The sequence below is a fragment of the Lepus europaeus genome, chromosome 5 (assembly GCF_033115175.1).
Source record: "Lepus europaeus isolate LE1 chromosome 5, mLepTim1.pri, whole genome shotgun sequence".
Classification (NCBI taxonomy): Eukaryota; Metazoa; Chordata; class Mammalia; order Lagomorpha; family Leporidae; genus Lepus; species Lepus europaeus.
This window is the reverse complement of record NC_084831.1, coordinates 139635191-139707279: the sequence shown is the minus strand read 5'-3', so window position 1 is coordinate 139707279 and position 72089 is coordinate 139635191. Positions and strand designations below refer to the sequence as shown.

Sequence of the window (72089 nt, the reverse complement as noted above, 5' to 3'; positions counted from 1 at the left end):
GCCCTGGGCCCCTTCTTGCAGCCCCTGGTTTTAATGTTCCTGCTAACCGGGCATGGAAGCCACTGCTGCCCCCAGCGGACCCTCTCTCAGAGCCTGAATCGGGGCTGGACATCAGTGCTGGCTGCCCCTTCTCTGTCATGTGACAGAGCCAGCCATGGGGAACATTGTGGAGTTTATGGTCGGCTTACGTGGGTGGGTGTTAGAAGTGGGTGACAGCGCCTCAGTTTCCCATCCGGTTGTACACTTAAGGCTGCAGCACTGAACTTAAACAATTAGGAGCTCAGGAACAGAATGGCAGAGGTGGGTCACATACCAATGTCTCCACGTTCTTTTCTGCATTTGAAGTGAAGCTCAGAGCCCCCATCATGACGATTGGTGAAGATTTGATGGGAAACGGAATTTAAAGCAATCACATGACAACCTGGAAAGCCTCTCCTGGAAGGTAGACGAGAGAGGAAACAATTGTATTATTGAATAAGCATTCAAACAGAATGGCAGGTGCATTATAGGCAATTCAAGGAAAGTCTGCAAAAACGGAGAGAACTCTGACCTTGTCACATAGCTCAGCAGATACAACCAACCCATGCGTAAGTGTTCTCAACATACGCCGAAAGTAGTCCTCAAGTGAGAGGACTTGGAGGCACCGTTTGTCATGTGGACTTCCCTCTAAATTCGCAGGGTGAACAAGTATGCAACTAAGTGCCTTTACCCAGAGGAAAAGTGAACTCCCAGCCTTATTATCACAGGAGGGTTTGCAGCTTGGAGAGCTTGCCTAAGGGAGGGCCCAAGTTAGGCTCCTATGAATGAGGCTCCTGAGTTAGGCTCCCATTTCCCTCAGGGACGGCAGGTGGAGGGCTGCTCTCTCTCCGTATTTACATTTCAAGGAGATGGATCCCAGATGCTGAGAAAACAAGCCTGACAGTCCAGCTGGCAAAAGCTTTGCTTGTGAAGGGCAGAAAGAGAAGTCACATGCAAGCCTTCTAAAGGAAATGCTCTAAGAAGGTGACATAATCCTTTTCCATTTTTTTTCTCCTCCAGGGGAATTTTGTTTGCTTCTTATTTTTGGTTGTATTCCCCTTTATACTTTTTAAGTTTTGAAGAGCTTTCAGCCCAGTGGACACTCATAATTTGGGAGAACTGGACACAGAAGTGGGATTCAATATGGGCCTGGTACTTCTCAGCAAGCAGCTGCCATCTCTCATTTCTTTTTCTGACTTAGTGATTTATTTGTTATTTGTTGAGATAATATATATATATATATATATATGTATATATATATATTTTTTTTGACAGGCAGAGTGGATAGTGAGAGAGAGAGAGAGACAGAGAGGAAGGTCTTCCTTTTTGCCGTTGGTTCACCCTCCAATGGCCGCTGCGGCCAGCACATTGCGCTGATCTGAAGCCAGGAGCCAGGTGCTTCTCCTGGTCTCCCATGCCGGTGCAGGGACCAAGGACTTGGGCCATCCTCCACTGCCTTCCTGGGCCATAGCAGAGAGCTGGCCTGGAAGAGGGGCAACCGGGACAGAATCCGGTGCCCCAACCGGCACTAGAACCCGGTGTGCTGGCGCCGCAAGGCGGAAGATCAGCCTGTTAAGCCACGGCGCCGGCCAGAGATAATATATTTTTAATTTACATCATAAAGACTTAATGCTTCACTAAATAAAAAGTTCAAGAAATAAAAATCAAAACCGATCATAGTGCATCATGAGAATGGGCAAGGGTTATAAACAATAATCAAATGAAAAGATGTTCAACTTTACACATATAAAGCAAAATTGTAGAAAGTCACAGAATCATTAAAAGTATAGCAGTGTATAATTCCTATCAATTTGTTTCAGAAATTTGATGGGAAAAGATCAAAATCTTATTATAAACAGGTGATGATGGTCATTACCAACTCTCCTGAGCAATGTAGCAAACCTAAACTCACTTTATTCTAGTGACGTCCTAAAATTTCTTCACCCCCTCTTCGTGGCTTAATTGGATTCAGAAACATTTTATTTTGTCCTCCTGGCAGCTCAGCTAAGGAATTTCTGTGCTGTTGCTCCCATTCTCTAAGAATCTTCTCTGCCCCTTGCTAGCACTTCCTGGCTTCTCTCATGGCTCAAAGACCCCCCAGAGGTGCAAGGATGGGATGTGTTAACTGGCTGTATTAGCTTCCCAGTGAAACCAAGAGCATCTTTGGGGTCAATGGCCATTTTTATATCAGGGTATTGCTAGAACCTATCATTAGAAAGTGCTAGAACTTAGCCTTAGAAAGTGCTACAATAATTACTGACCAAATGAAGAAAACACACTACTTAAATGTTCTAACCATTCATTCATCCCTCATTTTGTAGTTACACTTGATGCTAGAAGAATAATTTCAGTGGTTGACTCGTTTTGGAAAGTAGCAGTGTAGACAGTTGGACAGATCCAGGCTTGAAAATGCTTCCAAGGGTGGAGTCGTGGCGCTCCTTTCCACACCCTTCACACATCCCTCTATTAAACGTGAGGTTCCCTGGAGACCTGGGACACGGAGGAGTTGGTCATTTCCCCTACTGCGTGGTCTGACACTAAGGTCAATCTCGTGTCAGCCTGGGCAGAGAGAGTGATTAATTATTCCCTTCCCAGCTACCTGCCTCTTCATTTCCTACTTCCTTCTCTACCACCTCTTTGAATAATACAAACTGTGATCCGTCACAGTGGAAAGTAAGTCTTTACTCATTCCAGGGCACCTGTGTTCTCCGTGTTGTCACTGGGATTCTCTATGGGAAGCAGAACTGAGCGTGCTCAGCTGTTGTGGGGCTCCGGTTGTGTGATGCCGCGGTGGTTGTCTGCAGCTGTTCTGACAATCAGCTTCGCTCAGCCTGGGGGATGCCACAGGCACATCTCTGGGGCGTTTTGGGCAGCCACCTTCCCTACTCACTTATTCTGGTCCCAGAGACTCTAGGCTCTGCCTGGAGTTTTCTGTTTGAGACAGGAGACGGATAGTTACTTGTTCTAACAGTTGAGAAAGAGGAGCTGAGGAGAGAGCAGGCGTGGTACTTACCATTTTTCCCTGTGCCACCATGCTGGGCTCCTAGTGTCACCACCCAGACTAGCCTGCCTAAAAGTTGTCTGGATTCAGCACTAGAAGTCACACCTCCTGGGAAATCCCTCATTCCATTTCAAATAGAAGCTGTTGGTCACTGTAAGTTTTCCCAACTTTAGCTCATGCCTGTTCACCCCACCATTTGACCTCTGCCTCTTCATCCCACTCCTCCCACTGCCCCGTTTACAGGAAGGTATTCCATGAGCAAGGCCAGTGGGAAATGCAAAAATGAAACCTTAAGTCAGAGTGGCAGGAACTGAAGCCAAATGATGCAACGGTTTCTCTTCCTCATCTACACTCTAAAAATTTCCTTGTGGAAATTCAGGAATAGTGTGCTCAGAACCTACACCCATCCATAGAACACTGTGGTGCACACGAGGAGACAAACAGTGAGGTGCTTCAACCTCAGCCATCATGGAGCCAGAAAAGTGCCCCCCAGAAACCCGGGGCTAGTGGCCTTGGGATAATTGCTTCTGGCTGAGGGTGAGGTTACCCATTGCACACTGAGCTGTGAGAAATGCTGTCATGTGGGCCTTGGCATGATAAGGTTTGGCAGCTCTAGTTTCGATGAAAACACCTAATATACCACATTGTGTTGTCTGGGTCTTGTTTTCCTTATGTCTGGTACTGCTATTAGCATTTGTCACTGTGAGGCCCATGTGTAAATCTATAAGACTGCAGCCAGCCTTCTTGGTGTGCATGTACTATTTGAACATATCCGTTCCTGGTTCCTTCTCTCTTGAACTCATCAGGCCTGACACATAGTCAGAAGATTGTCAGACCCAGCAGTACCCCTTGCTGCTCCATGGTCTCTTCTAATTGACACAATCAGCACTCTGGGAACTATGTCCATGAGTTTCCTGACCTGGGGATCCTCCTGTGTCCTGGAAACCTGAGGCAGGATCTCAGTGACTGTTTATTTGCTTTTTCAGAGAATGGAAGCACAGCACGGGGTAAGGGTAAAAAGTGAATGCAAAGCCGGCTTCTCTGCCTAGAAGGTGAAGGGATGGGGTTAATTTGCACAAGATGTGGTAGAAACAGTTCAGTGCTAATATAAGCAGCCATGCATTAGGCCATAATACCCTGTGGTTTTTCTATGAAACCCACAGCCTTTAGCTACCATCACTCTCAGAAACTTGCATGCACGCATCGGTTGATTAAAACTTTGCCCTCTCAAATATTTAAGCTCTGCAGAAGGGAAAGGCAAAAAAAAAGGTGCAAATATACAAAGACAAACCTAGAAGGATCTCTCTTGCCCCACTCCACTTTACAGGCATGGAGACTGAGGTGCAAAGTAGAGTTTTTAAGAGCACTTTTGTTATTTTCAGTACATGATTGAGATATGAGTCAAGATTCTAGTTTGTTGTTGAGGCTTTCAATTCATTTTTCATTTGACCTTCTGAGTTTCTCATCTCTAAGTTTTCTGTTTGGTTCTTTCTCAAGATCTTTATCTCTTTGCTAAATTTCTCATTCATCACATGCATTGATTTCCTAATTTCATTTGATAGTCTGTCTTCTCTTGTATCTCTTTTGACTATCCTTTTAGTCATTCTTTTTGAATTCCTTATCAGGTATTTCAACAATCTTCCTTTCTGTAGAGTCTGACCTGGAGGTGTTACTGGATTCCTTTCTGGGCATAATGTTTCTATGCTTTTTTATACTTATTGTATCTAAACGTTGATTTTCACACGTCTGGTAGATCGAGTATCTTTGCGCTTTTTTAAGGATTTCTTTTTTGGATTGAAGCCTTTTTCCTGAAGGAGCCTCTTTAGGGGCCAGTTGGGTGGGCTACTTTGGTTTTGGTTTTATCTGGACACTGAGGTGCAGTCTCCTCTCTCTTCTTCCATTGTTAATGATGACAGTGATAGCTGGTGTGGGGGCTCCTCTTAGTCCCAGCAGTGGGTCCAGGTCTCAGCAGTCACAGCTGAGGTTATGATATCACCAGGTAGAAGTGGAGAGTGTGTGTGCTCTGCCACATGTGCCCACCAGTTCAGTCATGGGCTGTGGTGAGGTTACAGCCTGGAATAGTCACCAAGGTCAAGATGAGCTGGATGGGGGAGGGGTCTGCAGCCTGAGCTACTGTGGGAAATGTCCACATCCACCAAAGCTGAGGTGGGATTGTCTGGTGTAGCTGGGCCACTCATCCAAGGTGAAGAAGCTACGGAAGGGAACTGAGCCACCTGGGCAGTTGGCCAGTTATGGGTGAATCACTACACCTGTCAGAGCCAAGGCAGGCTCAGATCACAGTGGTGCTGGAGTCTGAGACACTTGCAAAAGTGAAGGCCTGTTGGAGAAATGGAGCTTGCACAGCCTGAGTGGGTGTGCACCACGAAGTGTGCTTATCAAAGCTAAGGCAGGCTCAGGCTGTGCTGGCATTGGAATCGGGACACTCACCAAACCTAGGGCCTCCTGGAGCATGTGGTTGCATAGCCTGAGCGCTTATGTCCAATCATGCTGGGCAAAGCTGGGGCAGGTTTGGGACAGGAAGGGACTGGGGTTAGAGTACTCACCAAAACCAAATGGAGTGGGAAGCCCAGAGGTGTGCCTGACCAAATACACCCACCAAAGCCAAGAGGTCTCAAGTTGTACCAGGGCTGGTGTTAGGGAAGGTCGCCAAAGCTGGGACTTTGAAACCAAAGCTGAAGCAGGCTAGGGCTGTAGTGGGATTGGAGTCTGGGTACTCGTCAAAGCTGATGCCCACTGGGAGCAGTCTAGGTGTGTATGCGTACAAAAACATGCTCCTCAGAGCTAGCGGGAGCTTGGAAGAGGCTGTGAGGGGACTGGGTTGAGCCCTCATCTGTGGCTTGCATGCACTGCCCTGGGAGTGCACAGGGATGGTCTCAAGTCTGCACTGGCAACTGACGTGACTTCTAAAGTTCTGGAAGCCTCTGTACTGAATCAACTGCTCCATGTAGTGCAGAATATCCGTTGGGCTTAGGTGATGGAGGCATTGTTGCAACCTGGGCCAGTTGCACATGTGAGCTTGCAATCCTTTTTCCCCAGTGTGATGAAATGTCTGTATGGTCACGCAAGATATGCCTGGGGTTCTGTCCTCTAAGGTGGTGTGGATTCCGACAGTGACTCTTTCTCAAGAGGGCAACACAGAGCCATGGTCTGAGCTCTGGAGGCTGTCGGGGAGACACCATGAGAGCCTTCTCTGAAGCGAAGCTACCGAGTGGACTCCCGGCAGCTCCCTTTGCTGGAATCCAAGCCTGTGATGACTGTGGATCCTTCCTGTAGTTAAGGCTGCTGATACTCATTGTCCTTGGAGATGGGGTGCGTTGGGGACTCTCCTGCTTACACTTTCCCCTGCAGTGGGGGTTCCTCCTGCCTGTGGGGCAGAGTCTCCTCTCCCGGCATCTGTTGCTGTCTTTGTGCTGCTATACCACATCTGAGTCTTGTGTGCTTCCTGAATATTCCTGCTGGGTTCCCGTTTTCTCCCCTAAGCACACCTTGAAATACTGTTACTTACTCGTGGTGCTGATTCTTCCCTGTGGGCATCTCTATGTGGCTGCCTTGAACCTCCTAACATTTCTTGTAGTGAAATTAAGCTGGTAATTATTTCAGCTTCTGTTAGTCAGACATTTTTTATTTAATCATCATATTTGGAAGGTATCTTTGATGGTTACAGAACTCTAGGCTAACAGTTGTGTATTTCAGTATCGTAAAGATGTCATTCGATTGTCTCCTGGATTGCAGTTTCTCACAAGAAATGAGCCATAATTTGAATAATCATTCTTTTTTACTTTATTCATATAAAGGGAATTACTTTCACATATTTCATATGTCAGTTGTAAGGGCATGATATTTCCCACGCTACTCCCCCTCCCTCCCTCACTCTCGCTCTCCCTCCTCCTTTTCTTAATTTTTCCAATGACATACTTTCAAATCACTTTATAATCTTTAATGTAGTGTCTTTTCCCTTTGTTATCTTTAAGATTTTCTCTCTGTCATTGGTTTTCAGCAATTCAAATATGAAGTGTCCAGATTTTTTCTTTGCTTTGTATTGAGTCTGCTTGGGGATTTTTGTGATTCTTGGATCTGTAGTTTGGTGTCTCTATGTTGAGAATTCTGTTTGCCATGTCTTTTTTGGCGTCTCTTGACTTGTACGTTAAACTGCTTGAAACTGTTTTAAGCTCTGAGATATTGTGTTCTGTTTTATCCCCATTCACTTTTCTCCCCTTGTTCTGCTGGGATAATTTCTGTTAACATATCTTTAAATCCACTTATTTGTTCTTCAACTGCACCAGGTATGCATGTGAACCTAAAGAAGTCTTCATTTCTGACACAGTATTTTGCTCCCTAGCATTTATATTTCATACTCAGAGTTTACAATCTCTTGGAATTCCGCAACTATTATTGCATATTGTTCACATTTACGTCCAACTATTTAATATATTAATCACAATTGTTTTAAAATTCATTAGTTTCAGAGTTGGTGCTGTGGCACAGCAGGTTAAAGCCCCAGCCTGCAGCACTGGCATCCCATATGGGCACCGGTTCGAGTGCTGGCTGCTCCTCTTTCAATCCAGCTCCCTGCTATAGCATGGGAAAGCAGTAGAAGATGGCCCAAGTCCTTCGCCCCCTGCACTTGCATGGGAGACCTGGAAGAAGCTCCTGGCTCCTGACTTTGGATCAGCTCAGCTCTGGCCAGCTGGGGAGTGAACCAGCAAAATGGAAGACCTCTCTCTCTCTCTCCCTCTCTCTCTCTCTGGCTTTACTTCTCTCTGTAGCTCCTCTTTCAAATAAATAAAATAATTCTTAAAAAATATATTAGTTTCTGATTCCCCATTTTGTGGGCTTTCTCTTTTGTCCCTATAAGACCACCAAATCCCAAATTGCAGCCCCCTTTTAAGCTGTTTATACTTCATCTAAAAATACTCTGAGGGCAGAATAGGGAGGGCACTTGCTGATCTAATCCAGGAGAAGATAGTTTAATAAAAGTGGAGATATTGTAGTCTCAGGGAAGAGTTAGGGAAAAAACAGCAGAGGAAACTTTCCATATTAGAGGAACATAGAGGACCTACGTGGAGGGCAGGGCGCCTATGGCTCGGGACTCTACCTGCCGAGAGCCTCTGCACCAGCACTGGAAAGAGAGGTGAGGCGAAACCGCAGTACCCATGAGATTGGAAGGAAAGTGGCAGGAAGAGCCTAGCGGGAATGAGGCTTGAAGCCCTGTGGGGGAAAGTACACCAGCCTAACTAGAGGAGAGGGAAAATAAAAGGGATGGTATGGACACAATTCTCTTTCTCCAATCACCTTACAAAGGCATATGAGCTGATAGAGCAGGAGCCATTTTGGACATTAATAACAGCTGTGCCAGCTCTGGACTGCCCCTCTCCCCCTGCAATGAGCTGAGCAGAAAAACTTGACTCTGGTGAGGAGTAATAACAGGAGACTAAGACCTAGTGAATGTGTGGAGCTTATGAACCGGGACTGTGAAAAACAACAACAACAACACAGAACAGAGGGTGTGTTGGAGAACTCATGGTATGGATGAGACTTTGAATAGTCTTGGTGGGAGACAGTACAAACTCTGGCATTCCTGACTATCCGGTGAGAGACACTGCGGGGGAATCTGAGCTTACACTGAGGACTGCACAGATCCTTTGTGTGGTCCTTGGGACAGAGCAGATGATTATTATACCCTCTGGGACTAGCGCTTAGGCACTGATCGTCATCAAGGAGAAGAGCTCAGCTGAGCGGAATTACTTCCCATCAGATTAAAGAGAGAGAGAGAGAGAGAGAGAGAAAGAGAGAGAGAGTTACCATGCCAAACCTGGGTGTGTCACCATTGGCACACCCTTAACCCTGAAGAACTGAACAGAGCTCTCTGGCCACACCCACCACAAGCCTCTAGAGATTCACTGAAAGCAGACAGTCCACTTATCTACAGAGTCATAATATAATGAGAAAAGCTGCCCTAGCAGAAAAAAAGAATAAACCAACGAGTATTTCCACAAATGCCAAACAACAAATGCAACAACCAAGGAAAAAAGAATAAGGAAGACAACATGACACTCCCAAAAGAACATGGCACTTCAATACAAGATTATGAAGACAATGAGATAGAATAAATGCAAGATATGGAATTCAAAAAATTTATGATAAGAACATTTAGAAGTCATCAAAAACAAACGCACGAACTACTGATCCATGCAGGACATGAAGAAAAATCTCTCATGAAAATTAAATCTTAAGGAGGAATCAAAATGAAATGAGGAATTTAGTAGAATATGAAATTGAGATATTAAAGAGAAATCAAAATGAAATGAAGAATTCAACAGAACAAATAAAAAATTCAATTGAGAACCTTAAAAACAGAATCAGTGAGGCAGAAGAGACAATATCGGACTTCAAAGACAGAGCACAAGAAAGTATACAGTCAAACCAAAGAAAAAAAGAGGAATTAGAAATCTAAAAAATATTGTTGGGAATCTACAGGGTACTATTAAAAAACCCAATATTCGAGTTCTAGGAGTTCCTGAAGGCATGGAGAGAGAAAGGATTACAAGACCTTTTTAGTGAGATACTAGCAGAAAACTTCCCGGTTTTGGAGAAGCAAAGAGACATCCAAGTACAGGAAGCTCATAGAACCCCTAATAAACGTGACCAAAAGAGATCCTCACTGTGACACGTTGTAATCAAACTCACCACAGTGAAGCATAAAGAAAAGATTCTAAAATGTGCAAGAGAGAAACATCAGATTACTCTCAGAGGATCTCCAATTAGACTCACAGCAGACTTCTCATCAGAAATCCTATAGGCTAGGAGGGAATGGTGAGATATAGCCCAAGTACCAAGAGAAAAAAACTGCCACTCAGAATATTATATCCTGAAAAGATCCCATTTGTGAATGGAGGTGAAATAAAGACTTTTCATAGCAGACAGAAATTGAAAGGATTTCAATTTCTGGACCATTCGTCCAACCCAGCAAAAGATGATTAAAGAAGTGTTACACACAGAAACACAGAAACACAATCATCAAAATGAAAGAAGGTGAAGGATGAAAATCTTTCAGTTAAAGATCACAGGAAGTGGATGTACAATCTGGGACATGCTCAATCGGACTTGCCCCAAATGGTGGAGTTAGAAATGTGCCAGGGGATTCCAATATAATCCCATCAAGGTGGCATGTGCCAGTGCCATCTCCCTAGTCCAAGTGATCAATTTCAGTTCACAATTGATCACACTGATAGGTCTAAGAGTCAAAGGGATCACACAAACAAGACTAATGTCTGCTAATACTAACTGATAGAATAAAAAAGGGAGAGAACTATCCATCATGGGAAGTGGGATACACAGCAGACTCGTAGAATGGCAGATGTCCTAAACAGCACTCTGGCCTCAGAACCAGCCCTTAAGACATTTGGATATGGCTGAAGAGCCCATGAGAGTATTTTAGCATAGAAAGGCAAGACACTCTGGAAAAAAAAAGGACCTAAATGAAAGGTCTCTGCGAGTGAGATCCCAGTGGAAAGAACGGGGCCATCAAAGAAGGAGGTACCTTTCTCTGAAGGGAGGAGAGAACTTCCACTTTGACTATGACCCTATCGGAATAAGATCAAAGTCAGCGAACTCTAAAGGCTTCCATAGCCCTGGCAACTCATGACTAGAGCCTAGGGAGATTACTAACGCCATGAACAGGAGTGTCAAATTGTTAAGTCAGCAACAGAAGTCACTGTGTACTTACATCTCATGTGAGATCTGTCCTTAATGTGCTGTCTAATGTGCAGTGATGCTATAACTAGTGTTGAAACAGTATTTTTACACTTTGTGTTTCTGTGTGGGTACAAACTGATGAGGTCTTTACTAATTATATACTGAATCGATCTTCTGTATATAAAGATAATTGGAAATGAAAAAAAAAACCTGGTGTTAAATTGGAAATGGCATAGAAAATTAACTAATTTAAAAAATATATTATGTAGGATCTCTGTCTTTAATGTGCTGTACACTGTTATTTAATGCTATAACTAGTACTCCAACAGTATTTTTTTTCACTATGTGTTGCTATATGGGGGCAAACTGTTGAAATCTTTACCTAATATATACTAAACTGATCTTCTGTATATAAAGAGAATTGAAAATGAATCATGATGTGATTGGAAGGGGAGAGGGAGTGGGAAAGGGGAGGGTTGTGGGTGGGAGGGAAGTTTTGCGAGGGGGAAGCCATTGTAACCCATAAGCTGTACTTTGGAAATTTATATTCATTAAATAAAAGTTTAATAAAAAAATAAAAAAATTAATGCTATAACTAGTACTCAAACAGTATTTTATACTTTATGTTCTGTGTGGGTGCAAACTGATGAAATCTTTACTTAATATATGGTAAATCGATCTTCTGTAAAAAAAAGATCACAGGAAGTTCAAAGTATATATTACTAATATCTTTGGAACAATGGCAAAGCAAAGTTACTACTTATCAATAGTCACATTGAATGTAAATGGCCTCAACTCTCCAGTTAAAAGACGTAGACTGGCTGAATGGATTAAAAAACAAAACCCATCTATTTGCTGCTTACAAGAAACACATCTTTCTGACAAATGTGCATGCAGACTGAAAGTGAAAGGTTGGAATAAGATACTCCATGTCAACAGAAACCAGAAAAGAGCCGGTGTAGGCATCTTAACGTCAGACAAAATAGACTTTAACACAACAACTGTTAAGAGAGACAAAGAGGGGCGCTATATGATGATTAAGGATCAATTCAACAGGAAGATGTAACTATTATAAACGTATATGCACCTAATTACAGGGCACCAGCTTATTTAAAAGATGTGTTAAGGAACTTAAAGGGAGACTTAGACTCTAATACAATAGTATTGGGGACTTCAATACTCCACTTTCAGCAATAGACAAATCAACTGGACAGAAGATCAACAAGGAAGCAGCAGATTCGATAGACTCTATAGCCCAAATGCATCTAACAGATAGCTACACAACTTTTCATCCTACTGTTGAAGAATACACATTCTTCTCAGCAGTACATGGACTCTACTCTAGGATTGACCACATACTAGGCCATAAAGCAAGTCTCAGCAAATTCAAGAGAATCGAAATCATTCCATGCATTTTCTCAGATCACAATGCAATGAAGCTGTAAATTAGCAACTCAGGAATCCCCAGAGCATATGAAAACACATGGAGACTGAACAACATGCTCTTGAATGAACATTGGGTCACAGAAGAAATCAAAAGAGAAATCAAAAACTTTCTGGAAGTAAATGAAGAAAGCAACACAACATATCAAAACTATGGGATACGCAAAAGCAGTGTTAATAGGAAAGTTTATGGCAATAGGTGCCTACATCAAGAAATTGGAAAGACACCAAAATAAATGAGCTATCAACGCATCTTAAGGATCTAGAAAATCTACAGCAAACCAAACCCAAACCTATGATTTTAAAATATAATAGGGTTAAAATATGTGATGAGATTCTATATCACTTGTTTTTCATTTTAGTTTATTTCTCCAAAATGGCTTGTAATTATTTTTTGAAAGGTTAATTTTTTAGACTTGCTTATTTTTCATAATACTGAATTGCAGGGGCTGGTGTTGTGGCATAGCAGGTAAAGCAGCCACCTGCTGTGCTGGCATTCCATATGGGTGTTGGATCAAGTCCTGGCTGCTCCACTTCCGATCCAGCTCTCTGTTATCACTTGGGAAAGCAGTGGAAGATGGTCCAAGTCCTTGGTCCCTGCAATCTTCAGGAGGCTTGGAAGAAGCTCCTGGTTTAGGATTGGTGCAGCTCTGGCCATCTCAGGCAATTGGGGAATGAACCAGAGGGTAGAAGACCTCTCTTTCTCTCTCTGCCTCTCCTCTGTGTAAGTAAATAAATAAATCTTTAAAAAATACTGAATTGCAGTACCATAATCAAAGATAAGAGATACATTATATCTGTATAACATTAATTTTTGGTATAAGCTATTCTTGTGTCTGTGGAAATGTTCATTCAAATCAGTTAAAGCTGACATCAGCGAATCAGAAATTTCAATTACTAGTTCACCTACCTTCCATATTAGAATTTCAAAGATTAAAAACATTAATTCATTTAGATGTATCATTGGCAGGCAGATCTTAGAAATTCTTGCCTATTATAAAAAAATCTATACTAATGCTGTATGTAAATAATTCTATAGCTTACATATAGAATATAATTTGAATATCATTAATGTCATTCCAATATCATTTGAATGTCATTCCTTCTTGTGAAAATTACAGATAATACAACAACCACTTGTGCTCAAAAGTATATGGAGAATAAAAGAAGAGAAACCAACTTATTGTTTACACCAGAACCAGTAGATTCATGCTGTGCTGAACACCTGTGATTCCTCCTGAAAACACATGAAGACTCATGACACCACCAAACTTTATAAAGATCATGAAAATCTGAATCAAGCTTCACAAATATCATAGTTTTCAACTTCTATGTACACTTATATTTGCTATGCAATTTTTTTTATTTTAAAGTTTTCTGTCTTTATTTGAGAAAGCAGAGTTACAAAGAAGGGGTTAGATGGAGAAGGATCTTCTATCTGCTGGTTCACTTCTCAAATGGCCACAACAGCCAGTGCTGGGCCATGCCAAAGCCAGGTGCTAGGAGTTGCTTCTGGGTCTCCCATGTGGGTGTAAGGTCCCAAGCACGTAGGCCATCTCCCACTGCCTTTGCCAGGCCATTAGCAGGGAGCTGGACTGGAAGTGGAGGAGAGCTGGCCAGGTAAAGGCAGGGGGCATCTCTAACAAGAAATTTACAGTTCTGCCTGCAATGTTGCTGACCCTACTTGACCATCCCCTCAGCTGCAGTGGTCCCTTTGGAAGTTGGGCTGAGTGAAGGGCTTTTCAGCTTAGAGCCAATAAGATCTGTGGCTCTGACCTGGGCATCCTTCGACTCCAGGGCAGGTCCATTTCCAGTGATCCAACTCTTGGCAGAGCTGCCAGGGCTCTTCCCAAGCTGACTTCTGCTGAAGCCCAGGCTTACCACATTGAAAGCCACTGCAGTGGACTGGCATGTTGGGTCTCCTTGAGGGCAGATCACTGTACAGATCAGCCATTAATAGGCCTGCCACCCATTGCTTCTGATGCCGAGCTTTCTTTTCCTCCTGGTTTGTGTTAAAGCAGACCAGAGGATGCAAGTCAAGGGAGTGCCCAAGTCCCATGTCTAATCTTCAGTGGCCTGAACTACAAGTCTATAGTCACAGGCATGTTCTGTAGTAGTTTTTCTAAGGTAGACAATGCCCATGAGGAAAATTATATTCTCACTTTAAAACTTTCTTTCCCTTTGGTCTGAAAGGGAGGTTTTTTCTACTTACTGCTTACTTCGCTGATGGCGAAGTGAATCTAGCTATGAGATTATTATTTAAGTTCTTATTATTATTTAAGTTCTTATTTTGGCTATGCTATTACAGAAAAATGTTAGCCATCTCTTTTATAAGGTCTAAAGATTAAATTGTGCGTCCTACAGATTCCTTCATAATAGAATTAGTTTCCTACCTTGAAGAGAATAGAGAAATGAAAGAACAAGTTGGGCTTAGAATAGAGAAATGAGGGAGCAAGTCCTAGATCGCTTGCTGACAATAGCAATATCACATGAATACTTAGCAAACCGTTTCAACCATTAGATAACAACTTAAGAAAACATTTACCAGAAGGTCCAATGCCTTCTATAAATTTTAAGAATCATGTATTTGAAAACACCTCTTAAATATCTAACATGGTGTAGTTTGTTTAGCCAGTAAACTTAAGCACAACCATATAAAATGTTTTTAGTTTCTTTCTACCAACACGTTTAAAACATATGATACACAGATTCAGGTCACACAAATTAAAATGTATCTTTGATTGATTTTAGCAGCTTAAATTTATGGACAATCTTATCTATAAGCCATTTAAAATAAAACTCTTAATAAAATTTCCCCATGTGGACATACAGTATGTACATACATATAACATAGCATAATAGACCAATATAGCGATTTTAATAATAGCTTTTAATATCTTTAACTCTTTTTTAGATTGCCAATTGATTTGAATTGCTTTTTGTTTTTAGTAACCTCAGTTAACCATACTTTCTCTCAGTTGCTACTGTTAATACATTATTGGCTTCATCTGTTTACAGAGCCATCCCAAAGTACTGAATACAATAGAAATGGCTGGAAAAAGTCCGTAGGAACCTATAGGAGGACAGCTAAACACAGAACCAACAACGCTTTAGTTTTATGAGCAGCAAATCACATATAACTGTGGATGACCAAAGACTTTAAGTCGCCATGTTTAAAATTATAAACTCATCAACCAACAAGAGGCACTTGCTTACTTCACAGTATTTTTGAAAGCACCTGTAGGATTTTACAAGTATTTAACCCTTTAGGCCTCTGGGGCTCTCTCATTAAGATAACTATCATGTCTAGTAACACAAGATCATTAGACTTTTTAATTCTCAAACATTTGTATTAATAGCATTTTCCATTATAGAAACTTAAAGTCTGGTACATCTTGACAGTACTTCTAATATAATCCAAATAGACTGATTAGTTGGTGTCTCTATAAGATGAGAGACATAGGTCCTTCGATTTTTTCAGTTGGGCCCAAACTGGAAAAAACAAAGTCCAGATTTACTGGAAATTTTAGAGACCAGATTGTTTGAAACTTTGATTTTTTGAATGCCTGTCAAGAATGCCAAGAAGGCTCAAAATCCAAAATATATGGTCGAATTAAGATTAGTTTAATTCTATGTCAAGGAGAAATTGAGCTTCCTGTGATCTTTTGCTGTGAGGTTTCCTTCCTTTCAAAAGAGAAGTAATTCCGCACAGCTGAACGTAATTGGAGGTAGTTAGCAGGCCAGTGATATACCCACAGGAGCCAGAGATCGGAAGCTCTTTCCCAAGGACCACACAGGGAATCTCTGCTGCCCTCAGTGTGGGCTCCAATTCTCCTGCAGTCTCCCACTGTGTTGCCAAGTTAGATGCTAATCTCCTGTTATTTCACCCCTCCCCCCAGAGTCAGGTTTTTCTGCTAGGCTCAGGGCTGGTGCAGACCTGAGGTCGCCCTGCTTATGACGTATGTCCAAGATGGCGCCTGCTCTTTCTTGCTCGCCTTTGAGAGGTGAGCGGAGAGAGAGAAACTTGTGTCCGTATCGGTCACTTATTTTATTTTTTTCCTCTCTCTCTTCTAGTTAGCCTGGTGAATTTTTCCCCACTCCAAAAATCCCACAAGAGCCAGGACTGGGCCAGGTTGAAGCCAGGAGCCCAGAATGCAATCTGGGTCTCTTCCCCATGGGTGGCAGGGATGCAAATACTTGGGCCATCATCTGTTGTTTCCCAATGTGTTCCTTAGCAGGAAGCTGGATTGGAGGTGCAGGAGTTGGAACTTGAACCAGGCACTGCACTACAGGATGTAGATATCCTAAGTGGTATCTTAACCCTGGCACCAGACACCCACCCCTGCTTTCTCCTTTTGAGCTACAAACAAGTGATAGGTATTTTCTAAACAGAAAATTGTAGTGTGGGCTAGACATTATCCAACCTTATAGCTTATTATTTTACATATATAAAGTAACACTCATATAATTCAACAGCTTAGTCTTAGAGATGAATACATTTTGGCTGATAGGTCAGTAACATAAGTTTACCCTTAGGTTTAGTAGCAGAGAAAAGATGAACACTGAGTTCTTCTTACCAAGATTCCTTCTTCTTTAAAAACTAAATATTTATTTATTTATTTGATAGGCAGAGTCACAGACAGAGGGAGAGACAGAGAGATACGTCTTCTATCCACTGGTTCACTCCTCAAGTGGCTGCAACAGCTGGAGCTGGGCCAATCTGAGGCCAGGAGCCAGGAGCTTATTCCAGGTCTCCCATGCAGGTGCAGGGGGCCCAAGGACTTGGGCCATCTTCTTGTACTGCTTCCCCTGGCCATCTGCAGGGAGCTGGATCAGAAGTGGAGTAGCTGGGACTGGAACTGACACCCACATGGGTTGCTAGTGCCGCAGGCAGAGGTTTAACCTACTATAGCACAGTGCCGGCCCCCGATTCCTTTCTTTATAATATCTAGTAGAGAAACCCTGTACTGGCCTTGGAAGATAAGTTGGGAGGTATTTTTATTTTTCAATTTTCTTAAAAACTTTTTATAGAATTCATATTTCTTCCTAAAATATTTGGGAGAATTTACCATTGAAACCATCTGTTTCTGGAGTTTTCTTTGTAGGAAAGTTTAAAAATCTTTAAAAAAGATCTTTAAAAAATCAAATTTCTTCAATAGATACAGAGCTATTCAGGTTATCTCTTTTTGGATGAGCTTTGCAAATTTGCGTATTTCAAAGAGTCTGTACATTTCATTTACATTGTCAAATTCATGGACATAAAGTTGTTAATATTCCTTTATTATCATTTTAATGTATGTAGAGTTTGTAGTGATATCTCCTCTCTGATTTCTATTACTGGTAACTTAAGTCTTCTTTCTTTTTTTTTTCCTGCCCAGTTGGCAAAAGTTTTGTCGATTTTATTAATCTTGTCAAATAAACAGTTGAATTTTAATTGATTTTTCTAGTTTTTGAATTACTTTCTAAGATAAAGGTTTTGTGATTTCATATGTACACCCTGATGTTTATAGCTACACATCCACACATACACATCCACACAGACACACACACATAAATGATTGCTACAGCTGAGCAAATTAATGTACCTGTCTCTTCAAATAGTTTGTGGTGAGAGCATTTGAAATCTATTCTCTTAGCAAATTTCCAGGACACAACACAGTATTATTAACTGTAATCATCATTGCATAAATCAGTTTCTAGACTTATACATTCCACGTAATTGTAACTTTGTACCCTTTAACCATTAAGTCTCTGTTTCTCCCACTTCCTTCCCCTTGGTAACCACCATTCTGCCTTCTGCTTCTATGTATTCAACTTTATTAGATTCTACATATAACAGAGAATCATACAGCACTATCTTCCTATATTATATCATTTAGCATATAGATTATTCATAGTGTACATATATTCCCTATATAGAGAGCTATATATGAAGGATATTAAAGAAGTTCATGGGAAATGTACATTGTCTTTTAATTCTGTCTTTCCATGTGTTTTAAGTCGCAGATTTTTTGTTTTCCTTTGTTGTATACTTAGGTTGTCTCTGTGTCTTTGCTATTGTGAATAATGCTGCAATGAACACAGACAGGGTCCAGATATCTCTTTGAAGTATTGACTTAATTCCTTTGCATACATCCAGAAGAGAGATTGCTGGATATATGTTAGTACCATGCTGTTTCAATTACTATAGTATTGTAAGATGTGATGGTCCCAATTTTGCTCTTCATTCTTTTTTTTTATTATTTTTTTATTTTTTAAAGATTTATTTATTTTATCTAAAAGTCAGAATTACACAGAGAGAGGAGAGGTAGAGAGAGAAAGGTCTTGCATCCAATGGTTCACTCCCTGGATGGCCGCAATGGCCAGAGCTGCACTGATCTGGAGCCAGGAGCCAGGAGCTTCCTCCTGGTCTCCCATGTGGGTGCAGGGGACCAAGGACTTGGGCCATCCTCCACTGCTTCCCCAAGCCATAGCAGAGAGCTGGATCGGAAGTGGAGCAGCCGGGTCTTGAACTGGCACCCATATGGGATGCCGGTGCTTCAGGCCAGGGCATTAACCTGATGCGCCACAGCGCCAGCCCCTGGTTTTCATTCTGAAGATTGTTTTGGATAGTCAGAGTCTCTGTAGTTATTTAAAAATTTTAAAATGTTTTATTTCTGTGAAGAATGCCATTAGAATTTTGATATAGATTGTATTGAATCTGTATAATCCTTGAAATAGTTTGAAAATTTTAGCAATGTCAATTCTTCCAATCCATAAAAATGGATTTATTTTCATTTATTTGTGTCTTCTTCAGTTTCTTTCATCATTAATATGGAACTTCAAAAAGTTTGTAGAAAATGGAATTAAGATTATCTACTTTGGTGCAAAAAATGTTTGCAATCTATTCATAATTTTATAATAACATGGATTTCCATGAACTTTTCAAACATCCTTCATACACTGTGATGAGAATTGTGATATCTGAAGTCTTTTGAGTGAGTCTTTTAAAAAAATCCTTTTTTTTTATTAAACTTTTATTTAATGAATATAAATTTCCAAAGTATAGCTTATGGGTTACAATGGCTTCCCCCCTCCCATAACTTCCCTCCCGCCCGCAACCCTCCCCTTTCCCGCTCCCTTTCCCCTTCCATTCATGTAAAGATTCATTTTCAATTCTCTTTGTATACAGAAGATCAGTTTAGTATATATTAGGTAAAGATTTCAACATTTTGACCATATAGCAACATAAAGTGAAAAAACTACATTGGATTACTAATTATAGCATTAAATAGCAATGTACAGCACATTAAAGACAGAGATCCTACATAATTTCTTTTCAAATTAATTAATTTTCTATGCCATTTCCATTTTAACACCAGGTTGTTTTTTTTCATTTCCAATTATCTTTATATACAGAAGATCACTTCAGTATGTAATTAGTAAAGACCTCATCAGTTTGTGCCCACACAGAAACGCAAAGTATAAAAATACTGTTTCAGTACTAGTTATAGCATCACTTCGCTTTAGACGACACATTAGGGACAGATCCCACATGGGATGTAAGTACACAGTGACTCCTGTTGCTGATTTAACAATTTGACACTCCTGTTCATGGCGTCAGTAATCTCCCTAGGCTCTAGTCATGAGTTGCCAGGGCTATGGAAGCCTTTAGAGTTTGCTGACTTTGATCTTATTCCGATAGGGTCATAGTCAAAGTGGAAGTTCTCTCCTCCCTTCGGAGAAGGGTACCTCCTTCTTTGATGGCCCCATTCTTTCTACTGGGATCTCACTCACAGAGATCCTTCATTTAGGTCTTTTTTTTTTCCATGATATCTTGGCTTTCCATGCCTGCTATACTCTCATGGGCTCTTCCGCCAGATCCGAATGCCTTGAGGGCTGATTCTGAGGCCAGAGTGTTGTTTAGGACATCTGTCATTCTATGAGTCTGCTGTGTATCCCGCTTCCCATGTTGGATCTTTCTCTCTCTTTTTGATTCTATCAGTTAGTATTAGCAGATACTTGTCTTGTTTGTGTGATCCCTTTGACTCTTAGACCTATCAGAGCTATCAATTGTGAGCTGAAATTGATCACTTGGACTAGTAAGATGGCATTGGTACATGCCATCTTGATGGGATTGTGTTGGAATCCCCTGGCACATTTCTAACTCCACCATTTGCGGCCAGTCCGATTGAGCATGTTCCAAATTGTTCATCTCCTCCCTCTCTTTTTCCACTCTTAGATTTAACAGGGATCACTTTTCAGTTAAAATTTAAACACCTAAGAATAATTGTGTGTTAATTATTGAGTTCAACCAATAGTACTAGAACAACAACAACAACAACAAATACTAAAAAGGATAAAGTATTACATTGTACATCTAAAGTCAGGACAGGAGCTGATCAGTTCATTGTTGCTTATAGTGTCCATTTCACTTCAACAGTTTTGCTCTTATTTATAGGGACATGATTTGGGCTGACTGTATTAAATTCATCATATCTGGACACTCTGGAGAATTTCTGTGTTTGCTCCTACTGGAAGTCAAGAGCTCAGCAGATCAGGGTTATCTTCATCTCTGGGAATGTTCTAACAATGACAACTCATGGCTGGTCTTCTTGACCTCAGGGTTGATACTGGCCCTTTGACTACAGTTTAATTTTATTTCTTTTTTTTTTTTTGTCAGGCAGAGCGGATAGTGAGAGAGAGAGACAGAGAGAAAGGTCTTCCTTTGCCGTTGGTTCACCCTCCAATGGCTGCTGCGGCTGGCGCATTGCGCTGATCCGAAGCCAGGAGCCAGGTGTGCTTCTCCTGGTCTCCCATGCGGGTGCAGGGCCCAAGCACTTGGGCCATCCTCCACTGCCTTCCCGGGCCATAGCAGAGAGCTGTCCTGGAAGAGGGGCAACCGGGATAGAATCCGGCACCCCAACTGGGAATAGAACCCGGTGTGCCAGTGCCGCAAGGCGGAGGATTAGCCTGTTAAGCCACGGCGCCAGCCAACAGTTTAATTTTCTATGTCCACTTAGTCTTTATGACCTTCTACTCCAATTTTAGCCCTTCTTTCTTTGTAAATATATATATTTACATATATATGTATATGCATATGTATGTATACATATATAAACTATACAGTTTGCTTAACCACTTACATTTTCTTTATTTCCTGGTAAGCTCATCAATCATTCATTTTCTGTTTCTTTTAATTAATAAGCCTCTATTTGCATTTAGCAGGTGATGCATCAGACAGTATCTTGTCTGATGAATATGCCTCTTCGTGGAAAATGCTAATTATCTTTTAATTCCGTTTTCGTGATCTTTTTGAAGTTTTTTCATATGTTGCAATGCTAAATCTGAAGGGAGCCATTGCCCAAAGTCTGATTAACTCTTTCAGTGTGAAGCAAAATTGACATAGATAAAACAGAATACAACTGTTTCCCTTATCCATGGCAGATACACTCGAGGATGCCCAGAGGATTCATGAAACTACAGGCAGTATCAAACCCTATGAATCCCATGTTGCTGTTGTTTCTACTGTACACACATACATACCTGTGATGAAGTGTAATTTATATGTTAGATACAGTAAGAGTTCAACAAGAGTACTTTATCATGGATCTTAGCAACCTCAGCATACAACTTTTTTCTTTCCTTATTAAGTAGAGATCTTTCACTTTTTCACTTAAAGACTCACATGATTGGCCGGCACTGCGGCTCAATATGCTAATCCTCCGCCTGCGGCGCCAGCACACCAGGTTCTAGTCCCGGCTGGGGTGCCAGATTCTGTCCCCGTTGCCCCTCTTCCAGGCCAGCTCTCTGCTATGGCCCAGGAGTGCAGTGGAGGATGGCCCAGGTGCTTGGGCCCTGCACCCGCATGGAGACCAGGAGAAGCACCTGGCTCCTGGCTTCAGATCAGCGTGATACACCTGCTGCAGCGCGCCGGCCGCGGCGCCCATTGGAGGGTGAACCAATGGCAAAAGGAAGACCTTTTTCTGTCTCTCTCTCTCTCATTGTTCACTCTGCCTGTCAAAATAAATAAATAAATAAAAAAATAAAAAAAGACTCACATTATTCCTCCTCTTTGACATATTTGAATTGCCAGCATCACTACCCTTTTTTTTTTACTCTTTTAAAAAAGATTTATTTACTTATCTGAAAAGCAGGTGACAGAGAGGGAGAGAGGAGTTGGGGGAGAGAGATATAGATATAGATATAGATATAGATATAGATATAGATAGAGATAGAGATAGAGATAGAAAAGAAAGAGAAGGAGAGGAAGAGAAAGAGGAAGAGGAAGAAAGAGAAATAGAAGGAGAAGGGAAGAGAAGAGCTCATCTAAATGCTGGTTCCCTATATAATGGCTGCAAAGGCCAAGGCTGGGCCAAGTTGAAAAACAGGAGGCCAGAACTCCATCTGGTCTTCCACATGGGTAACAGGGACACAAGCACTTGGGCTATTATCTGACACCTTCTCAGGCACATTAGCAGGGAGCTGAATCAGAAGCGTAGCAGCTGGAACTTGAACCGACACTCTGATATGGGATGCTGGCAGCATGAGTGGTGCCTAAACCCACTGTGCCACAATGACCCCAGCATTACTATTTATACTCTTTGGGGCCTTTATTAAGTAGAATAAAGGGTTACTCGACCACAAGCCCTGTGCTTCTGTGAGGGTCAAGGTGGTAACCAAGGTAGCTAAGTGACTAACAGGTGTGAAGTATGCACAGCATGGGTACACTGGACAAAGGCATGACTCATGTCCCTTGCAGGATGGGATGGGGTGAGATTTGACCGTGCTATTCAGAGCAGCATGCTATTTATAACTTATGAATAGTTTATTTCTGGATTATAATTGTGTATTATTACTTTAATACTTTCCAGCCACAGTTAACTGTGGGTAACTGAGATTATGGAAAGTGAAACAACAGATAATGGAGAACCACTATACTGATGTGAGAGCCTGTGCATGTATGTTACTGGGCATGAATAACATGTTACTGGCATGAGAGTTAAAGACATATGACACCATGAACTTTTCCAGTTTACTTATTATTTTATTGCTGATTTCATTATACTCAGCAGAAATATGGTATTGTAAAGAAGGAAAGGAGTTTTTAGGAAAATAAAACCGCCTATGAATTTACAAATCAGTGTAATTTGTTTGTAGTTTTGAAAAGTTTCTCATATTTCAAAGCAAATGGTGGCTTTTAAGATAATTTTATTCATCAATAGAATGATATGTCAGGATTTAAAAATTTCACAAAACCTCAAGTGCATCAGGCATCTCTTTGACAGGGGAGGCACTGTGACTCATCCAGTCAATGACAGTGAGTAAATATTTGCTGATCTGTAAGTATAATTTAGGGCTTACTCCAGTAGCCCACTCCAGGGGCCTTTCTGAATATTCTCATCAACTTTCTGGGTATAATAAACAGTAAGCTACAGAATAAATTGCACACACTGAAGAGTAAGCAGTAAAACAAATTGCACCAATTGCACATGCTGCACAACACACAAAATAGCAGAATTAACAATCTGACACATAACTGCATACAAAATAAAATCCACGATTGTGTTTTGATTAAGGCTCTTTTTAGGCAATTTGCTTGGGCCATGGTCATGCAGTATCTCTGAATTTCCATGTACGTTATAAGTTGGCCTTTGAACTCCTTCAGTTTCACCTCTGACCCAGCAGATCCATCTTTTGACCCCTGAATTAGGCTGTACAGCTCATTGGTGTAGTGATCACCCATTTTACCCACCATCAAACTGTCAATCAAGTCCATCAGCTCCTTCACTTGGTTGTCCTGCTCGCCTCCTTCAGCACAGTTGTTAAAGGCACAGACTCGCCCCCCACATGCTGCCACCAGCTTGCTTAAGGTACTGTTATCTGAGTCATGGATGTAGTCTGTCAAAGAGCCGCCATCAAGATCTTCCTTGTGGGTAAGGAGGATGATCGTGTGTCTCATGGCATCCTCTCCAAAGATCTCCTTCACCCTCTGTACAACCTCCTGGTCCTGGGTGGTGTATCGGCCAAGCTGAGCCACCAGGAGCAGCACATGGGGTCCTGGTGCAGAGAGTAAGTAGCAGTTCTGCACCTCCTCATATAGCGTTTCAGAGAGGTCGTTCCCAGAAAACACATCTGGTGTGTCAATAATGATCATCTCTCTCTCTCCCCAGGACCCCCAGCTTTCACTGCAAGTCTTAGTCAAGGCCTGGGCGCTCAGCCTTGACACAAATGCCTGGTTCCTGAGGATACTGTTCCCTGTAGCACTTTTGCCGGTTCCTGTTTTGCCCACCAGAATGATTCTCAGCTCTGATCCTCTGGTGTGTTGCCTCTTCATCCAGGGTCCTGTTAGGAACAAGTTCATTGTGTCATTACTATATTGATCGAGGCAAATAATTTTTTAATGATAAAGAGATATTCTATGTTATGGGAAAATGTGCCTTCACAAGCTGTTGTATTTACAAATGAAAACCCATCTCCACTATTCAATAAAATTAACTATGAATTTTGAAGCATTTCAATTTCTCTAGGACTATAGGTTTTACTGTGTCTATTCCAAGAAAAACACACTAGAGGAATGAGATGGATTTAGAAATGTATTTTCATCATATAAAGCTTGCTGGGATCACTTGGTTCTGGCCTTTAAAAGGTAAGTTTTTCTGGAGAAGGACAGGGAACTTGACTTGTCCAAGAGACTATGTCAAATCTTATCCTAAAGGGTTTCATGCAGTACGATGTAACTTGGGGACATCTCAGGGCAAGGAGATAGAATCTTGAGCAGGAGCAGGAGCTTCCCTGCCCCACAAGAACCAATGTCTCCTGTAGTAACTCTGGGGCTAGCTTCTAGCTTCCCTGAAAGAAGAATGAAATTTATGAGCTACTCTGGTCAGAGAAGGCCAAAACATAGCTTCATATCACATATTGGTAGCTCTTCCAGTCTGGAGAATACAGGGGAGAGAGTTATTTTTATCACAAGACAAATGAGAGGGTCTCTAAAACAACCACTCATAAACACTGGGCATATACTAAGAAGCTAAGAGATGGGCAAGTCATTTCTAACACAATACTACAGAAACTTGTAAATCTAACCAAGTGTGGCAAAGACAAAAAGGATTCTTGGGAAAAATAAGCAGGTGGCATCCGGAGTCTTGGGACATGTGTAAACATGGAGACTAGCATCTACTTCCTTTCTGGAGAATTCTACATTAGAAAGTGGGCAGAGCCACTTAGGAGAGTAGAGCAAGAAGCAAACAGCAGCCCACTCCCTTGGAACAAGTGGTTGCAGCAGAAAACAACCAGTCATCATCATCTTGATGGTGCCCTGTCTCAAGGGATGTTCAACAATAAGAGGATTAAAGGGAGACCACTGAGGGGAGGAGTTGAGGTCTAGTTAAAATCATCAGACAGCACACATCTGATATCCTTCTGAGGCCTCCTCACACTGCACCTCATTTGGATGCCAGCCATGATGAAGTACAGGACGGCCAGTCAGGATCAGCCAAGAGACAAGTACAAAGACCGTGGAACTCAAGAGCTTTGTCCTGTTTCTTCTGACTAGGAAGAGGGAATCATGGGAAGGATGAGGAAGCAGAGCTCTAAGAGAGAGGACCTCCAGGAGGTCCTGGGGCTAAGGCGAGGCTGAGCAGAGAAAGGAGATATCAGACTGGACTGAGCATCTTGAGCCCTGATCAAAGTGTCTGACTTACTTTAAGAGGAGATGGACCACTTATCAGAAGAAGGAGAGCAAAGGGTAGTGGGAATGGTAGGAGAAATGTGCAGACAGATCTAAAGATCATGAAGCATGTTTGAATGTGCAGTCTTGTTCCTGATAGAATATTCTAGGAGCTTGGACTTGCTGCTGACGGTAGTGGGGGCAGTCAGAGTAATGTCCCTGGCCCAGACATCATCAGAAAGAGCAACCACACACACTCAGGAAGTCACTTTCTTACCAGAGAGGCTGCATTCATTTTGGTCCATTGGTGTTCCTGAAGGACAGAGGAACAAGAAACTATTAGTTTCCAGTTTTGAATCATAAAAGACCCTTATATTTCCAGACAACCATGTTTCATTTGTCTGCTCATCACTGACAAGTCAGGCAAGAAGAGAATCAATATTGCTATCTTACAGAGAAATTGAGTCCCTCACGCCCAGAGAGTTCAGAAGTGAGGTTAATTGTAAATCTTGTGTCTTATCGCCAAGCCCAGGTCTCCCCTGGTTTCCTCCCCGTTTCCTCTCACAAGGGCTCCCTGCCCCCTCTGCTTCCTTTGGCCAAGTGTCCTTCTCTTCTCTCAGCTTCCTTCCTAGGTGTCGTTCCCCTGGATTGAGGTACTGTCCCCTCTTTGGTCCTCCTGTTCTCCCCACCTCACTGCCTTCCCTCCACTTCTCTCTCTCAAAACCCCTCCCTTAACACTGAGAGTTTGCAGAGACTCAGTGAATTAGAAGCTGATTCTGGACAAGCACACAATCTTTGACGCCAGAAGTAAGCTTCACTGGACCTGTCAGTTAAATTTTATTCTCCAGCAGCCGCTGTTGAGGAAGCTCTACAGTTCAAGAACTCTTACCTTGTGGTAAGAAATATTCGTTCATTTTCATCACGTAGTTTTAATTTATAATGACACGTTAAGGCTCACGTTCTTTCCAGTTAGCACCTTTTGTTGGCTTTATGCTGAGTAAAACTTTTGCCAGGAATGTGCAAAGTCATTTCATGACATTATCCTGTAAATGGGCTTTACTTAAGCTTCTGTAAATTGTTTCTCTTAAATCGGGCAAATTTGATCTTGAAAAAAGAAGAAAATTTTCTTGTGTGGCTTTGGATCTAGAAATCAACACTGCAGAGTTTTAGTCGTGTGAACTTACCCGATTTGTTGTCCAAAGAAGCAGATGGTCCTCTGTTAAAAAACTGCGACCTTCTAGCTCAGCTCCAAGAGAAAGAGAAAATAAAACAGAAACTCCAGTCTGCCTTCTTCCTCTTTTTAACCTCCACTGAACTTCTCAACTGCAAAAGAGCTCAAACACATTCTTGTGTTTGAAATTCTCATTTATGCCATATGTACACACTACACAATTAAAATATGAAATTTGATCAGAAGTTAATTACTTCCTTGTTGAACAACAATCTCAATCTCTTCTCAACAGTGAAAAAGGGTGTTAGGAAAGAAAGGCAGGGATGCCCGGCAGTTAGTAGACAGATTCCTTCTCACCTGAGTGGTAAACTTCCACCTGTTAGGAGGTGGAATACTATTGTGACAACAGACTGTTCTTGTTGGCTGTGTTTTTCTGATTCTCTACTGTGCACTACCTTGAGTGCTTCAACAACAACACAATACCAGAAACTTCTGCTTCACATCAGAAATCTATTCTTTTTTTTTTTTTCAGAAATCTATTCTTAACCATAAAAATTCTCTGTCAAACACTAGTTGGACCTATTCCCCGTGTTTTACATGAACAAGAAATGTAGTGCAATATACATTAATCCCAAAGCCCACCAACTTTCTAAATCATGTATAAAAATTCATTAAGTTTCCCACATACAAGAAAAGCTGTCATTTTGGAATACAAAAAGACAAAGTACTTTTACAATTTTATTTATTTTCATTTTATTTGAAAGACAGAGACACAGAGAGAAAAAGAAAAATCTTCCATCTTCTGTTCCCTCTCCAAATGCCTGCAAAAGCCAGAATTGGGCCAGACCAAAGCCAGGAACCTGGGACTCCCACATGTATGATAGGGACCCAAGCACTCAAGTCATCATTTGTTGCCTCCCAGTGTGCTCATTAATAGGAAGCTGGATTGGAAGTGGAGTAGCTTGGGCTTGAACCAGGCATCCTGATGTGGGAGGCAGGCCTCCCAAGTGGGGACTTTTCTGTGCAAACAGTCCCAAAGCAGGTTTTTTTTTTTATATAAAAAATACTTATGCTTTATGGGAGAGAGGGAGGGAGAGAGGAAATATAAATTAAATTATTAGAATTGTATCTATAAACTATACTGAACCTGTTAAAAATAATTAAAATACTCATGCTTTATTAACAAACTTGACATATGTAAGTGGAAATCCAGTTTTCAGAATTAATTAATTATGTGAATCAACAACACGGTGATATCATTCATCTCATCTCTCTACTTGTTGTTTTCAGTGTTGGCTCCATATTTACTTTGATAGAAAGATGAATTTGGGGGCAAGCATGTGGCACAGTGGGATAAATTGCTGCTTGGGACACCTGCATCCCAAATCAGAGCCTTGCTTTTCTTCTGATCCAGTTTTCTGCTAATGTGTACCTGGTGGGCACCATATGGCCTCAAGTACCTGGGCCCCTGCCACCCACATGGGAGGCCCAGGTTGAGTTCCTAGCTCCTGGCTTTTGCCTGGCCCAACCTAAGCTGTTGCAGGCATTTGAGGAGTGAACGAGTGTATGGAAGATGCCCTTTTCTCTCAGTCATTCTACCTTACAAATAAATAAGAAGATAAATAATTAAACTTAAAAATTGTGGAAAAATGAAGTTAAAAGATAAGTTAAAATTAAGAAAGATGGATTTGGAGTTCTTTAAATTATATAACAATGTCTAGAAGAAGAATTGTGAACTTTACTGCCATTCTTTTTCTAAGGAGAAAGTAAACCTTTGTTGTGGGAAAATACAAAATAAAAATGATAAATATGCACATATCTAATAACAGAGGTTAAAAACACAGAAAGCACAAGTTGGCAAGAATAGAGAAATAAATCCACAAGTAAAATTGGTGATTTTAATAACCCTCTTTCAGTAATTGATAGAATAACTTGACAAAAATTTCATAATTTTAGAAGATTGGTAAAGCACTGTTAGTCATCTTGGTGTAACAGATACTTCTAGAACATTATGTCTTACAACTTCAGAAAATGAATTGTTTGTCAAGTGCACATTGACACATTCATGAAGACAGCCTCAAAAATTTGAAATTATTGAAACCATTCAAAGTAAGTTCTCTAACAACAATTGGATTACTTAAGAAATCAAAACCAATATATCAGCTGGCGCCGTGGCTCACTAGGCTAATCCTCTGCCTGCGGTCCCGGTACCCTGGGTTCTAGTCCTGGTTGGGGCTCTGGATTCTGTCCTGGTTGCTCCTTTTCCAGTCCAGCTCTCTGCTGTGGCCCGGGAGTGCAGTGGAGGATGGCCCAAGTGCTTGGGCCATGCACCCACATGGGAGACCAGGAGGAAGCACCTGGCTCCTGGTTTTGGATTGGCACGGTGCGCCGGCTGCAGCGTGCCGGCCGTAGCGGCCATTTAGGGGGTGAACCAACAGAAGGAAGACCTTTCTCTCTCTCTGTCTCTCTAACTCTGCCTGTCAAAAAAAACCAAAAACCAAAAAACAACAACTAATATACTGATAGTGAAGGAAGAAAGAAAAGGAAAAAGGAAGGAAAGAGAGAGAAATAGAAAAGAGGAAACTGTTGAAATGCCTAGGAGAAAAAATCACAAAAAATATAGAGAAAAATATCAGAGTCCTACAACTTGATAATTAAAAAGGACACATAACTTAATAAAAATAGGCAAAAAATTGGAACATTTCAGAAAAGAATGACTGAGAAGCATATATAACTGAGCTTAACATGTTTAGTCATCAGGAAAATAGCACTCAAAATGGTTAAAATAAAAAATAAGAAGGCAGTGAGTAAGGATTTTCAGTGCCCAGAGCCCCCAGGCATCGGATGTTTCAAGACTTTGGGGAAACACCTGGCAGCATCAAGCAACATGAGCACCAATTTTATTTTAATGAAGTTTGTTCCTGACAATTTAACTTTTTGTGTTGCTATTGAATCTTTCATCTGATTTCCTAAAGGACTTTTATTACAAAAAGAGGAAGACAACAAAATTTCTTTCTTTTTTTAAAAGATTTATTTATTTATTTGAAATTCAGAGTCAGACAGAGACAGGAGAGGCAGAGATAGCGAGAGAGAGACATAGAGAGAGAGAGAGACAGAGAGAGATCTTCCATCCGATGGTTCACTCCCCAATTGGCCGATCCAAAGCCAGGAGCCAGGAGCTTCTTCTGGGTCTCCCACGCAGGTGCAGGGGCCCACAGACTTGGGCCATCTTCTACTGTTTTCCCAGGCCATAGCAGAGAGCTGGACAGGAAGTGGAGCAGCTGGGTCTCAAATCGGTGCCAATATGGGATGCTGGCTCTTCAGGCCGGGGCGTTAACTTGCTGCAACACAGCGCTGGCCCTAACATATTTTAATCAATAAATTTTATGATTTACTTATTTCAATATATTTAAAAATTTTTTTAAAATATTTTTCTCATATGTAACATTCATTGTTTACTTTTCACGAAGTGAGCTAATGTTGTGTTTTTAGCTTTTACTTTAATTGTGAGGCACTTGTTATCACTAACATTGATGCTAGTGATTGGCAATTAATTAGTTAACTTATTTAAAAATTAACGTAGATATACTTTGTTTAGTTCTGTTTCGATAAAAGACTTAAATTTGGAAAATGTCTTTTCCTATTTATTGAGATGATATTTCTTTTAATCTACTAATACTAGAATTTATGATAATAAGTTTCCCAATACAGATGATATGTGTGTGTGGGCACATGTGTGTGTGCGCGCATGTTTGTGTGTATGTGTGTGCACATGTGTGTGTGCGTGTTTGTGTGTGTGTGTGTGAAGGCTGGGTTTCAAGACCTGCAGATCATTGAGTCATAGATCAAGTGGAGATGGAGAGGTTTATTAGGAAGTTCCGTCAGGATTCACACTTGAGGGGACAGGAAGAACACAGGTTAGGCAGAGAGGAGCTGGACTGAGACATGGGCACATCAAATGTCCACTCCACAGGGAACTTTAATGTCTGTATGGGCCTTCAAGGTTAATGTGAATGGGTTGGGCGTTATAATCCCCACTGACCTGTTAGCAGATGTAAACTTCCCTGGGAAAGATACTTGACCTAAGGCATCTCTTTTCAGCAGAAGCTAATTTCTACACAGGGCTGACAGCTGTAAAGCTGAAGACTAACTGCTGGCAGCACTGCAGCAGCTGGAAGCATAGGTTCTACTGTTTTTATTACTTACTCTTTTTAAATATTTACCTGATTTATCTGAAAGCAGAGTGACAGAGAAAAAGGGAGAAACACACACACACACACAGAAAGAGAGAGATCTTCTATATAGTGGTCCACTCCCCAATTGGCCACCATAACCAGGGTTGGGCCAGGCTGAAGTCAGGAGCCTGGGGGCTCCATTCAGGTCTCCTGTGTGAGTGCAGGGACCCAAGTACTTGGCCCATCTTCTGCTGCTTTCCAGGGCATATTAACAGGAAGCTGGATGGGAAACAGAGCAGTTGGGACTCATACTGGGGCTCTGATATGAGATAGCCACAATGCAGGCTGTGGCTTAATTCCCTGTATCACAGAGCCAACCCTGGTCCTATTGTTTTTATATTGTACTCTAGGTTTGGAAACTCAGATATTATTGCTCCTGCTCATCCTTTAGGCTATCTCGAGAAAGTCTCAGCATAGTTTTAAAGATCTCCTTTTCTTCTTGGACAAACCTCTCACCTTCTCATCTCCTGTCCCTTCTGAACCCTGGCTCATGAACACCCAGCAAACATTTTCTTGCATGCTCTATCAGTGATGTGACCAGAGCCTTAAGTCATAAGTAAGGCAGGGGTGAGGGAGGAAATAGCCAAGGCTGAGTGAAGGAGCACTGTTACTGTAAACTATGGAGTTCATAACAGTTCATTTTATTCTCATGGTCCAACGCCATTTTGGGAAATGGGTCAAGCCAAAATAATACGCCATAGGCTTTTTGTGGTCATATTGAAATGTATTTGACAATGGCTCTGTGGTTTCTTGTTAAGAGTTACTGTTCAATAGAATGTTCTGTGATGATGGAAATGTTCAGTATCTGCCTTAGTCTAGTTGTTAACCATTAACCGCATGTGACTATCAAGCACATGCGATGTGGCTAGTGTGGTGGAGAAACCAAAGTTTATATTTTAATTTTAGTTCCTATAATGGAATGCCCACATGTGGCTAGCGGCTATCAGCTCAGACAGTACAGCTACAGAGTAAGTAATTTTTTAATGAGATGATATAAAATATCATATTTGTTGAAGAAGAGGGGTGCCGAGGGGAAGATATGATGAGAAATGGCAAAGCAAAAGGAACAAATGTTGGGAAGGCTTCTTGCTGATGAGTTAAAAAATTACAGTGGCCTCTTTTAGGCTAATTTAACTTTCTGCCCTACTAGCGTTCTTAAACTCATCATTATATTTTGGAATAACTGAGAATTCAGAGGTTGTTTACTCTCACGACATCCCTCTTTATTTGTACTTCCACAACTTGAAAATGTGTTATAGAGGGCTTACAAACATTTTAGTCAAAATTCATTATTTGAGTTGAAACTGCATAGGAGCGAATCTGGCTGTGCACACTGGTAAGAGCATTGCCACTGCTTGTGAGTCTGGGGAAGAGGATGTGGAGTGAATGGTCACATCTCAGCTATCTCCCAACATGGTAATGTCTTATGCCTATGCTGTCCAAGTGTGTTTTCAGTTATTAGAATCATCTTTCCATATCATCAAGTAAAAATTTCCTCTATTAAAACAGGGCAATTTATTTTTGACTTCCAAAGTTTAATGGTCTCAATGGGTACAAAGCAAAATACCACCACAAAAACCCCAGAAGACCATACTTGGATCTTTTTAAAGAGGCTGTATTGGCTGGCGCCATGGCTCACTAGGCTAATCCTCCACCTGCGGTGCTGGTACTCTGGGTTCTAGTCCCGGTTGGAGCACCGATTCTGTCCTGGATGCTCCTCTTCCAGTCCAGCTCTCTGCTGTGGCCCAGGAAGGCAGTGGAGAATGGCCTAAGTGCTTGGGCCCTGCACTCGCATGGGAGATCAGGAGGAAGCACCTGGCTCCTGGCTTCGGATTGGTGCAGGGAGCCGGCCATAGCGGCCATTTGGGGGTGAACTAACTGAAGGAATACCTTTCTCTCTCTGTGTCTCTCTCTCACTGTCTAACTCTGACTTTCAAAAAAAAAAAGAGGCTGTATTTAGTGATGCATTCATTGAAAACGTGAAGAACCATCAGTCTTACATAGCAAAGAGCTTACTGCTAAGAACTATTTCAAGTTAATGCTCATAGTTGTAAGGAGTTAATCTCACAGGACGATCTTAAAGATTGATAGAACAAAGTTTTCAATTTTAAATCATACCAGAGGCATTAACATGCATTCATCTAGAAGAAGCAATTACTAGAACAGTGCTACATTACAACAGGTAATGCTTGTGCTTGCAAGCAACAGCAGCAAAAAGAGATGTCCATTTTGATGCCCACATTCCTCTCTATGATTTCAGATGGTGGGTCACAATCATTTTCTTCTAGAGGATCACAAGCCTTTTCTTGACAACTCTAATTAGTAAAAACAGTTTTAAATGGTATCGTTGTTTCAAGAATTGTGAGTGTAGTTTGAATTTATTATTTGCATAAACTTATTTTTAGGCTTAATCTATTTTTCTGAATGTTTGTAGGAGTGTAGTAGAGAAAATTATTTATATTCATATAATTGCTTACTGTAGACAAATATATAAGTTTAGTGTTAAATAAACTAATGAATAAAAGTACTAAGAAGTGGCTGATTTGCGTTTAATTGCTTTACATCATGGAGAAATCTATGGTGAATTGTGATACCAGTGTTGAAAAGTGTTTTAGCGATATTTGGAATAAGTCACTGAGTTTTTAAATGGGATGGGAACACATTGCTGTTTTCCTACTTAAATTATGAAATTTAGATTCCTTCAATCTGGAATTTTGCAATATAACCTTCTTGGTTATATTACATACAGAACAAAGAATGCCTCTACTGTGAGATGTAGTGTAATGAAATATGAGAGACCATGAAGGAAAGCACTATGGATGAATGAGGGCTCTGTAAAGATCTGTGACTGCAATACACGTACAGCAGTCTTCAAAGACTCATGGAAAAGATGGTTTTTAGAGCTCAACTCCTCCTACACATTTAGAACAGTGTTATTTCAGTGGATGGATGTGTTGACCATGCTGTAGTGTGAAGTACTGACACACTTGTATAAGAAAGAGACCTCTGAGTATCTGAGAGCCCATTTCTCACAACGCAACCTGCTTTTGTGATTATTATGATGTGAACAGTGAACAGAGACGACCAAATAGTACCTTTAGAATCCTCTGACTTTATAATACTATGATGAACTTATGGAAGCAAAATCACATAGAGAGGAATGCTGTGCCCTTGGTGTTGTAAGCTTCTAGACATTGCAGCCATGGTAGCTGCAACATGGAGAAACTAGGAACACAGTGGACAACCAGAGGCTCAGGTATGGGCCTTGTGTTCCTGCCCCTGGTGCCTGCAGCCATTTGAGTCAGTAAAGCTGAGAAGTCAGTTGTGCTGTCTGTGCTCTGAAAGATTCCTGACATAAAATCACAATAATAATAATAAATTGATGTTTTATGTCACTGAGTTTTATAGTGTGCTTAGTGCAGTTGAAGATGATTGCATCAGGTAGATTCCTATAAATAGAATTAGTAGATGCATTTTTAATTTTGATTGATATTACTGAATTATCCACAATAAAAATTTTAACCAAATTAGTTTCACCCAAAATTTTAGAAGTCTCTCATGATCCTGTTCATAATTTTATCTTTGCCAATCTGTTAGGTAAAAAATATGCTAATGTGGTTTTCACTTAGCATGAAGTTGAATCATTTTTCATATATTGAAGAATTATGTGCTTTATTGGTATCTGTCTTATGTTTATTGTCCATGTTTAACCTCTGTTATTAATTATTTTGATATCTTTTTGGGTTTTCTTTATTATATAAAGGAAACAGATTTTTATGTATTTCATATATACAGTTTTAAGACCATAATGATACTTTCTTCTCTCCTATTCCTCCCTTCCCTCCCTCACTCCTATCTTCCTTTCTTATTTTTCTTTCAATTTTTGAATGACATCAATTCAATTTACCTTATAATTAAAAGCTTAATCCTTTATTGATTTCAAATTCAACAAATAGTAAGTAATAATAGTAATTACTAACAGTAATAGTAATCACTGCTCCCCAGGCATATAGACAAGGACTATACATACTAATCAAGTCTCAAAATATCAATTTCATTCATATACATTACATTTCTTGTACTGTATAAAAATTCTTTATAGAGCCAAAATTATAATTTACCTCCTCCTCTTGAATTAAAAATAACTTCTATTTTCTCACTGTTAGTTTATTTTGGGAAGAGGAATGTTTGATAATTGCACTGATGTTAGATTTCCTTCTCTTGTTCCTAACTTCTATGGCAATATCTCAATGCTTATCATTAAGCAAGATGCAGACCTTAAGGCTGAGATGACAAACTCTATGTCTTATTTGTTGAATATTATGTTTGGTGATGCATTAAGCCTATGACTATAAAGTAAGTTATAATTATGTTTTTGTGAAAATTAAATAAAAATAGGAAGGAAGGAGGGGGATTTAAGGGAAAGAGGGAGGGAAGGAAGTATGACTATCTTAAAATTCTATTTTATCTACTGGGGCTGGTGTTGTGGCATAGAAGGTTAAGACTGCCTGAATTGCTGGCATTCCATGTGGGCACTGGTTTGAGTCCTGGCTCTTGGCTTCAGCCTGGACCAGCCCCAGCCATTGCAACCATTCAAGGAGTGAACCAGTGGATGGTTCTCTCTCTCTCTCTCTCTCTCTCTCTCTCTCTCTCTATCTCTATCTCTATCTCTATCTCTATCTCTCCCTTTAAAATAAATAAATCTTTAAAAAAGATTTGTGTCTATGAAATACTTGAAGTCCATTTGCTCTATATTAATACAAATTTAAAAAGTAACCATTTATTCAATGTTGAATGTCATATTACCTTCCAGCAGCTGAGTGGATAAGCATATTGTGTTGCTCTATAGGTTTATAACATTGGATTATATGAAAATGTTTCCTTTTTATTTTAAAAAAATAATATAAAGGGAACAACTTTCATGTATTTCATATACACAGTTTTTAAGAGCATAATGACACTTCCCACCCTACTCTCCTTCCCTCCTCACTTCCACCCTCCTCCTTCTTTTCTTTTTGCAATGACATACTTTGAATTTACTTCATAATCACAAGCTTAACCCTCTACTAAATTAAGAATTCAGCAAGTAGTAAGTAGAAAAACCACTGTTTCTCAAGAGTGTAGATAAGGGCTGTAAACAATAATCAAATCTCAAAATGTCAATTTTGCTTCTATACGTTACATTTTTTGAGTCGTTTATTACTTACTACAAGTCAGGGAGAACATGGTATTTGTCTTTTTGGCACTGGCTTATTTCACTAATTCTAACTTTTTTTTTAAAGTTACCTATTTGAAAGTCAGAGTTACAGAGAGGGAGAAACAGAAATCTTCCATCCACTGTTTCACTTCCCAGATGGCCATGATGGCCTGAGTTGGGCCAGGCTGAAGCCAGGAGTCAGGGTCTCCCACATGGGTGCCAGAGATCCAAACACTTGGGCTATCATGCACTACTTTTCCCAGGCCAATAGCAAGGAGTTGGATTTGAAGTAGAGCAGACATCACACAAACTGGCATCGGCTTTAGCCGCTACGTCACAATGCTGGTGCCTGTCAGAACATTTTCCCCCCAGCATTTCATAAATACAACTTTAAGAATATAGTGATTCTTCCCACCACTCTCCTCCTCCTCCCGCTCCTATTCCCAGTCTTATTTTTTTTTACTAAGATATATTGTCAATTAACTTTATACACATATGATTAACTCTATACTAAGTAAAGAATTCAAAATAGTATGAAAAAAAATTGTTCCTCAACAGTTGAGACAAGGGCTGTTCAAAATCATTGCTTCTTGAAGTCTTAATTTCACTTCTATAGATTACTTTTCAGGTGTTCTACTAGTTATCACAGATCAGGGAGAACACATGATATTTGTCCTTTTGGGATTAGCTTATTTCACTAAGTATGATGTTTTCCAGTTCCATATATTTTGTTGCAAAGGACAGAAATTCATTTTTTTACCACTATGTAGTATTCCATGGTGTACATATCCCATAATTTCTTTATCCAGTCTTCAGTTGATGGGCATTTGGGTTGATTCCGTATCTTAAATATTGTAAATTGAGCTGCAATAAACATGGGGGTACAGATAACTCTTTCATACGCTGATTTCATTTCCTTTGGGTAAATTCCAAGGAGAGGGATGGCTGGGTCATATGGTACATCTATATGCAGCTTTCTGAGGTATCTCCATACAGTCTTCCACAGTGGCTGCACCAGTTTACATTCCCACCAACAGTGGATTAGGGTACCTTTTTCCCCACACTCTCATCGACATTTGTTGTTTGTTGATTTCTATATCAAATATAGAAAATATTTCCATATTTCAAATATATTCTATATTTCAAAAAATTTCTGTATTTCAAATATATTCTATATCAAAGACATTCTGATGGGGATGAGGTGAAACCTCATTGTGGTTTTGATTTGCATTTCCCTGATGGCTAGTGATCCTGAGCATTTTTTCATGTGTCTGTTGGCCATTTGGATTTCCTCTTTTGAAAAATGCCTAAGTCCTTTGCCCATTTCTTCATTGGGATGTCTGTTTTGTTGTTGTTGAATTTCTTGATCATCTTTATACATTCTTATCAGAACTTTTTAAAAAATTGAATATGACTCTTTCCAATGTTTGCTGAAGTTCGTGGATGGTACTAAGAAGAACGTGAAACTGTTTACGTCTCAGTTCAAGCTTATATTCAACACTTTCTTTAATGTGCGAAAGATGCTCTAATTCTTTTCCCAGAGACTTTAGTTCCTTTAATGTCTCATGCCTGTCTGGATGGTGCTGGATCACTTTTGCCAAAGCATCATATTCTTGGCGATTTTTTCGTATTCGTTTTGCTTGAAGAATTTGTTTTCTGCACTCAGCAATTTTTTCATGTGCTCCAGCAATGCTACATTCTTTTTCTTTATAATTTTTTTCATAATTTTCCATTTCTCTGAGATTCATATCATATACCAGTAATGTTTTGCCCATTGAAAATTCACATTGTGACAGTGTGCTCAGCATACGTTGGTACTGGCTGTATCCCTCTTCCTGAGATCCAGAGTTGCACCACTTAATGAAACTCTTCACCAGCAGGTTAATTCTCCGGTCATCTCCTGCTCCATCTCCATCAATGAGGAGATGCTTCCGTATGACTTCGTCCCTTTCCATGAACTTTCTGAAGTATCCTGGTTCTATTAATTCTGGCAGGCCTTGGTCCAGCCGTCTGTCACGGCTCCCATGGCGGCGCAAGCTGAGGCGGCGGAGGTCAAACTCCCACAATGCAGCCGGGCAAACAGCCATGGGGGAGGAGGCGGCGGCGCCTGCGGAGGAGCCGCGCTGCCACCGCTGCCGCCGCTGCAGGACCCGCACTCCCCGCACTCCCCGCGGGAGGCTGCGGCCGGCGCGTGTGGGGTCGAGGCCAGGCGGCCGGCGGCGGCCCCAGCTGCCTGTATTTTAATTTTTGGATGATATGCATTGTAGGAGTGATGAGGTGAAACCTATTGTTGTTTTTATTTGACTTCCCTGATGGTTAGTGATCCCGAGCATCTTTTCATGTATTTATTGGTCATTTATATTTCTTCTTTTGAAAAATACATGTTCATATCCTTAATCCATTTCTCAACTGAATTGCTTGTTTTGTCATTGTTGAGCTTCTTGAGCTCCTTATATAAACTGGATATTAATCCTTTATCAGATATATAATTTGCAAATATTTTCGCCCATTTTGAAAGTTGCCTCTTTGTTTAGTGTTTCCTTTGCTATACAGAAGCTTCTAGATGTAATCCCATTTGTGTATTTTTGTCTTTATTGCTTGTGCTTCTGGCATCTTTGCCAGGAAGTTTTTACCTATTCAAATGTCTTGCAGTGTTTCTGCTCTGTTTTCTTCTAGTAATTTGATGGTTTTAGGTCTTAGATTTATATCTGTGATACATTGTGAGTTGATTTTTGTAAGGGTGTAAGATAGGAGGGTCATTTTATACTTAGAGACTATAGCTGGTGCTGCACAGATCCGGAGCCAGGAACCGGGTGCTTCTTCCTGGTCTCCCATGTGGGTGCAGGGGCCCAAGCACTTGGTCCATCCTCCACTGCCCTCCCAGGCCACAGCAGAGAGCTGGACTGGAAGAGGGGCAGCCGGGACTAGAACCCAGCACCCATATGGGATGCCGGCGCCACAGGCAGAAGATTAACCAAGTGAGCCACAGCTCTGGCCCCTGCTCCACTCTGATCCAGCTCTCTGCTATGGCCTGGGAAAGCAGTAGAAGATGGCCCAAGAAGTCCTTGGGCCTTGCACCCACGTGGGAGACTCAGGAGAAGCTCCTGGCTCCTGCCTTCAGATCAGCACTGCTCAGGCTGTTGTGGCCAATTGGGGAGTGAACCAGTGGATGGACGACCTCTCTCTGCCTCTCCCTCTCTCTCTGTGTAACTCTGAGTTTCAAATAAATAAATAAATTTAAAAAAAAAATAAGTAACATTGTTTGAGCTGAAACTGAAAATTGAGTAGGGAAAGAGATTAGAAGTGTTTATAAGAAGAAGAAACAACAAATTCCAAGGCAAGTGACACCTGAAGCTCTCAAGTGACCAAAGGAAGCCAAGACTGGTTAGATCTCAGGACACAAGGCCAGACTGGTAGAAATGTGGCAGGGGTTCATGCAGTAATTTGTACAAGACCTGTCATCTTCTTGTGGAAGATGGTGCTCCCAGGTTGAATTGGAGTATGTCACAGTCAGATATGTGTGACTGTGAGCTGTTTGAATTATGAACTCAAAAGCCCTCCCCCTCATTGTGCTTTACAAGATCTGGATTCTGGTTGTTCATTGGAATTCTTCTCCACTTCCTTCCCTGATCCAATTCAGCCCACGCCTTCATGCTTGGAAACAGAACAGTTGCACTCAGTGTGATCGGGACATCTTGTACCTTTGAGCTGAGACCACTGCAATGCTCACTCCACTATTTTGTCTGCTCAGAGTCCTGCCTGCACCCTTCCTTCCAACCCACCCCATTTCCTCTCCAACCAATCCATTTCATTTTCACTTCTTGTTTTTTCCATGCACAACTATGTCTTGAAAAGAAGTTGGTTTCTGGTGTTTTTGCTAATTGTGGTAAACAACTTTTTCTGGTTCAGGTGTGAAAGGAAATGAGAGCATGCAGAGCTGCTACAGAGGCAAGCTCTGTCTTCCTAGGGGGCAGAGAACTATCCTACCCTGTGTGATCTGAAGGCTTTGAATTTCCTCCTTTACAAAGCACATATCTGCCACCCATTGGCCTTGAGGTAGCCCGCTTCTCTTCGAGTAAAAGCCTTTCACTAGGAGTGTGATTAGATAAGAGCAAATAACACAGAGAAAGAGATTGAGAAAATGGTCAAAGGAACTGATAAAGATTAAAGTAGCTCAAGTGAAGAGTCAAAGATTCAAGTCCTTTAATACTGATGTCTCTTTGGTGCAGTAGTTGGCCCATTACTCCTGGATGGGCAGCATCTTGTAAAAGAGATAATGTCTGTAGCTTTAAGTTGCTATCATCCACTTTAACAGCAGAGATTTTTTAATTTGCTTATAGCTAACTCCTCTTCTTCCTGCCCTAAAGTCCTTCTCACATACATTATTTTTCTTAGAGTTCATCAGTGATCATGCATGGACACAATAATCTTCTGTATTCTCAATGCAATTCTGGAATCAAACAGACCTTAATTCTGGTCCCTATTGGGTCATCAATGAGTAAAACGACCTTAAACAAACTTGAGTCTACTTTCCCTCTATCTTAATTTGGGAACAATTTAAACTATTTACTAGAATTTCCACAATTAAATGGAAAAGTTCATGTAAAACATAAATACCCAGTGGCTAACCCAGGGGTTTTAAAACCATAGCTTGCATTGGCATCACTTGAAGTGTTCATTAAAAAGAAGATGACTAGGCAACATATCTGAATCAGTATATTTTGGGTAGAGCCTGAATTTTGTATTTCTAACAATTTTCGTGATGCTGATGGCCTAGGGACCTCACTTAGAGAATAACTGTGCTAGGGCATTGTCACCAACTGCATTATTGAAGTCAAGTCACTGTCATGACCAGCACAATGGGGCCTATACTTAACTACAATTAGAAGTTGGAGATTCTTTCTGAAGCAGCTTCCTAATTTTGCTCCCTACATGGGCCATAGGCTGTTTCTTGATTGCCCAAAACACCTCTACATTTTGTTTCTTCTAGGTCTGTCCTAGATGAGAGGGTCTTGTGCTGCTTTTTATTTCCTAAAACTTTTAAAATCAAATGTGCTCTTCCTTTGCTTTTTAATTCTGAATTTCAATTGATTTACCCATAGGTGAAAGTTCTACAGAAATTCCTTAGCCCAGTGGTTCTCAAACTTTAGCATGCATCAGACTCACTTGGAGAGGTTTATTAAAACATGATGGCTCGATTCTACCCACAGAGTTTCTGATTTGGTAGGTTTGGGTTGGAGTCCAAACTTTCAAACATGTTCCCAGTTCATGATAATGCTACTGACCCATGGCTCACACTTTGAGAACCACTGGTCACATACCAGTATGTCACATACCAGTATGCAAACTAGCTAATGTTGCTAGTTTCCATGCCTCTAGGAAACATGAGTGAGTGAGTGGGGAATTTTACATGAACTCCAAAGTCCAGAGTCCAAGTCAGTCTTTGATGTGCAGTGATGTGGCAGATGATGTGCCAGGAAGAAAATAAAGATGAAACCATCTGCATCTCTACGGTGTTTTCACATATTGTTGAGAAGACAAAACCAACAGAAATGGAAAAACAGTGCCGAGGCATTGCCTGATTGACAGGTAGAGGGGGAATCAATCAATGATCCAAGTTGTTGTGGAGTTTTCATTGAAGAATTTTCCACTAAATGATGGAAGGTTTTGGAGATGTGCAGAACTTCAGGAACAGACACATGGAGAGATGTAAGGACAAAGCCTAAATTATGACTTGAAGGTACCACTGCGTGGGTAGGAAAAAGGAAACAGGTAGCTTTGGGGGAGCAGATACATTTCCCATTTATTTAGTTATTTCTGGCCGAGCACTGTGTTTTATGTCTTCTTCTCACTTGATACTACAACAACACTAGTTAGTAGAGATTATTATATCCATTTCTGAATAAGTAAAACTAAGGTTCAAAAAGATGTGGAATGACCAATGCTACTCAGAGAATGAGTATGATGTCAGAGACTGGAATCTTAAGTGTCTAGATACCATGCCCATTCCTATGTTTCTTATTACTCAGAGGAATAGAAGATGAGGCCATGAAGAAAGTTTGCAGCCTGATACAAAAACTGTCAACTCCAGACCAAGGAGCACGAATCACAGCCTAAGGTGATGAAGTCCTCCTGAGCAACAGACGTGATGATCTGAGGGGCATAATCTTGATTTGACCTTTCCAAATTAAATTAAAGAAGGGAATTGGACAAGGGGGAAGTTACCTTCTTTAGTCTCTCTCTCTCTCTCTCTCTCTCTCTCTCTCTCTCTCTCGTATTTCCTATCTCTCCCTTACCCCTCAAATTCCTCATTTTACTCTTGCTATTGATTTACTTTTCTTCTCCTCATGTTATTTCCTTTTTGATTTTCTGTAATTTTCTTGGATAATGTCTGTTAACAGTTCTGATTCCAGTTGTTTACCCTGCTACATTAGGGAATCTGAAATCTCCAACCATACTGGAGCACTTTTCCCCCAGTATCCAGAATGGATGTATCTTGAAGGTCACAAAATAAAGCAGAAACACAGTTCTCCTGGAAAGCCCACTCGGTATCCTGCCTACCTGCTCCTTAGAGAACGCCATATCCTCTATCCAAGGACCACATACTCACATCTGTGCCAGGCTCTACATGATTATCAGCTTCTCCTACTTTCAAGTCTTATCCTTTCCAAGTTTAGCACCTCTGTGGAGGAAATTTGCTTTAGGAGTTATCCAATCTGGAGAGTAACCATTGATTTCCTTTTCTGAGAGATGGAAGACTACAGAAGGCTGCCAGGCTAGAGTGGTCAGAGATGATTTCAATATCCTTTGCCTATGAGAATGACTCATTGACCATATGAGTGTGACTTACTGACCATGAGACCTTCTCACACTACGACAGGAATTTTAATTTCTACCAAGAGAATTATAGGGAGGATATCAATGCAAAAGCCCTCGTTTTATTGCATTAAATATATGGGGACATTTATAGATACAGAGGGAGATTCTCCACAGTCTCCCTCTAACAATTTCTCTAAAGGGGCTAATTAATCTCTCATTCTTACTTTCTGTGAGTGGTGCAATAATTATGACTGTGTTAGTAACATAAGGACTCTTCCACTAGCAGGGTGGTTCTGGTTTTCCACTGTGAGACCTTCAGCATTGGACTTTACCATTTGTACCTCAGCACTTGTGCCTCCCAATAGTACACTGCAGAGCAGAAAGAACAGTCTAGGAGTGGGAGGATGAAGGTTGTTGGTGGGATGCTGTCACTGCATTTTATGCCCTTGGGCAAGGCTCCCAAAGTCTTCGAGTTTCTCAGCTGTAAAGTGTGGCTTGTGGTAGATGATCTAAGATTGTTTCCTACTTAGAATTCTAGATACATGCCAACATTCTGGCCTTACCCAGTCATCAGGAATGACCTGCTCACCCATCGCACAGCAAGACTGATTCACCTCTCGGAGATCTGGTAAGAAACGCAGTTGGAACTCTATGAGATGGTTCAGGGGACTAGTGATCTCTACTGGAAATCACAGTGTGTCCAGACCAGGGAAGCACAGGATGATTTTGGGAGTCATGGAGTAAGGAATATTGGCAGCAAGGTCCTATTAGCAAAAGTGCTCTAATCCTGGGATTTTGACTCCTGAGGTTGATCAGAGAGGTACTGAGGTGGAGACACCAAGGGACACTGTGTCAGCATGGCTCCCGTCTTGGTACAAACAACCGAGGCACATGGCCTTTCTTCCTGGTATTCCAAGTTCCTTTCTCACCTCACTGCAAACCAGACCACACTCTAACAGCTCCCATCTTCTCACCTGCTCCTCACTCTCAAGGTGGGAGCAGTGTGTGCCTGGGACAGACTGGGCAGGAATGACAGGAGCCAAGGCTTCACCATTAGGTTTGGACAATGTCTTCTGTGAACTTCAGTTCTTCCTTTCCTTTGGCTACTTAACATCCTTTCTTCACACACTTCCTCCATCAGTCATGAAAGCTTGTGCCACTTTATTAGACACTTTACAGGTTTTTGTTCACGTGCATCTCAATATGTCCCCAGTTTGTGGTCAGCGAGTGAAGGTGCTCATTTCGCAGAAATGTCTCAGATGATAGGAACAAGATTGTTGTTAACTTCCTTGTGTGTGCAGCATCACTCCCTCCTGTCTCTGCCTCAGCCACTTCCTGCCTCACTGTCCTTTTTTTGTGTCACCTACCACACAATGCGGTGGAGAGTGCACAGGACAGTTAGATTTGGGGCCCACGTCTCCTCCCTGTATAAGAGGTGGTGTTCTGGAGTGGTTGGGGGCATGCTGGGACCTGGAGGGAATCTCACCCATGAGGTCTCATTGAACAGGGCTCAGGTCCCTCTGCAGAGCCCTCCTCAGGCTGGTGCTGGTCCAGGGTGAAGCAACTGAGCTTTGCCAAATCTGCAGACTGCACTGTGCATTTCACAGTCAGAGTGGAATGAAAGGAATTGTTGGGCCATGACATCCTGTTGGGCTTTCTAGGCACCATTGGATGTTGTCAGTGTGAATAGATAGGTCTAGGGAGGGTGTGAGAGAATCTAGCATCAAAACTGCCTTCTTAACTCTCATATGTTACTATGGCTCACTTTGCTAATTTTTAAAGGTAATTAATTTATTTAGTTTTTAAGGTGGACAAATTTCAAGTATGTTGTATATACAGATTTAGGAGCATAGTGATACTTCCCACCCATGCTGCCAACCTCCCTCCTTCTGTTTCCAACAAAAATCAATTTTCTTTTATTTTTTAAAAAAAGATTTATTTTATTTTATTTTTATTTATTTTATTTATTTGAAAGATGGAGTTACAGAGAGATGTAGAGCCAGAAAGATAAAGATCTTTCATCCTGTGGTTCACTCCCCAAATGACCACAACAATATTGCTGCTCTGATCCACTCATCAAGTGACAAATAGGTCCCATACTGTCTTTGCCTCCACCAATTTATGCAATTAAAATCCCTATTATGAGCCCCCAGACATAATCTTTATAACTCTTTCCTGATGTGTGAGCACAATGACTCCTCTTAGAAAAGGATCAAGAGGATTTCTGCCATATCCCTGATGTGCAAGGAAGATGGATACATGGAACCAAGTGCAGGACGCTTCTCCACAGGGCTTTGGCTTGGCCCATTTCCCCTCCCCTTTCTCACTTGTAGTTCTCAAGGAAAACTGTAAAATGTCTTGAGAGTGCAACACTTTGAGATAAAGCCCGAGCTCTGTTCCTATCCATTGCTGACCAATTGCCCCCAAGTCACACTGTCTTCCAGTGCTTTATTCCAGCAACCTGTTAACCTCAGGGGATAAAACCAAGGTGGTATTGTTCTGCATACATCCCTACTAACTTACTTGTTAGGATACAGTTTAAAAATGATGAAATCTTTACTAATTATATACAGAATCGATCTTCTGTATACAAAGATAATTGGAAATGAAAAAAAAAACCTGGTGTTAAATTGGAAATGGCATAGAAAATTAATTAATTTTTTAAAAATATCATGTAGGATCTCCGTCTTTAATGTGCTGTACACTCTTATTTAATGCTATAACTAGTACTCCAACAGTATTTTTTCACTTTGTGTTGCTATGTGGGGGCAAACTGTTGAAATCTTTACTTAATATATACTAAACTGATCTTCTGTATATAAAGAGAATTGAAAATGAATCTTGATGTGAATGGAAGGGGAGAGGGAGCGGGAAAGGGGAGGGTTGCGGGTGGGAGGGAAGTTATTGGGGGGGAAGCATTGTAATCCATAAGCTGTACTTTGGAAATTTATATTCATTAAATAAAATTTAAAAAAAAAACTTGCAATGGGACCTTGAAACCCCTTAAGCTTGGTGGTACAAATACCATCTTAAGTGTTAAAGTGATCATATGAATAGGATTAAGTGTCTGGGAATAATAATAGAAAAATTAAAAAGGATGGGAAGCAGTCCACATAGCAGACTCATAGAATGAAAGTTACTTTAAGTAGCACCCTGACCTCAGAATCAGCCCTTAGGGCATTCTGGTCTGGCTGAAAATCCCACAAGAGCATTTCAGGATTGAAAGCCAAGACACTGGCAAAAAATGTACTACATGAAGGACCTCGATGTGTGAGACCCCAATGGAAAGAAGTGATCATCAAAGAAGGAGGTACTTTTTTGAAGGGAGGTGAGAACTTCTACTTTGCTGATGGCCTTGTCTAAATACAGATGAAGTATGTGGATTCAAAAGACTTCCATAGCCTAGGCAGCTAATGTCCAGAGCCTTGGGTGATCACTGACATCATACATAAAAGTGTTATTGTTAAATTAACTACAGGAATCATTATGCACTAACTTTCCATGCAAGACCTCTGTCCTCAATGAATTATATTATAATTATGTCTAAGTGCTTGCAAAAGATGTATCATTCTTGGGTACTTCTTTTTTTTTAACTTTTATTTAATGAATATAAATTTCCAGTGTACAGCTTATAGATTACAATGGCTTCCCCCCCCCCATAATTTCCCTCCCACCCGCAACCCTCCCCTCTCCCGCTCCCTCTCCCCTTCCATTTGCATCAAGATTCATTTTCAATTCTCTTTATATACAGAAGATCAATTTAGTATAAAGATTTCAACAGTTTGCACCCACATAGAAACACAAAGTGAAACATACTGTTTGAGTACTAGTTATAGCATTAAATCACAATGTACAGCACATTAAGGACAGAGATCCCACATGAGGAGCAAGTGCACAGTGGCTCCTGTTGTTGACCCAACAAATTGACACTCTAGTTTATGGCGCCAGTAACCATCCTAGGCTGTCGTCATGAGTTGCCAAGGCTATGGAAGCCTTCCAAGTTTGCCGACTCTGATCATATTTAGACAAGGTCATAAAAGACAGAGTGAGGATAGTAACCAATGATCCTAAGAGTGGCATTTACCAGGTTTGAACAATTATACAGCATTAAGTGGGGAAGAGGACCATCAGTACACACAGGTTGGGAGTAGAGCCATTGGTGGTAGAGTAGAGGTTATGATTACAAAGGAATGAGGCCCAAGTGCACTAGACAGGGCCTAGAACAAAGGACAGAGTCATTATTAGAGGAGCTAAGTGTTAATTGTTTCTAAAAAAAGTGAAATTAACCTCAAGATGCAACGACTTTGAGCATCTCTTGTCTGGATTGTTGAGGAGTAATTTTTTCTTGTAAATTGTTGAATTCTTAGTATAGAGTTTGTCTACTGTGTAGAAAGTTAATGGAAAATGGATCTTAGTGGAGAATGGGACTAGGAATGGGAGAGAGAGGAGGAGGAGGGGTGAGAGTGTGGGTGGGAGGGTGGGTATGGTGGGAAGAATGACTATACTCCTAAAGTTGTACTTACGAAATGCATTAATTTTGTATTCCTTAAATAAAAGGTTTTTTTGGGAAACAAACAAAAACCTAGGGTGGGATGCTTTTTATGGTTTTAGACAGATTCCTGAGCACTGGGGCACTGGCTCACCAGGAATCCTAGACTTCTGTTTTCCCTCACTGCTTATTTGAAAGCAATAAATCTGCTTTGTGCAGTTTATATATGGATGGCCTGTCTCACATATCTCAGAGAAACTGGCAACCAGTGCAAAAGATCTGCCTCACACCATGGTGAACCTTTGGGGGTGGGCACAGTTTTATTGGGAGCCTGGGAATTTCCCAGGGGGAAGGTGCAAGGCTATGATGGTCTCTCATTATGGCTTGCAGAATGTGGCTAAGCCCAGAAGCTTCTCAAGGGACTGTACAGCAGTTCTCTTGAGGCAAACCTTGCCAGAAACAACTGAGCAAAACCAGAGTATGTATCTGGAGAGCCACCAGGCCACTGTCACTGGAGCTTGAGCTGTCAAAGAAATCCTCAGGGGTAAAGTCCTCATTTAGTCAGAACACCATAGAATAAGGTAAAGTTGGTCACTTCCCAGACACTGCACTTGAACAGAGTCCATTTACATCACAGTTTACTGCCATCACTGTGCTTGAGTAGGAATGAGTGAGTCAGGCCTTCTGATGAATGTTGCAGCTACCAGAGGAGGCTATTCTTACATAATCCATGTTGGCACACGTAGCTAGAGCGATTTCCGTGAGTGATAAACTAGCTTTGTTCCCTGACCTAGAATTCACATTGTCAGGAGGCTAACTTACATACTTGCAGGCAGTATAACATCTCAGACTCCTCACAATGCTGGCAGTTCCTTGGCCTGATGTGATGTTACATGGGATTCCTTGGCAGCAGATCAAAGAAAAAAGCATTCAAGGTAGTAGCATTGGCTGAGACCCTGCAGGCAGGAGAGGCATGTGAGAACTGAAATCCTATATATTGACTCATTATCTGTGCAGATCTATTTGGGGTTGTGATTGACAGAATATGACTGTGTGCTTGGATCTAAGAGTACCCCACAATTGTACAGACTACTTATAATTTTCAAGATACAACTCAGTGGTTCTAACTTTGATGCACAAACCAGATAAATATTGCACAAAAGAAGCTGCAGCCAATTTCACTTCTAAGTATCAATTAAAAATTACTGCAAGTTAGAAATAAAATTTAACAACAATAATTAAAAGTATAATTATGACCAACAAAGTTCATTCTGATAATGGAAATGTGTATTAATATTAGGAAATCTAAAAATTTAATTCATCAAAGTAATAAATACTAGGAGCAAAATCATTTGATTGTCTCTGTAGATGCTGAAAGATATCTAGTAAAATTCACGCATTCATTTTAGAAAAATTCAGTTAAAAAGAAGTTGATGTTATCTTCCTTATCTTTGCCACAATAATGTTGCACCACAAATTACCTTCAAACCCAGTGACTCTTCATATATTTATCTATCACACATTTGTGGTTTGGTTTGTTCATCAAACTGTGACTGGTCTCAACTCATCAGCTCTCATCCTCACCACTGTTCTTTGGTGTAGTTTTCAGAGATCTAGAGAAACAGAATCGGTAACATCTATCTATATCTATACCTACATCTATTCTGCATATGTATATTTCTCTCTATATTTATTTCTATAGCTATAATTATGTGTATACCTATAGCTATAGCTATACCTGTCTATCTCTGTCTATTCACTCATCCCTCCAAATACACCTGTTCCACATCCATGGGTTCAGCCAACTATGATTTGAAACTGTAGTTAGGTTTGTGACTGTTATATCTATACTGAAGATGTACAGGCTTTTTTTCCTTGTTAGTATTCCCTAAATAGTACAGGATGATGAGTATTTACATAATATTTACATTGTATTAGTAATTATTAGCAACAAGGAGATTTGAAGTACATGAGAGGGTGTGCATAAGTTATACCAAATACTGCATCATTTTGTACAAAGAACATGAGCATCCATGGATTTTGGTATCCACAGGGTATCTTAGAACCAGTCCCTCACAAATGCTGAGGGCTAATGATACTTGTATTTGTATCTAAATCTGAATTGAGAGGGAGAGTGAGAGGGAGAAGAAAAGGGAGGAAAGGAAGGAAGGAAGGAAGGAAGGAAGGAAGGAAGGAAGGAAGGAAGGAAGGAGAGAGAGAGAGAGAGGCACTGGGAGAGAGAGAGAGGCACTGGGAGAGAGAGAGAGAGCAGGAGAAAGAGGAGAAAGAGAGAGAAGTCTATTTTAAGGAACTGGCTCACACACTGTGAGACTGGCAAGTCCAAAATCCATAGGACAAGTTGGTAGGCTAGAAATTCAGGTGAGTTGGTTTTGCAATCTTGAGTTCAGAATCTACTGGTCAAACCAAGTAAGCTGGAAACCCAGGGAGGTTTTCTTTGTTGCACATTTGAGGCTGATTTCCTTTTTCTTGGGAAATATCAGTCTTTGCCTTAAAGGTCTTCAACTGATTAAGAGGCCCATCTGAATTATGGAGGGTAATTTGTGTTACTCAGTATCTCCTGACTATGACCTTGTCTAAATATGATCAGAGTCGGTGAACTCAAAAGGCTTCCATAGCCTTGGCAACTCATGACTAGAGCCTAGGGTGATTACTGATGCCATAAACAAGAGTGTCAATTTGCTAAGTCAACAAAAGGAGTCACTGTGCACTTGCTCCTCATGTAGGATCTCTGTCCTTAATGTGCTGTACATTGTGATTTAATGCTATAACTAGTATACCAACAGTATTTTTCACTTTGTGTTTCTATGTGGGTGCAAACTGTTGAAATCTTTACTTAATATATACTAAACTGATATTATGTATATAAAGCTAATTGAAAATGAATCTTGATGTGAATGGAAGGGGAGAGAGAGCGGGAAAGGGGAGGGTTGCGGGTGGGAGGGAAGTTATGGGGGGGGGAAGCCATTGTAATCCATAAGCTGTACTTTGGAAATTTATATTCATTAAATAAAAGTTTAAAAAAATGTTAATCACCGCTAATATCGCCTTCACAACAACTAGTACCATAGCCTAGACAAGCTGACATAGAAAAGTTTTTAGAAAGCTTTTATTTAATATATGTAAATTTCATAGGTACAACTTTTGGACTTTTAGAACTTCTTCTCCCCATACCCGCTCTCCCACCCCCAAACCATCCCATCTCCTACTCTCTCTCCCACTCCATTCTTCATTAAGATTAATTTTTAATTATCTTTTTTAAGGGAAAAAGTTTATTGGGGGAAACCCGACAGACCAGAGGGAAGGGGCAAGGAAGGAAAAAGAGAGAGAGAGGGAGAGTGTAAGAGATCCAGAGAGGGATCAGGAGATGGAGAGAAAGAGAACCACATATTCAGGAACAGGTCCTTTTAAAACTTTGCTAGGGGGCGGGCAGGGAAGTAGGAGCAGCGAACCCCATTAGGATGGGGGTAAAGGTTGACACAGATGGTTGTTCCATGTGGTCACCTGATTTCCAGCAATGGTGGCGGGGGCTAGAACCTAAGATGGTGTCAGGACTGTGCCACTTTTCTAACATTCCCCCCTTTTGTTTTTTATAAATCAGGAGTTGCATGAGATTACATTAGCCAAAAACGTCCAGGAGGAGTGGAGGGATGATCTGTCTTTAGAGCTACTGCTTGCTTACATGGGGTGATGAGGTACTCTGCTGGCATGGAGCAATGTCTCAAGCCACCGTCTCCTGGATGGGGAGCCAAGTATATCCCTCTAGTAGCAATTGATTGACAGTCTGGTTGCTGAAGGCCTTGGTTCATTCCATTATCATGTCCTGTAAATAATTAAACATACATTGTAGTATAAAATACAGGGTGAGAATAGCAACCAGTGATCCTAAGAGTGGCATTAACCAAGTAATGAGAGGATTTCATAGAGGAGAGGAAATGAGGAGGGTCTCTGGATCCTTGTGAAGACTGATGCATGTGGTTTAAAGCTGTTCCCAACCAAGGCCAGGAAAAAGGCCACTTATCTTTTGTGGGTAGAGGGGTTTGTCTGTGGAGAAAATCCTGAACCATCATGCAACATTAAGTTGGGGAGAGGACCATCAATACACACAGGTTGGGAGTAGAGCCATTGAAGTTAGAGTAGAAGCTATGATACAAAGCAGTGAGGCCCCAAATGGGCTGGATAGGGTCTGGAACAGAAGATCAACGCTATACTAAGTCAAGATTTCAATAATTCGCACCCACTCCCACACACAAAGTATATAGTACTGTTTGAAGACAAGATTTACTGTTAATTCTCATAGTATAACTCATTAAGGACAGAGGTCCTACATGTAGAGCAAGTGCGCAGTGACTCCTGTTGTTGATTTAACAATGGACACTCTTATTTATGACATCAGCTATCGCCTGAGGCTCTTGTCATGAGCTGCCAAAGCTACAGAAGCCTTCTGAGTCTACAAACTCCATCAGTATTTAGACAGGGCTATAATCAAAGTGGAAGTTCTCTCCTCCCTTCAGAGAAAAATCCATCCTTCTTTGATGGCCCCTTATCTCCACTGGGGTCTCACTCACAGAGATCCTTTGTGTAGATCATTTTTTGCCACAATGCTTTGGCTTTTCGATGGCATAGAAAATTAACCATCACATGGCATGTGGATTGCCTGGGGTAGCTCTGTTCCACTTCAGCTATCTTTCACCTGGAACCAACAATAAACATGTGAGAAGGAAATACTGAATTTTACACAAGTGCTAGACAATGTGAAACAAAATATTTAAGAGTTAAGAATTTTTATAGCATCTCAAATTTAAAACCTTACCTTATTCATTTTTTACCTTTGTTTTAGTTAAAAGCATGTGGGTACAGGTTAGGGAAGGACCCTATTTGAGGTGAGGATTAAACGAGTTAACTATGCAAAGTACTTTAAAAAGTGCCTGGTTGCTTAGCAAGTTCTATTGAAATGTTATCTATGATTTTATAATCATGATTCTCTTTACAAGACATGTGTCTTTTTTTGAAAAGCTATTTTGTAGCCATGACTAATTTTTCTTCCTAAATCTCAAAGTTGGATGGTGTGTTCACCAAGCACTCAAGTGCTGCTTTCATATCCCAGCTTCCTTTGCACCTGGGTTGGGTCCACATGACTGGGTTTTGGTTGATGGATGTGATTTAATAAAAAAGACAATAAGAGAAACTTCTATTCTTTGTAAATATTAGATGTTTAAGAGATGAATCCAGGGTGATTACCCCTCAACAATACATCAGGCTACATTATTTGACTTTGAGGAGGCACAGGATAACACCCTGTGGGCAAGAAAACAACAACAGAACCTAAACTAACCTAAGCTTCCATGGAAGTGGGAGTTCTGAGTTATAAACCCCCAGGGAATGCTGGCTGCCCACAGGCCAAATGAAGATGTCAGCAATGCTCTTGGGAGCCTAAATTTTGACTCAGTGGAAAATGAGCTGTGGAACTGAGGGATTTCTGGATTAAGCCAGAGACCGCAGAATGGAGCTGAAGTGGTCTCTGTTAGGTAGCACCTGCACTCCCTTTTTAGTTCCTGATAGAAAATACATGTAACCCCTCTCTGAAGTAAAACTGCTTTGGTTTCAGCTGCTAGGATTCCCATACTTGACTTCACAATCACAGATTATGAAAGTTGCTCCTAAAAATCACCAAAAATGACATTCTGCGAAAAATCAGTATCAGATTTACATTATGAGTCCGTCAGGGTTGGTCAGTTCATGCTGCAGTAACAAATACTTCTGAGCTGAGTCTCAGTGGCTAAACGCCAAGCTGATTTCTTTCTTGCTAAGTCTGCACCACGTCTGGACAGCTCCCCTGGGAATACATGCAGACGATGACAACTATTAGCTTCAAAATATATGGGTTATTTTGATTCTGGGGTAATGTTACTACTTAAGCAGTGGAAAGAGTGATAAAAATCCACACACGATTTCCAAGAACTAATCATGTAGAGCACTTACAGAATTCGAAGCAAAACATTAGAAGATATCTATGTAACAACTGTAGTAAATGCTCCATAGATACCAACTGGAATAAAATGAGAAAATTAGAATTATGATTGAGTGGAATTTTTGAGGGAATCTAATATATATTTTTTTGACAGGCACAGTTAGACAGTGAGAGAGACAGAGAGAAAGGTCTTCCTTCCATTTGTTCACCCCCAAATGGCCGCTATGGCTGGCGCTGTGCCCATCTGAAGCCAGGAGCAAGGTGCTTCCTCCTGGTCTCCCATGCAGGTGTAGGGCCCAAGCACTTGAGCCATCCTCCACTGCCTTCCCAGGCCACAGCAGAGAGCTGGACTGGAAGATGAACAATCGGGACAGAACTGGCGCCCCAACCGGGACTAGAACCCAGTGTGCCGGCGCCGCAGGCAGAGGATTAGCCTAGTGAGCCATGGCGCAGGCAAGGGAACCTAATATTTTAAAGGCATGTGATAATTCTGTTATCACCCACCCTTTACTGCTCTCAATTCCTTCCTTCAATGGTTCCTTTTCATTAAAGTGGTCAGATGCGACGGAAAGTCCTAGAAAATATGTTTTTTAGGGTGTAGAGTTTTTTTTTCTTCTCTTGGTCTCTTTATGATATTGTCCTCCCCATAACACTGCTCTCTGTAATTCTACATTTTAGATATTCTATTGTGTTTGCTTTCTTATTAGAGTACAAATTGTCTGGGCCATTTAACAATTAAAATTCTAATTAGTGAATTATTTCTTAGAGGCAATGAGTGTCAGACCTTCATAGAACAGCTCCAAAACTGGTTGGAGGAATTGCTATAGAATCCTCAAAACTGGGTTGGCTCACACAGGAATCCAATTCTTGACACTGGGGTGGTGGGCCAGAGCAGGTATTAATTGCATAGCACACAGCAAGGAACAAAGCAGCCATCACTTAATTCCCAGATTCCTCGAGGGCTCTGGGAACAAAGTTCCTTTTTTTTTTTTCTTTAAGATTTATTTATTTATTTATTTGAAAGGCAGAATTATACACACGCATACACACACCCATACACACAGAGAAAGAGGGACACAGAGAGAGAGACAGAGACAGAGAAGAGAAAGAGAAAGAGGTCTGCTATCCACTGATTCACTCCCCAAATGACCAGACTGGGCTGATCCGAAACCAGGAGCCAGGAGCTTCTTCCAGGTCTCCCATGTGGGTGCAGGGGCCCAAGCACTTGGGACATCTTCTCCTGCTTTCCCAGGCTATTAGCAGGGAGCTGGATCTGAAGTAGAGCAGCCGGGACTCAAACTGGCACCCATATGGGATGCTGGTATTGCAGGTGAAGATTAACCTACTGTACCACAGTGCCGGCCCCAACAAAGCTTTTCATGGATTGAAGTTGAGGTTGAGAGCTATGTGCTCAGCTTGTGCGCAGGTCTGTGGTTGGTTGTTGAAATCATTTCCCTCTTTGATTGGTCAGAGATATTGAGTCCTTTAGGGAATTTTGATGATGGCAAAGTGGGCTCTAGTCAATCTTGGGGCCAAGTTCTGGTTGTGGTTATTTTTTGCTTGGGGCCTGGAAAAAAGAGCCCTAAAGATCAAGGTGTGGCCGGCGCCGTGGCTCAACAGGCTAATCCTCCACGTAGCGGCACCGGCACACCAGGTTCTAGTCCTGGTCGGGGCCCCGGATTCTGTCCCTGTTGCCCCTCTTCCAGGCCAGCTCTTTGCTATGGCCCGGGAGTGCAGTGGAGGATGGCCCAGGTGCTTGGGCCCTGCACCCCATGGGAGACCAGGAGAAGCACCTGCTCCTGGCTTTGGATCAGCGTGGTGCACCTGCCGTGGTGGCCATTGGAGGGTGAACCAACGGCAAAGGAAGACCTTTCTCTCTGTCTCTCTCTCACTGTCCACTCTGCCTGTCAAAAATAAAAAAAAAATCAAGGTGTTATAAAGATCAGGAGATAAATGCCCTCCTGATCCTGTGATCAGGGACCCTGTGGGGTAGGTGGCACCACTCTCTCAATTCAGTGAGTTGGTTTTAGTCAGGGATTGATTTGCAATAATAAAAACAGGGAAAGGACACTTCAAGTTAAGGGAAGGAGGCTGGGAGACTGAGAAACTAGGACGTGATGATACCTAGCATCTTCCTGCAAGGCACTGCACAGGAGCCTGATCTCAGACCCTGTCCTTGACAGAAGATGTTCGAGGGGTAGGAGAGTGGAGGAAGAAGGGCAATGAATGTTGCTGCAGTACTCAAGACAAGTCTCCCTGGGAAGAGGGCAAGGCTCAAAAGGGAAAATCTTCCTCTAGCATGAACCCTTCTATGGTACCTGATGTCCTTTAAGCCTCTGAGTCTAGCTACTCTGGATCAGAACGAACATAATTACAACACTGGGATCTTATGTTTTCTGTTTCTGAGGCTGCGCAGTGCAAGCTGCATGTTCCTCTTCACTTCCTGTTTCTCTAATCTAGCACTGACACCACTGGTCTGGCCGGGCTCTCAGAACGTGTTTTGCTGAAAACATAAGCAAATGTTGGAATGTTCTCCGTATATTCATACACCTTGGATGCTTTCCTCTGGCTCCTGCGTTCATTCTTCCAACAAGATGATCACATATCAGCCCCAAAGGGAGAGGTGGAGAAGTCACAGGAGTGTGTAGCCAAGGGGAGTGGCTGGCTGGTAAGTCTGAGTATGTTTTTGTTGTGACATTGGTGTGAATATATATGTGTGTTTGTGTGTGTGTGTATGGGGAGGTACCTGCTATGTGTGTGTTTATGTGTTTGTATATACGTGTATTGTATTAATATGTGTGTTTAGAGTGTGTGACAGTGTGTGTATTTTACATATTCATGTATTTGTATTATGTGTCAAGGGCTGTTTGTGTATATGTGTGTACTGTGCACGTACATTTGTGTGCCCCTTGTGCTCTGTGACAAACTCACTACTGGCTGTTTCGAAGACATGTCTTGAATTTCACTTTCTTCCTGAGCAACATCGCCAATGGGATAACATATGTCAGCTCTTCTGTGTTGGAGGCAGAAAATACAAAATGTGGCTCACCTGTGAGGCGTATTCTGGATAGGTTTGCTGGTGAGGCAGAGGCTGCAGAGGGTGCAAACTGATTCCAGATCCCAGAGAAGAACCACTCATTTTTGCTCTCAGGTGTCTTCCTCCCCTCAGCCTGGTCCTGCCTGGCCATTTTTTTAAGCTCACCATTCCCTGTAAAGTACAAATGATACTGCATTGATGAAGCATAGTGTCAGTGTCACCTGGAGTCTAAAGAAGCCAAGGACAAGGAGATTGAGAGGCCTGTAGTTTTCAGATCAGTAGTCCACAGACTTAGGAGGCAGTGGCCTCCCTGTTCACCAAAGAACTTTTAGAGGTAAAATAGTGTGTTCTTCCCAGAAAATGGCTGACCAGGTCTGAGTGAGGCTGTTCTATGGTTCTGATTCTTCTGTCTTCCTCCAAAGTCACCAGACCTTCCTGGACTGTCTCCATCCTAAGCCTCACTAAGACGTCACTGAACAAAGATGCCAGTCACTAAGCCACATGCATCGTGTTCTCCTTTGTTGGGTGCTGGGACTCAGGGAGGACTGAGATGGTGTTTCAGGTGAACAGAGTAGAATACACATCCATCAGTGTTGTGCAAGTGAGTAAACCATGACATTGAGATCCACTGCAGTTAGGATTCCCCCTCACCCCCAGAGCCTTTATCAGGATTTGTTTTATCTGGAAAAACAGATGTGGACCAACAAGTGTCTTCCCTAGTCTCACAGAGGAAATCAAGCAGATGCAACTGCATGCTCTTGAAATTGTGAGTGATGTCAGTGTGTGAAGCAAAGATACATTGCTCTCTCATCAGAAGAATGATGGGGTTACCTTCTTGGGGATGACATGGCCCTAATTTGTAGAGGACTGAGAATTGCTCGAAAGTGTTATGAAATGTGTTGGGGTCTTATGAGGGAGAGAGCTCCATGGGCAGCTAGCTGAGGCCCAAGGTTCACTCCGAAGGGATGCTGAGGCCCAGGCAGGGCGACTGTCCTGAGTGATGTCCATGTCTCCACTGAGCATTGAGATTTCCTGCACGGGGATGGTTCCCTGGGTGTTTTCTTCCTCACAACAGCAACACCCAAGCAACCCCCAGCTTTTAGGCCTCTGCAGTCTTCACTACAACCTTTCTCCAGAGATCGATCCTGATCCATTATTTCTGGTCCCCAAACCACCAAGCCAGACCCTCCCAGAACCTTCCTGCCCATTCCCTCTGGGTCCATTCAGCCATAAAAACCTTCCTGCTGCCCCGGACACACAGGATCAATGGTGTACCTGCCTTTGTGTCTCTGCCCACAACGGCTCCAGACTCTGTGTCTGAAATTCTAGCCGTTCCTCAGGTTCCAAGCCATTGCACCTTCCTCCATGAAATCTCTTAAACTCATTATGGAGTGATAATGGGGGTGGGTAGGTGTGGACAAGAAATAGAGAATCTGGCCTCTCTCCTCACTCATTCTTCCACTCCTACATCAAATTTAAAAACCTCCCTCTAGCCAGAGAAAGACGAAAGGCAGGTGTTTCTGAGAATCAGAATATTAGTAAGCCTTACTGTTTTCTCTAGGTGGAGGAAAATGAATATGAAGTGGTTTCTCTGGAGGATCTGCCAGGGGAGCTGCCCCAGGATACCACAGGGAGGCTGTCAAGAGGTAAAAGTACTTTCCTAGAAGGGGTGAGCTGGAGACAAGTGGAGAGAGAGTGGTGCGAGGAAATCAGTCAGTCGGGGACCAAAGCTGGGAGCCTACAGAGTTTGGCTGGCTCTGAAGTGACAGCCTTGGGATCATAAGAGTTGAAAGCATCATGTAAACAAGCAGAATGCACTTGACTGGCCATGGCCTTGGGGTTAGGCTCAGCCTTCTCAAGAGTTAGTGCACTTACTCCTCATGTAGGATCTCTGCCCTTAATGTGCTGTACATTGTGATTTAATGCTATAACTAGTACTGAAACAGTATTTTACACTTTGTGTTTCTGTGTGGGTGCAAACTGCTGAAATCTTTACTTAATATATACTAAATTGATCTTCTGTGTATAAAGATAATTGAAAATGAATCTTGAGGTGAATGAAAGGGGAGAGGGAGTGGGAGAGGGGAGGGTTGCGGATGGGAGGGAAGTTATGGGGGAGGGAAAGCCATTGTAATCCATAAGCTGTACTTCAGAAATTTATATTCATTAAATAAAAGTTAAAAAAAGAGTTAGTGCTTAACTTTCAAGGTATCAACTTTGCCATCTAACCGAGAGAGAATTTAGGAATGTTGTCAATTCATCCACCTTCCTGACCAGAAGAAAGTATTTGTGATTCATTATGTATGTCAACATGAACCTTTTTTTTTTTTTTTTACTTTATGAACATAAATGATCTGACCACTGGGGAAAAAGCCATGCTAATTTAATCTACTCCATAGGAAAATAACCAGTACATGTGCTAATGCCTATTTAACTTTGTCTTCCAGCAATCAAGTTTAGATATCACTTTAAAAATGTTTTCTGAGTTCAAGAGATATATTAATGTTAAGGATTGGAACTATGTACTGATTCCAGATTGCTCATATGGAAATTACTCTTTCTTCAGCTTGCCAGTCAAGGAAGAGTGTTCCACCTTCTGCACTTCCCAGATACTCTGTCCTTTCAAATTTGTTTTCCATCCAACTAGGGAAGCTGCAGAGAGCCAATCCCTTCCCTTAGATTTCATCTGTGGGTCTGCGAGCCAGGGTGGTGTGCAGCCCTGTCATCTGAGACCTGTCAGTGACTTACAATTTGCTAGTTAACCCAATGGTCCCTTCTTTGTGTGCTCCAGGTGCTCTGTGAGGCCAAGAGAAGGGAATTCCCATCCTCCCCCTACCCCTAAACAGACCTACAAAGCTTGAGATTAAGTTTTTTAGTGTCTGGTTGGTATCTCCAAGTCTCCTCTCTCAACTAATAACTGATAGTCCCCTGGTTGAGAATGTTCAGCCCCACCTTCAGGATGTGAGCAAACAATGGGCACCCTGGGCAGGTGTCAAGGACAGGTGCTGGTCTCTGTCTCTCCTACCTCCCAGCTCGAGATAATCATCCCCTGAGGGAATGAAGCATCCTTGGGGGCATGGTTTCTGTTGAGGATAAATTGGGTAGATGGGATCTAACTCCAGTTTCCTCTGCTTTCTTCTGACTATTCTAGGTCTGAGGAAGAAAGAACAGACCCCAAAGAGATTGAGACTCATTCTGGTGGGGAAAACAGGAAATGGGAAAAGTGCAACAGGAAACAGCATCCTTGGCAAAAAAGTATTTGAATCTAAACTCAGTACTAGATCAGTGACCAAGACCTTCCAGAGAGACATCCGAGAGTGGGCTGGGAGGGAACTCGAGGTGATTGACACCCCTGACATCTTGTCCTCTCTGTTCCATCGGGATGTGGAAGCCCGGGAGATCTGTCAAGCCATCACCTTCTCCTCGCCAGGGCCTCACGCTGTACTCCTGGTGACACAGCTGGGCCGATTCACAGAGGAGGATAAGCAGGCAGTCAGGCGTCTCCAGGAGATCTTTGGAGTGGGGATCCTGGCACACACCATCCTAGTGTTCACCCGGAAGGAAGACCTCGCAGGCCGCTCCTTGGAAGAGTACCTGCACGAGACTGACAACCAGGACCTTGCCAAGCTGGATGTGCTGTGTGAACGGCGCCACTGTGGCTTCAGCAACAGAGGGGAGAGGGCTGAGCAGGAGGCCCAGCTGCAGGAGCTCATGGAGAAAGTCGAAGGAATCCTGTGGGAAACAGAAGGCCACCACTTTAGCAACAGGGCTTACCAATACTCCCAGCAGTGCCTTCTGCTCAAAGGGGAGCAGGAAACTGGAATGACCCAGGGGCAGGGCTCTGAGGAAGTGTTCGTCGAGGAGTCCTGCTTGGCAGGGCTGCCCCAAGTCCTAAAGGAGTCTGAGAAAACCCATAAATACCTCCTGGGGAGGGTACCCTTTTGAACCCATGCTGGCTATGACGAAGGGCCTTCCTCAGCCCTGTATCCAGCCCCCATTTCTGGCTCTCTCCATCCCACATAGCACTGCTCAGTCCCCAGGTCAGAGTGTCTGGTATGGTCAGAGGGGTGATGATCTCTGTCTGTGTGCCCTGCTCATATCCCAGGCCCTTGGTTCCTGCTTCCAGAACACCTGGGCCCTTCCTCTGTACCCAACAGCATGCTATGCTGTCCTCATGCAGGACCTCCCATCCCAATGGCACTACTTTTTTTGAGGGCTTGTCTGTACCTTGATAGAGCCAAAGCTTGTTGAGGTCAGACCCACGCCTCCTTCTTCCACGTCACTCCCACAGCTGCCTGGATAGAAGCTGTGATCGCTAAGTCAGTGTTATTGCAGCAACTGAGTGTGAGCTGTTGACCAGATGACTGCATGTGTTCTGGGCTGTGGCCTTGCCTGTTAAGGCAGCAGGTGCAAGGGCTGTTAAGGTGCCTGACTTGTGATGGACAGAACACAGCAGAGGCTCTGAGATGTGAGCAGGGAGGGATACTCGGAACAGGGGAGAAGGTGGAAGGAGCAGCCCATTTTTCACTCTTGAATCTCAACAATTTGTTCTTTAGAAGCTGTCTAGTGGGAGCAGTGAGTGAGATCTGGAGTGAGATATCTAAGAAGCCAGGCTCTGGTGAAGAAGGGAGATCTTAGCCCTGGCTGCAGGACATGGAGTGTCCTTGAGGTGCCAGGTAAACTTGGGGAGGGGTCAGCACCCCTCCCCCAAAAGGAAGACTTAGATGAGAGCAGGTCTATATCTTGGATGCTCCCCCATTTTCCTTGGGTGCCATGACCGTCTCATTAGATCTGCCTTAAGGTGTTGGAAAGCAAAGTCTGTTTTCACCGTGTCTCGCCCTTTGCTATAACGCCTACCTTCATCCTTGATCATCTGGAGACTGTAGATGGGAAGAGTATCTGTGTGTGTAAATGGAATTATCAGCAAGATGGTTGTGGAGGATTGAAGGGGGAGGGATTAGGGAGGAATGGGGACCTGCAAAGTGTCAGTTGTGTGACTTGAGCATCTTGTGGGGCAGCCTGCCTGGTTGAGGTGAGAACTCTGCACACCACGGGAGCGTCTTCTTGTACGACCACTCCTACAGACAGGGTTTCTATGCAGTGACACAAGATAGGATGAGAAGGGGGCCGAAGGTTGGCCTGGCCTGGCCTCACATGGGAAGCCATCTGACCATGTCAACATGTTCCTGTGTTCCACTTCCCCTTCTTTGGGGTTCAAGAATCCCCTGAGAAGTTTGGCTGGTGTATGGGAACAGACAGGGACTTCCAGAGAGAAGTCACAAGTGGAGATGGTGGTGACAGGACTTGTGGACAGTCAGAAAACTGGCAGACACAGCCCGAGTTCTACTGACCAGAGATTCTATACCATTAGACACCCCTGCATTGTGTTTTTCGTGCTGAAACTACGGCACCCACCTTCCCCATATGTAGAAGGCTCCGAAGACAGCCAAAACATCTCTTCTGCTGAAAGATTCAGAAAATTGTCCTATAGAAGAACAGTTTCCATCTATGGGCATTTTACATGTGTTGAAATATTAAAGTGCCTTAAACATAGACAATTATTGATAATTTACTTTTTAAAAAAAAATGAAGGGAGACTTATGTTGGTGTGTGGAAGAACCATTTATTAAACTAATGATTCATTTTCCCCTGAACTGAGAATGCAAGATTTACCACTTATTCAATTCTGATATTCCCTACTGTTTATATCAGAATTTTCATTTCTGCTCATGTCTTCTGTTTTTCTATTCTTATGTGAATAAAATATTGATCTGATTATAATGGTTTTCATTGTACTATGATGAAACAAGTTCATGTTCAGTCTACATTTTTATGCTTTTCTTGTCATTTTCAGGCATTTAATCTACTATGTGAAAACTGAAATCACTTATCTAGTTCCCAAGAACAAGCCTTTTTAATATTCTAGTTGGAATTATCTTACATTTATGTACTGTTTGAGAGCATTGTAAATGCTTCAAGTATATATCAAATCCATGATATTTCTAGATGAACACATTGGAAAATTCAGAAGTAAAAAGTAAAAATGAAATATATTTGTATTCTCATTAGGGTAAGAGATATATTTCTTTAATAGATGTCATTATTTTCATTCTGATGATTTAATTGATTTCACAATAGAAAATAGAACGATTTGTCTAAATGGTGTCCAATCAGTGACTAAATTGCAAGCCGCATAAAATGTATCATTTATTGAAAATTTGATGTTGATTACCTCAAATACAGTACTTTCTGTGTTTTATTACAGAACATCAGGGAAGATGCCTCCCACAACATCTCAAGAAGTGAGGCAGGTTTGCCCTAATGCCATCCTCACTCAGTCTCAGAAGAGAACTGGGAAGGTGTGTTTGTGTGTGTTCTGGAATCCCCATAGTCTTGGTGCCAGGAAGAGATGGGCTGGGGAGGGTGATGAGAAGGAGGCTGTCCTGACCAAGGCTGTGACAGCAGTGACTTTTAGAATTTGTTATTTTCTAAAAATGCATCTACAGTGGAGTGAAGGATGAGAAACGAGTTTTGGAGAATATGAGGAGCCCAATCAGCACAGGGTTTCTTTAAAAATATTTTATTCAAATATAGTATACATATCAAGAAAGGCACATAATGAGTTTCTTTCTCAACTGTTCATGCTAATAACCACCTCCCAGAGAGCCCTCACTATTCCCACACCTCCATTTCTTTTTTTAGTGTGAAATAGTATACTGTCATTTACAAGGTATGGCAGTGAAGCAATACTTATGACTACATACCAAATGATCTGACATCCACACAATTTTTATCCTTTCTACTAACTACCATGAATAGGAGAATTTTTTCTTTTTTTGTTCTGGCTTATTTTACTTAACATAATGATCTCCAGTTTTATCCATTTTGTTGTGAATGTCTGGATTTCATTTTTTATGACTGAATAATATTCCACTGTGTATATATACCACACTTTAAAAAAAGATTTATTTATTTATTTGAAAGTCAGAGTTACACAGAGAGAGGAGAGGCAGAAAGAGGGCGAGAGAGAGGTCTTTCATGGTTCACTCCCAAATTGACTGCAACGGTCTGAGCTGTGCAGATCTGAGCCAGGAGCTTCTAGGTCTTCCACACAGGTGCAGGTGCCCAAGGACTTGAGCCATCCTCTACTGCTTTCCCACGCCATAGCAGAGAGCTGGATGGGAAGTGGAGCAGCCAGGTCTTGAACCGGCGCCCACATGGGACGCTGGTGCTTCAGGCCAGGGCATTAACCCACTGTGCCGCAGCGCCAGCCCCAACCACATTTTCTTTATCCAGTAATCAGTTAAAGTGCAGGTGTTTTTCTACCCTCTAAACAGCCATGAAAAGTCAGAAGGAAGGTTTCCAGTCTCCAAGTCCCCATCAATAATGTTTATAAGCTACATGTAAACCACACACAACAATAACACTAAATGAAAGCTTTGTAGGCATCAGGGGTGACCAAATGCGAGCAGCTGCTCTCTGGGAACTTGACCCCAGGATGAGAGTGTGGTGTGGTCCCAGGTGCACTCTGATGTGGCTTCTCCTGAAGTTCTCCCAGTCTTGCCGATGCAGAGGAGACTCAAGCAGAAACTCACAGTCAGCTGAAGAGGGAGAGGATAGGGTGTGGGGCAACTGGAGCAGGTAGAAGTTGACAGGAAGACTCCCAAGAGAAAAGAGCCAGCAAGTGGGATCAGAGTGAGAGGGGAGGATGTTGTAAGTTTTGCCTTTGAGCTCTCTGCACATCCTTCACTGTACAAGCACAGGGCAATCTACAAAGGCCGGGGGAAATCTTATCTGGAAAAGCTGGTCAGAGACATCAGCAGCTGTCCACAGCAGCAAAGGGAATTTCAAATTACAGCCCACCAAGTTAGTGGGTCTTGATAAAGTTGGAGATTCACACTGAAATACCCACAGGAGTATACTTCAGGAGCAGGGACTGCATCTCAGGACAGAGCGACTTTTCCTAGAAGGAAGAGGAAAATTAAAGCAGACCCTTGCTGAAGGTCAAAGTGATGGGTCAGTGATTTCAGTGCCTACTGGAGCAAACTCAATATTCTTCAGAAAAAGATAGCAATACCCAGAATCTCTATGATTTATTTTCTACAATGCTCTGCATACTGTTAAAATTTCTTCTTTTCTGACAAGCATATAAAGGTATATAATTTCTTTCTGTGTGTTTTTATCTCTATCTCACAATTAGTTGTATATCCTGTTTCCCTTATCATTCAGTTTTGCTTTGTGATATTGTCCCTCCCCCCTTTTTATAGATTTATTTATTTGAAAGACAGAGTCACAGAAAGAAAGAGGGAGGCATGGAGGAAGGGGAGAGAGAGAGAGAGAGAGAGAGAGAGAGAGAGAGAGAGAGAGAGAGAAAGAGAGAGAGAGAGAGAGAGAGAAAGGTCTTCCATCCACTGGTTCACTCCCCAAATGGCCACAATGTCTGGATCTGAGCCAATCCGGAGCCAGGACCTTGTTCTGGGTCTCCCTCTTGTGTGCCGGGGCCAATGACTTGGACTATCCTCCACTGCTTTCCCAGGCACATTAACAGGGAGTGGCATTGGAAGTAGAGCAGTGGGGACTGGAACTGGTGCCCATATGGGATGTTGCTGCTACAGACCAGGACTTTAACCACTATGCCCCTGTAATATTTTTTTCACCCATGGATTATTTAGAAGTATACACTGAAATTCCAAATATTTAAATGAACTCTAGAAAGTACAGTTTTTAATAGTCATTATTTATGTGAGGCTACTGAACATTTGATAACATACCTGATACAGCGGAGAAACTGAATTTTTAATTTTGTTTAATTGGTTTTCATTTAAATTTTAAAACTAAATCAGTGTAAACTATTCTACTGTGACATCTGACTATATTGTTTGGGTGAAAAATATTTTTCACTCTAATAGTTATATTATCAAAGATGTTACTGAAGACACTCTTTTGGGGACTTGATCCCTAATATGAGGGAAATCACATGGTCCCATACCAGTGTGGCTCTGATATGGGTCAATAGGTAGCCAGTGAGGATAAGGAGCCAAGGACTGTCAACACTGAAGCTGTGGATACCGCTCACACTCCATCACCATCAATGCTGATTCAACACGGCTGAAGGCTCTGCACACTCACTCCTCCTGATGTGGATAAACCACACTTTTCATCATGCACCAGACAATACAATGACACCTTCCTAGAGAACACAAGGTACACTACAGCCTCACCCTAACCCTGCCTCCTTTGAACATTCAATCAGGCCCTGCTCAGAGTACCACCCGTTATCCTGTAGAAAGGACAACTCTAGGCTGGATGGAGGTTGCCCACCTCGTGTCCGAATCTATACTATTCCTTTGCCTTTCAATAAATCCAGCTTTTCTGCTCACCTCTGTCTATGTCTTCTGGTTGTATCTTTATTCTGGGGAAGACAAGGACCTGGACTAAGTCTATCTGGGGGTCTCCCCGAGCCCAATGAGTGTTCCTAATCGCTACAACAAAATTAGGGGTCCCAACCTCCACACAACAGCTTTTCCTCTGAAAATACACTGCAAATGTATTGCCACGTGAATTGTTTCCTGTACTCCATGCGAACACAGCACGGATCAAGCCCATGTCAAAAGACTGATTCTTTTAGGGTACTCTTCACAAGTACTGGTGTAATATAGTTTGAATAGTTTATGTAGGCAGCCTGAGTTTCCCTTTTTTTTTCTTTTTCAATTTTTTACCCTGTATGTTTTATTTTATAAAATAACTTATCACGTTTACATGTAATTTTATGTTCCACAGTCTCCCCTTTTGGTTTAAACAAAATTGCAATTTATTTTCTCACATAGTAATAAACTCCAGAGAGCATTCCCTTTCTCTCCTCTCTCACTCTGGTCTTCTAGTGGTTCCAGTCGTAGGAAGGTCTTTACATGTGTAGGTAACCCTTAGATGCTCCAAGGTAGACACTCCCCCCACCACAGGTAGAAGAAAAACTTGCTTTTATTTCCTCATTGCATATGGTCTTTCTAGGTTTAATTACATTTAATAAAAGGTTGATAAATTTCAGTGAGGTTTTACTGGTGATGGATTCTTTTGTGTTTTTTTTCAAAAGAAATCTTATTTAGGCATATAAACTTCATGCATTTCATAAGCACAACTTTAGGAATATAGTGATTCTTCCCACCATACCCACCTTCCCACCCCTCCTTCTCCTCCCTCTCCCATTCTCAGTCCCATTCTGCACTAAGATTTATTTTCAATTAACTTTATACACAGAAGACCAACTCTATACTAAATAAAGATTTCAACAATTTGCACAAAAGAAACCAAAAAACAACACCCAAACAAACAAAAAAAACCCATGTTCCTCAGCAGTCTAGAAAAGATCTGTTCATATCTCCCACTTAATACACTAAAATGAAATAAATCCTTGAGAACAAGTTTTACCGTGTTAAATCATAATACAACACATTGAGATCAGAGGTCCTGCATGGGAAGTTAGTGCACAGTGACTCCTGTTGTTATGTTAACAATTAACACTCTTATGTATGATGTCAGGGATCACTTGAGGCTCTTGACATGAACTGCCTAGGCAATGGAAGTCTTTTGAATCCACAGACTCCTCAGTTTTTAGACAAGGCCATAAGCAAAGTAGAAATTCTCTCCTGCTTTCAGAAAAAAGTCCATCCTTCTTTGATGTCCACTTCTTTCCACTGGGGTCTCACCCACAGAGATCCTTCATGTAGGATGCTTTTTGCCACAGTATCTTGGCTTTCCATGCCTGAAATGCTCTTGTGGGCTTTTCAGTCAGACTAGAATTGCCTTATGGGCTGATTCTGAGGTCAGAGTGGCAAAATGAGTTTCAATTACACCTGTCTATTATTATGCTTGGTAACTAAAATTAAATACTGATTACTATTCTATATATGACAGATTAATATTAATTGGGGGGGTTCCAAAATGGCACAATCATAACAGGATGAATTGACTTATGTGGGATGAAATTAATATTTAAAAAGAAGAATAAATACACTCATAGGATAGAGCTCTGGGGGAACCCCAGCAGAAACCCAGTACGAGCCATAGAAATGCTCTAGACCCCTACTGAGGGAGCAAATAAACAGCAGAAAACAAGGGAAGCTTGGATCCTGGGAGGAAGAAGCCCTCCCAGGCAAACCAGGTGAGAGGGGAGTCCATGGGCCCGTGGCACTGCTAATACTGCTTTTAAAGTCCCACATGAACACCCTAAGAAGACAGCAGAAGCAAGAAGAAAGAAAAAGAGAGACTGCATGTGACCCTCCCACCCCCACTACAGCAGAGACCTGCAACCAGCAGGGGAAGGGCTCACAGGCTCACACCATTTTTAAAATAGATTTATTTATTTATTTGAAAGGCAGAGTTACAGAGAGGCAGAGGCAGAGGCAGAGAGAGAGAGAGAGAGGTAGGGCTTCCTTGAGCTGTTCACTCCCCAAATGGCTGCAATGGCCGGAGCCGCACCAATCCAAAGCTAGGAGACAGGAGCTTCTTCTTGGTCTCCCATGTGGATACATGGATACAAGGGCCAAGGACTTGGACTATCTTCTAGTGCTTTCCCAGGCCATAGTAGGTAGCTGTATCAGAATTGGAGCATCTGGGACTCGAACTGGCACCCATATGGAATGCTGGTACTGCAGACTGGGCTTTTAACCGGCTGTGCCACAGAACCAGCGCATATAATTTTTCTTGGACACAGGCAGGTAGCTGACACTCCACATCCTGTGCATGCCTGACAATAAATAACAGGGGCTGTATCCCACTCAATGAGGGCCACAGCAATTCAGAAGATTCCTTCCCCCTCTGTGCCAGTTGCACAGTGCCAGTTGCCCGGCAATGGGAAAGGAGGGGAAGTGCTGACTGTGGGACTCTCCTACTGGCACAGCATCATTAAGAAGTGAGAGGGGCTTCAGTGGGCAGGCACTTTACACGCCCACAAAGCACAGACCTAACCAGAGGAAACCCCAGCCCCCTAGACACCGAAGCTAGTTAGGAGGACCACACACAGAAAACGGCTCTGGGAACACCTGAGTTTCCTTATAGACAGGACTGATGACTGGGGCAAAGTGGCCCAATTAACAATCCATGACCCAGAGAGCCCTGGGAACTGAGTCTGAGAAAACAGTGACTGCTAACGAGGAGACAGAGTGTGGCTAGATCCTGGGCAACCACAGAGCGCCTCTCCACATTCTCTGAGCTCCTCAGTTACCTATAACAGCTCATAACAGAGGGAACCATGCTCACAGGAAAGACTCCACAGATCAAATGTTTAGTTCATTAAGCAGAGGAGATGAGTGCTAAACACACTGGGGCCTAACACTGGGCATCCATTAACTCAGAGAAGAGCTACCACACCCAACTGGGGTGCTACCCTAAATACTTGCCCCACCCTGGAATACTGAACAGAGTACCCTGGCCACATCCAGTAAACACATCTTGGCATTCACTGAAAGTGTAGACTTTCCACTAAGCCACAGAGATGCAGAACAAAGACAAAAGCAACCAGAAGAAGTGCTGAAGAATAAAGGAAACTATCCAAGACATAAGAACAAGGAAGTCACCATGAACCCCCAATAAGATACACCACAACATTTTTTTAAACTTTTATTTAATGAATATAAATTTCCAAAGTACAGTTTATGAATTACAATGGCTTCCCCCCTCCCATAACTTCCCTCCCACCCACAACCCTCCCCTTTCCTGCTCCCTCTTCCCTTCCATTCACATCAAGATTCATTTTCAATTCTCTTTATATACAGAAGATCAGTTCAGTATATATTAAGTAAATATTTCAACAGTTTGCCCCCATATAGCAACACAAAGTGAAAAAATACTGTTGGAGTACCAGTTATAGCATTAAATAACAGTGTACAGCACATTAAAGACAGAGATCCTACATGATATTTTTAAAAAATTGATTAATTTTCTGTGCAATTTCCAATTTAACACCAAGTTTTTTTTTCATTTCCAATTATCGTTATATACAGAAGATCGATTCAGTATATAATTAGTAAAGATTTCATCAGTTTGCACTCACACAGAAACACAAAGTGTAAAAATACTGTTTCAGTACTAGTTATAGCATCACTGCACATTAGACAACACATTAAGGACAGATCCCACATGAGATGTAAGTACACAGTGACTCCTGTTGTTGACTTAACAATTTGACACTCCTGTTCATGGTGTCAGTAATCTCCCTAGGCTCTAGTCATGAATTGCCAAGGCTATGGAAGCCTTCAGTGTTCACTGACTTTGATCTTATTCTGATAGGGTCATAGTCAAAGTGGAAGTTCTCTCCTCCCTTCAGAGAAAGGTACCTCCTTCTTTGATGGCCCCGTTCTTTCCACTGGGATCTCACTTGCAGAGATCTTTCATTTAGGTCTTCTTCTTTTTTTCTTTTCCATGGTGTCTTGGCTTTCTATGCCTACAATACTCTCATGGGCTCTTCAGCCAGATCCGAATGCCTTAAGGGCTTATTCTGAGGCCAGAGTGTTGTTTAGGACGTCTGCCATCCTATGAGTCTGCTGTGTATCTCGCTTCCCATGTTGGATTGTTCTCTCCCTTTTTGATTTTATCAGTTAGTATTTGCAGACACTATTCTTGTTTGTGTGATCCCTTTGACTCTTAGACCTATCAGAGCCATCAATTGTGAACTGAAATTGATCACTTGGACTAGTGAGATGGCATTGGTACATGCCACCTTGATGGGATTGTATTGGAATCCCCTGGCACATTTCTAACTCCACCATTTGGGGCAAGTCTGATTGAGCATGTCCCAAATTGTACATCTTCTCCCTCTCTTTTTCCCACTCTTATATTTAACAGGGATCACTTTTCAGTTAAAATTTAAACACGTAAGAATAGTACACCACATCACTTTAATATTAGAAGCTGAAGATGTTGAGGAAATGCCAGAAATGGAATTCAAAAAATGAATCATCAGATTACTCAGAAACAATCAGAAGCAAATTCACAAACTAAAAAAACTATACATGATATGAATGTTTTTTTCATGAAATTCAGATTTTAAAGAGAAATCAAAATGAAATACTAGAAATGAAGAATTCAGTGGATCAAATAAAAAATGCAGTGTAAAGCCTTAACAACAGAGTTTGTGAGGCAAAAGAGAGAATATCTGAGCTGGAAGACAAATCTCTGGAAATTTTACAGTCAGATCAGAAACAAGAAGAAATCAGAAAACTAAAAAACACTGTTGGAGATCTATAGGATACCATCAACATACGGGTTCTAGCAATTCCTGAAGGCATGGAAAGAGAGAAAAAATTAGATTGCTTTTTCAGTGAAATAATACCAGACAACTTCCCTAGTTTGGAGAAAGACAGGGACATCAAAGGATAGGAAGCACATAGAACACCCAATAGACATGACCAGAAAAGATCTTCTCCAAGACACATCATAGGAAAACTCTCCACAGTAAAACATAAAGTAAAGGTTCTAAAATGTGCAGGAGAGAAATGTCAAGTTACTTTCAGAGAAACTCCAATTAGACTCACAGTAGACCTCTCATCAGAAACCCTACAGACTAGGGGAGAATGGTGAGATATAGTCCAAGTCTTCATTGAAAAAAACTGTCAACCCATAATATTATACCCTCAAAACTCTCGTTTGTAAATGAAGGTGAAATAAGGACCTTCCATAACAAACAGAAATTGAAATAATTTACCACCCATCCAGCCTTACAAAAGATGCTTAAAGATGCACTACACACAGAAATACAGAAACAGGAACATCATTATGAAAGAAAGTGAAGGTAGAAAAACTCCCAGTAAAAGTACAAAGGAAATCCAAAGTAAAAAAATTTGAATACTAAAGGAAAAATGGTAGGGACAAGTCATTACTTATCAATAGTCACCTTGAATGTAAATGGCCACACACTCTCCAATTAAGACACAGACTGGCTAAATGGATTAAAAGGAAGAACTCATTTATTTGCTGCTTACAAGAAACACATCCAAGAAACAATGATACTCACAGTCTGAAAGTGAAAGGATAGATGAAGATAATTCATGCTAACAGAAACCGCAAAAGAGCTGGTATAGTGATCCTAATATCAGACAAAATAGATTTTAACAAAAAAACTGTCAAAAGATAAAGAGAAGGGAACTATGTACAATCAAGGGATTGATTAAACAAAAAGAAGTGACCATTTTAAATGTATAAGCACCTAATAACAGGGCACCCATTACTTAGAAGAAATGTTAATGGATCTAAAGGGAGATATAGACACAAATACAATAGTAATGAGGGACTTCAATACCCAACTTTCAGCAATCAATAGATCAACCAGT

The 72089-nt window shown here is 41.7% G+C and overlaps 3 protein-coding genes across 3 annotated transcripts; 1 reads left to right on the top strand and 2 right to left on the bottom strand.

The window, feature by feature from the left end:
• Positions 1 to 23510: 23510 nt before the first annotated feature.
• Positions 23511 to 27064, bottom strand: GIMAP2 (GTPase, IMAP family member 2). The gene is made up of 3 exons (XM_062190205.1): positions 27014 to 27064; positions 26107 to 26142; positions 23511 to 24502 (listed from the first exon to the last, which is right to left on the bottom strand). The coding sequence occupies exons 2-3, from the start codon at positions 26132 to 26134 to the stop codon at positions 23511 to 23513; spliced, it is 1020 nt and encodes a 339-aa protein (XP_062046189.1). The 5' UTR covers positions 26135 to 26142; positions 27014 to 27064.
• A 10741-nt stretch (positions 27065 to 37805) lies between these two features.
• LOC133759275 (THO complex subunit 7 homolog) lies at positions 37806 to 38442 on the bottom strand. Its single transcript, XM_062190203.1, has one exon. It carries the CDS (start codon positions 38385 to 38387, stop codon positions 37806 to 37808), a length of 582 nt encoding a protein of 193 aa, XP_062046187.1. The 5' UTR covers positions 38388 to 38442.
• A 5377-nt stretch (positions 38443 to 43819) lies between these two features.
• On the top strand, positions 43820 to 62487 carry GIMAP6 (GTPase, IMAP family member 6). The gene is made up of 4 exons (XM_062193795.1): positions 43820 to 43879; positions 56190 to 56397; positions 58328 to 58412; positions 59918 to 62487. Exons 2-4 carry the CDS (start codon positions 56257 to 56259, stop codon positions 60709 to 60711), a joined length of 1020 nt encoding a protein of 339 aa, XP_062049779.1. The 5' UTR covers positions 43820 to 43879; positions 56190 to 56256; the 3' UTR covers positions 60712 to 62487.
• The last annotated feature ends 9602 nt before the right edge of the window (positions 62488 to 72089 follow it).

Coding starts and splice junctions, on each gene's coding strand:
- GIMAP2 (XM_062190205.1), bottom strand. CDS start 26,134: ATGGACCAAAATGAATGCAGCCTCTCTG. Junction 24,503..26,106: donor AAATGAATGCAGCCTCTCTG/GTAAGAAAGTGA, acceptor TGTTCCTAACAG/GACCCTGGATGAAGAGGCAA.
- LOC133759275 (XM_062190203.1), bottom strand. CDS start 38,387: ATGGAAAGGGACGAAGTCATACGGAAGCATCTCCTCATTGATGGAGAT.
- GIMAP6 (XM_062193795.1), top strand. CDS start 56,257: ATGTTCTCCGTATATTCATACACCTTGGATGCTTTCCTCTGGCTCCTG. Junction 56,398..58,327: donor CCAAGGGGAGTGGCTGGCTG/GTAAGTCTGAGT, acceptor TGTTTTCTCTAG/GTGGAGGAAAATGAATATGA. Junction 58,413..59,917: donor CACAGGGAGGCTGTCAAGAG/GTAAAAGTACTT, acceptor TGACTATTCTAG/GTCTGAGGAAGAAAGAACAG.